Source organism: Lactuca saligna, chromosome 5, assembly GCF_052625555.1.
Source record: "Lactuca saligna cultivar CGN05327 chromosome 5, ASM5262555v1, whole genome shotgun sequence".
Classification (NCBI taxonomy): Eukaryota; Viridiplantae; Streptophyta; class Magnoliopsida; order Asterales; family Asteraceae; genus Lactuca; species Lactuca saligna.
This window is the reverse complement of record NC_136421.1, coordinates 210,638,283-210,710,371: the sequence shown is the minus strand read 5'-3', so window position 1 is coordinate 210,710,371 and position 72,089 is coordinate 210,638,283. Positions and strand designations below refer to the sequence as shown.

Sequence of the window (72,089 nt, the reverse complement as noted above, 5' to 3'; positions counted from 1 at the left end):
CAGAAGTCAAAATATTGTTTTGGAAGTCATGCAATGCATGTAGTGTTCATGATTTTTACTTGTGTGTTGGAAATGTTGTAAAGTGCATGTAGGAAACCACCTTTCTACACCTTGCTTAGGAGTCTAATTTTCTGGCTTGACAATATAGCAATTTCAAAATGGGCACAAGCGTTTTGCCCGAAACTACATTACAATGTTAAATCGATTGATATTTCTGAAATGGTGAAAAATATATCCATGTACATACATGAGTTACCTATAACAACGATAATTGAGTTAATCAATTAGTCGATATAATCAATGTAGGATGAATAGGATGAAGTTGCAGGTAACTTTATACTTATAGTTTGTTTTTTCTTGTGTTATTATTTATAAATTAAGTACGCCCCATTTGATGGTGAAACAAATGACAGACACGAGACCAAAATGATCATGCGCGAACTTCTGGCGGGCCCGGTGGAAAATCCTCCTCTACAGTTATGATCCAAGCTTGAACCAAAGCGACATCCTCTTCGTTGCTCCATCTAAGTGGTATAGGTGAGTCCATAGTTGCAAGGTAAAAATGTAATGTGATACAATTAAAATGGGCGAACAAGTATTTATAGTGGCTCCTTATTGTAACTGAAGCTATGTTGTCAAGTCTTACAGTCTTCTTTTCCCAGTGCAATGGCTTGTCAACTCAAGGAGCAGTGTATTGTGGTGTCATTCTATGCAATGGCCTGTCAACTCAAGCAGTCATCTCTTGTGTTCTTAGTTAGTACACTGCAATCTTCAGTTAAGTTGGACTATGAATTACAGACAAATTAAAAATTTTGGCAATGATTTTGTGTATAAACTACTATAATTTTACTTTCAATTAATTGTTTTTTACTAAATGATATTTTAGTTATTCATATAATATTTTTGAAAATTTACTCTCTTTGTTTCACTAAAAATGAATTCAATACCATGGAGCAATGAAGAGTACTTGGTTCTTACTAGTGCATACATTCATGTGTACGAGACCAGCAAGTTGAACGATCGAATGTTTTGGACTCGTTTAACCAATATCTTCAACGCTGAAAATCGCATGAATACAGCAAACCATCGTGATGAACTAGATATCTTAGCGAAATGGTATGAAATGCAAAGTGAAGTTCTATTATTCAACGATCTTTATACCAAAATTGACAACGCCCGTTTAAATGCTACTGAGGAGGTCATCTTGGAAGCTGCTAAGGAGGAATACAAATCATTAAGTGACGGGTTGGAATTCCTCGGTTTAATTTTAATTAATAAATACGCCCGTTTTAATTAATCTATTTATTAGGTTTGTATTAGGTTATTTTCATGTATTACATCTGTATTAGATGCACCTCCTCGGTTTAATTTTAATTAATAAATACTTGTTGCATTATTTTTAACAATACATCACAATACATTACTAATAACAATTCCATGAATCATTAAACTTAAAACATTACAAATATTCAAAGTCTATGCCTTTAACTTAAAACATTACTAACAACAATGCATTAAACTTAAAGCATTAAACTACCAACAATTTCATTAAACATTAAACTTAAAACATTACTACCAACAAAGTATTAAACTTAAAACAAGTCCATGAGTTATATTTAACAGAAATAGAACCGTCTACATGAAATACTGATTATTTTAACAAGGTTCCAAACGTCCTCATATTCAAAGTCTCTACCTTCACACTCCAAGATGTAAATATCTTTAACAACTTTCAAGAACTCTTCGTCGTCTGCATAACGAATTTTTGTAATTTTCTCATAAAATTCATGCTCGATTGAACATGTCACTTCTTCATTTACATCCATAGCAGCATCAAAAGCATCAATTGTATACGCCCTACAAGCCTCCCAAAAAATTCCTTTAACCGTCTTACTCTTCCCATATCTAGCTACTACGTTGAAATACAAATGACACTACAATAAAAATGGTATTCTGTGACTAAACTATCAAAGACTAATTAATTAGTCTTGGATATCATGTATGTAGGACTGATGAATTAGTCTCAAATACTATCTAGGATTGATTTTAATATATGAATAATCTGAGACTAGCTAGACCTATTCGAGACTGAAATTTCGTCCCTAATATGATTGTGCTTGTTTAGGTTTGGTTGGAAACACATCAGGGACTGAATTTCAATCACGCATAAATTAACATCATTCTTGACTTTGGAGGGAAACTTATTAGGGGTTGAATTTCAATATCTAATACGTTCACAGCAGTTTAGGTTTGGAGGGAAACACATTAGAGATTGAATTTCAATCTCGAATAGAGTATGCCAATTTTGCTTTGAGAAGGAAACTTATAAAGGATTAAATTTCAGTCCCTAATTACACCAACTTCCGGTGCTTGATAGGGACTGAATTTCAGTTCTAGATGAACATAGACAGTGTTGATTTTTTTAGAGCACCTTTTAGGGTTTTACTATTTGCGAAAATTATTTAATCATAGAGAGCACATATCATAAACTAATGAATCAGTAATGTATGCTATTTTCATTGAAACATATTAAGGATTTAATTTCAATCTAATATATATTAACACCAATTTTGTTTGTATGTGAAGCTTTAGGGACTGAATTCAATCCACTGTTAGAAAAAAGTAATTATAATGACAAAAGAGTTACGACTTGCAACAATTTTATGATAGAGAAAAATGTATGTCCTAAAAAGTATAAATATTGTGGTATTTTAATTTCTATATTTGAGAAAGGATAGTACAACGATTCAATTTTTTTATTTATATTCGTCTTCTAAAATTGTTATGTTATATTTCACCCCTAACCATGTTTTATTAAAGAATGTTTAGAAGAAATTGAATATATATATATATATATATATATATATATATATATATATATATATATATATATATATATATATATATATATATATAAAGCTATGCATATCTTGCACTCCTCCATGAAGCAACTCCACAGTAGTGAATCATCTTGTTCTTCAATCAACCAAAAGGTCACCATATCGTCATATTTACTTAAAGCGTCTGCTTTTTGTACTGAATTGATTTAAAGTTGGTTCTGAGTTAGATCGATTTGGACCAAGTTATTTAAACTCGAACCTACTTTGTCTAAGTTTTACTAAATGTTAAGGTTTTTTTTTTTTGGCTGAGTAGGTCTAACTCGACTTTGTAGAGAGTCGGGTTAGAATAACTCGCTAAGTACTTAGTCGTGTTTTTTTGAGTTTAGGAAATTTCTATAATATTTTGAAAATTGGACCGGTCACCGGTCGTTTTATTGTTTTGATGGTTCAACTGGTTAAAAAAATTGAAAAACATTGTTATTACATCATAACTAAATATAAAATTATATTTAAAAAAAATACAAAATATACAAAAAAAACCTTATAAGAAAAATACCAATAAAAATATAAAACTTTAGTCAAAAACCTATGAAACACAAAAGACGGTTTGTAAAACAGTTGGGAGACATTTATTTATTTGTGTGTTTAATTAATTAAAAAAATTAACAAAATTTTGGAAAAAAATGAAAACAGATGTATAGGATCACTTATAGCATTTGGTGGCAAAATGTGATCAACATGAGACAAAAATAAACATGTTTTGGTGTCTTTTATTATAAATATGTTTTACATGGGTTTATTTAAAAAAATAAAATTTTAATAATTTGAGAAATTTAAATTTATAAGAAAAATAAGAATAAATTTAAATTATTAGAATTAATAAGACTTTAATGCATTGAATACATTACATATATAAATCATTTCTAATAAATATCTTACATATATATTACCTTATATATTAAATGTGGAATTTTAATTTAATAAAATGAAAATTACAATAAAATGACAAGTGGAAAATAGAAATTTAAAAATTCTAAAAAATATCATGTGTCCAAATGAAAGAGAAGAGGACATGTGGAAAAAAAAAACGTTCATTTATTAAGGAGGATGTTTTTCCACATATTAAGATTTCCAAGTAAAAACTAGGGGTGACAAATATGTACCATGGAAAACCAACCAACATGTGTACCAACCGACCAATTATATTGGTAGCCAATATATTTGATAGCTAACATGTTTAGCTGGTAGTACGATACCAATTAATTAATAACGGTACGGTAATTGTACAAAGTTTTAAATGTCACGGTATTACCGTACCAACCAATTTATTTTTCATATAAATAAAATATTGCATATTTTAACTTTAAATGTATTTGACGATTAAGAGTTCAAGAGCTTTGATATTAGCATTTACGGTCTAGTAACTTTTAAAGTTTAAACTCATATTAACATATCCCATTTACTCTATTGTTTAGTTTAAACTCATGGTACAAAATTATAAAATCTTGTTTGTATCGAATTTCCAATCCAACCATTCAGGAAACTCTTATTTACAAAACTCACACGTATCTTTTAAATGCACAATATCATATATAAATCTTAATTTGTAAAACACTCATACATGTTAGTATATACCATTACCAACATGTACCAACCGAACTTACTGGTAACCAATTAAGTTGGTACCAACTGTACTTGGTACGGTAGTGGTAACTAAAATTACATACCAATTATAATTGATACGGTACACGGTTCGGGAAAAAAATACTTGGTACCGTACCAATTCCACCCCTAGTAAAAACAATGGTTCAAGCCTTTTCAAATGGTTCCATTTAGTTTTTAATTACTAGTTTGGAACACACCCTTCTACTCTAAGTTTATTATTTGTTGAATTGGGTTTTATTAAGTTCAATCGGTTTATCTTATGCAATGTCTGGTTTTTGGGGATATAATAATGTGTAACTCGATTATTCCATTTTCAATTTTAGACTGATGGTATTCAGTACTGATATGATATTAAATAGAGTTTTAGAAACACATTATAGTTGAATGACACATTATTAATGACTGATATTCAGTCCTTAGAAAATCGTATTAGGGACTGATATTGACATAAAATGTGACTCTTAAGGTATATTGCGGATTGAATGAGATAGTATCAAGGACTGATATTCAGTCTTCTAAAGATAGCATCAGAGACTGATTCAACATAAAATCGGTAGCTTAAGAAATATATCTTAGAGATTGAATGTTATAACATCTAAGACTGAGTTGCTATCTTTAATACTTAGATGTATTAGGGACTGCTTTTCAGTCCTAGATATGTAAAAAAAGCTACTCTCTAGGACTAGCTTTCGGGGACTAGCTAGATAGCTAAACTAGTCTCGGATGCTTATCCGAGACTAATTATTGACCATCCGAGACTGGTTTTGTCAGTCTTTGATACCTCTTTTTCTTGTGGTGTGGGTACCACATATTCCATGATGAGTGTGAGGAAAAATGTTGGCAATAGATGTCACTATAGATGGAGGCCTATCAGATATAATTGTAAGCTCCTCCATATTGCATATGCAATCGCGTAGTTTTTGAAAAAATCATGTCCAATAATCTGTACACTCAAATTTGCATATACTATATGCAACTGGTAATATTTGGGTTTGTCCTTCCTTAATAACTGCAAGTAACATGGTACCTTTGAACTCGCCCTTTAGGTGGGCTCTATCTACTACAAGGGTCGGTTTACAAAAATTGACAAAAATGCGTACCTACGATACATTGTATATCTATTCAAATACACCAAAATAAAAATAAATAAATAAATAAAATATAATAATATTAACCGAGCAACCAAGTGCGACGTACAAAAACTCAAACCGATCATCACCATCAGTTTGAATATGTGTCACTGTACCCGGATTATGTTTGACCAAATTATGGAAATAAGCCGGAAGTTTGATAAAAGAATCATCTTTCGTACCCTTTCACAACAACAATGTATACCGCTTCGCACGCCAAACCTGATGGTATGAGATATTGATATTCAATTGAGCATTCATATCATTAATAATATATTTTCCCCGATATACTTTATTATAATCTTCAGCCAAAATATCAGCAAGATATTCACTCAAAACATATTTGTTTGCTTGTCGATGATTAGGTTACAAAATTGTTGAAGAACATGTGTGTACATCAACAAATTTATTCACTTGGAAAAGTCCACCATAATTTTTAATTCCTTTTGCTCTTAGTAACTAAGAACAATTTTCCGAAACACACACAACCTCATACCTTGATTTGGTGGATCTACTTGTCCTCGTCGGAAAACCTTCTCAAACACATTTTTCCCAATAGTTCGTTTTAGAAGATCTTTGTTCTTAAATATACTGATACATTCAATATTTCGAAGATTGATGTCTACCATCTGTGTTGGGATATCTTCATTAATATCAACTGGACATGCCGGTACAGGGGGCATACCGTAAAAAAGGTTATCGGGAAACTTAGCTTTAACTTCATCACCCAACTCATCTCCATAAAAATTGCTTTCTAAGTCGGTTAAATCTAAAGCTACATCAACAACATCAACATAATCCCTGTAAACATGCACATTTTCATCTTTTTGAATCATAACTTTTTTTTTACTTTTATCTACTACACGCCTATTCATAACGTTAACTTCTTGTTCGGGAACATCAACACAACGACCACCCATGTCATTAAGATATGTACCAACATCATCATCACTAACATACTTGTAATTCTAAGGATCCACATAGTGAATAAGTGAATACCTAACATTAACATTTTCAGCAACATTGTGAAATTGAGGTACACTAGAAGTATTGAAAGTCCCTATCGGATTGTTGCTCCCTTTATCGTTGCATAAATTAGTAACCGACTCATTTCCACTCTAGCCACCCTCCTTATCCGCATCACATTCATCAGCCACCACAAATACTTTCACAGCCCTTCATCCACTACAATTGATTACATTTATCAACATTTTAACATCTATGTCTTCAACCATGACTATATAATGATTCAATTCAGGATGATTGAAACGTAGACTAATTTTATATTTGTCTAACAAACCGGTTTTGCTTCTCACCAAATATACAAATTCACTATAACTAATATACTCAGAAAATATCAAAGCGAATTCAGAAATACATCCTTATGGACATACATATTCCAGATTTGTTTTAATAACTTGCCATCTCTCACCAGTTACAAGGCAAACCAAATATTCAATCATTTTTTTTAGAGAGGTTTTAAGCAAATTTTCCAAAGAAATAACAAATAAACTGATAATTTTTTGCAAAAGTTTATATATAATAATGTTATTTCATAGTCAAATTCATCAATTTCGTAGTAAAAAAAACATCAAATTTACAGATGAAAATGAGAGGAAACTGCAGATGGACTATGTTCATCTACGATTTTGGCCTGAAAACCGATATATATACAAAAAAAAAAAAAAACCCTGCAAATGTACAAGTGGCTAAAGCACGTATGTGCTTTAGCCACTTGTACATTCGTAGATGGCTTGATGAAATCGCAGATGAGTTTAATCCATCTATGATTTTAATGGCTAAAATTGCAATATTGGGTTTTTTTTTGACTATTTTCCACAAAGCAATTAATGTATTAGGCTAAATTTGTAATTTTTCTCTTTATATTATATTTAAGCATGTATCTTAAATCATTGATGTCTACATGCATGTTTGTTTGTTGTTCATTAGTAATGATTTTTCTGAACGTGCTTTAGCCACTTGTACATTCGTAGATGGCTTGATGAAATCGCAGATGAGTTTAATCCATCTATGATTTTAATGGCTAAAATTGCAATATTGGGTTTTTTTTACTATTTTCCACAAAACAATTAATGTATTAGGCTAAATTTGTAATTTTTCTCTTTATATTATATTTAAGCATGTATCTTAAATCATTGATGTCTACATGCATGTTTGTTTGTTGTTCATTAGTAATGATTTTTCTGAAGGTAACTTTATTTGATACACAATGCTTCTAAGCTTTTCCTTTATCAAATCGCAAAGGCAGACAAAACAATTTTCAATTAGGATACGAAAGTAACAAATCTATTTATGTGAATAAGATGCATATACCAAAGGGCTTCTAGCTAGTGGTATCAGGTGGTGCCCTTCCTCCTTGAGGTTGAGGGTTCAAGTCTCGTTGTGGACATAGGTGGAATTAAGTGTTAGTTTAGGAGTAAATTATAATATTTGTATTTGATGGTTCAAAAAAAAAAAAAAATAAGAATAAGATGCATATTTTCCAGCTTTACCTCATTTTCAAAAAGCCCCAATTTTTATAAAAAGTATCAAATAACCCCCTAAGTTAAAAAAAAAAAAAAAAAAAAAAAAAAAAAACAATCTATCAAATTTTTTCGGTTCTTTTCGGGTCTTTGGTTCAAAAGCATAATGTACATTTTTTTTTCCGGTTAATAACCGAACCAGAATCTATATTATTCGAGCGAAACCGGTCTCGTATAGGTATAACTGGTCCCGTTTTCGATTCCAAATTTTCTTCTAATTCGGTTTTCGGTTTATTCAGTTTCGGTTTGGTTCGGGGCGGGTTCAGACCAAATAACATCCCTAATACAAGTAATTGCATTGGAGATGGGAGTGGGGAAGGCTAGAACAGAAGTAGGCTGAGATGGAGACATATTAGAAGGGTATTAGGCTTTTGGAGTAGGTAGAACTGAGTTAGTTTGGCGAGGGGAAGGCCCAACATTGGTTAAGCCCGTTGTTTTGCCGGTAGGATGTTGGGGTAGGCATGGGCATGTATTGGGCTGGATTGAGGATTTCTGGGAGGAGTAGCCTCGATTGGAGGCTTTTTGGTTGGAGTAGACTCGATGAAGGGAGGGTTTATACGGTAAGGATGTATTGGATTAGTTAGGAACATGTATAGGGTTTGATTTGGAGTTTGGAGTTTGCGTAAGGGAAAACCTGCTCATTAAATAACACGTATCGTAATAATTCTATTTTTGGTAGTAAGGCTGAAAAATAAGATAACTTAAGCTTCTAAAGACACGGAGATTTTGTGTGATGGTATGTGGTTGTATGATAGGAAGCGGGAATGTGATAGTTTATTGTCATTGTGGGTAATATATTTATAATGTTTTTGTAAGATGGTATATGATTGTGTTTCCCCATCAAAAGGTTTCAAAAATAAATGATTTTTACAAGTAAAATTCAAAGCATTACACACACCAAATCCAATTTGGAGACATGATGTACCAAGAGCCAAACACTCGTCAACAACATAGAGGGAGAACATGAGGAGAAAATGGACGGACCTAACTACTCTACCCACTCTAGCTCAGGGCTCAAGCTAGTGTTGGTGTGGTGTGCCCGAGCCACCCACAAAGGCACAAACTGTACAGCCACTAAACCCCTTCGGGTCATGCATGTTGTTTTTAGCCTTAGGATGGAGGGACTTCCCACCCAAATGTGACATTTTTTTTTTTTTTTTTCTGATCCTTAAACACAAGAAATGAATTATTTCCGGTTTTTATCATTCCATCAAATACTTTCTTTCTTTCTTTTTTTTTTTTAAATTTTTTTTTACATATCTAAATCATATAAATATTTAAAACTAATTAAAAAAAATACTTTTTTAATTAACATTTCATTAGAAAAATTAAACTACTACAAACAATAATTAATCAGAAAACAATAATTAAAACCTAAAATGATAACTAAAGAAACATCAAAAATTATAGAACTCCAAAAAAAATATTTTTTTAATTAACATTTCATTAGAAAAATTAAACTATTACAAACAATAATGAAAACAATAATTAAAACCTAAAACGATAACCAAAGTAACATAAAAAATTATAAAACTCCAAACCACAACGTGCTTCAATTTCTTGCTTCCAAGCAATCATCGTTTTCATCATCAATCAAGCCAAATGGTTATGTACTTGAAGAAGAACCTAAATCTTTATCGATTCATTTTTTCTTCATCATTTGCAACCTCTCTTCCAAAATTTGTACTTTCTTTTGCGTTCTAGTTCCATGATACGAAACTTATCCATTAAATATATTTTTTCCATCCTACACATCTGTTTTGTTTGTATTCCTAAGTTCAACTATTTCATAATCGAGTGTCGCATTTGATCACGTGATTCCAAGGATCACAATATCGCTTTCTACCCTTTTCGTTGGGCCTTTTCAATTATTGAATATGAAAGTTCTCGCCCTCCATGTTAAATTCACATGGAAATTGGGCTTCAAGAGAGGTTGTGTACATGTTGGACTTAAATGTTTTCGTCATTTTGGATGGTTTGAACGCATCATCTATGCAGCTTCATGAGGGAAAACTTGAATTTTGTAGAATTTTCTATACTCACTTTGTGTCTACCACAAAACACCTACTTCCGAATTTCAATTGTATTCCAACTTGTTGTAGACACAGTTGGAATTGTCGATTGTGTGGTTGGTATAAATTAAAGCTTATAATTGTGTTGAGTAGGAAATCGAGTATATTGGTATTCATATTGTGGGTATTACGAATATGATGGGAATTAGGTTTTGAGGATGGAATTTGGTAATTCTTGCAAACCTCGACTTTTTCTAAAGGTTGAACCCACTTATTTATTTATTTATTATGTTTGATTTACCATGCTTAAAAATTAAAATCCATTTGTATAGGTGTTTTAAAAGTGATTATATGTCAATATCATACCGGATAAAACCAACGATCAAAGTATACCATAAAACTCATCAATAAAAAAACTACAAATTCAAGATCATGGAGATACACAACACATGATTATAGGAAATATGAGAGCTTTACCGATTCAAGGATGAGATTTGAGGCTGGAATTGTTAAGCCTTTCAAGAGACAAAATAAGAGCTTGGGTGCCCAAATCACCTTCACCATGAGCCTGAAGAGACACATAAAGCTGTTGAGCAAGTGCTAAACCAGGCAAAGCAATACCCATGTTTTGACACTCTCTCAAACAAATCCCTAAATCTTTAACGAAATGATTCACATAAAACCCAGCTTCAAAATCCCGTTTCAAGATCCGTTGACCATACAAATCTAGGGATTTTGACCCAGCTGCACCTGTAGAAATTGCATCCAGATAAAGGGGTAAATCAAGTCCAGCTTTGTGTGCGTATATCATACCCTCGATTAACCCAACCATTGTTGAAGCGATCGTGATTTGATTCGCTAGTTTTGCGAATTGCCCTTTTCCTGGACCACCCATGTAATTAACCTTCCCCAAAAGGGTGAAAATCGGATTTAGATGTTTCACGGTAGCTTCATCGCCTCCGGCGAAAATTGATAACGCGGCGTTACGAGCACCACGATCGCCGCCGGAGACAGGAGCGTCAACGGAGAAACATGATTTCTCGGCGGCGGAATTGGAGATCTCGATGGCGAGGGAGGGTTCAGAAGTGGTCATGTCGACGAGGATTCCGTTAGGAGAGAGACCGGCAAGGGCGCCGGAAGTTGGGTGAAGGAGGACATGGCGGACGTCGGAGGGGTAGCCTACGATGGAGAAAACAACATCGGATTGGGAAGCGACAGCGTGAGGTGATGAAGCCCAATTAGCACCGATGTCGAGGAGGGGTTGAGCTTTGGACTGAGTACGGGTGAAGATGGTGAGAGTATAGCCGGCTTTGATTAGGTGAGAGCACATAGATTGGCCCATGACGCCGGTGCCGATCCATCCGAGACGGGTTGTTGAAGGACTGATAGGTTGGACGGCGGTGGCCATGGTGCGGTGTAGACCGGCGGCGATGGAGTTGCGGATGATAGAGGAGTGGGAGTGGTAGATTGAATGGAGGAGTGACTTTATTATTCGCATTGTCTTATCCAGTAATACCGCAAATTTTATCATATTACCTCCCTTACCTTAACAATTTCTCTTTTTTATTTATTTTTTCAGCAATGTTTCTACATTGCATAGGGTTTATTCTTCTGATTGTCTAATTTTCCCCCTCTAGGAAAGGGTTGGACATGTTGCTTAGCTATAGAAGTTTAATTTAGAAGACTATAAGAGAATCTAGTTTCTTTGTATGATAATGAAGGTAGCAATGCTTTCATATATAGAAGATGCAAAGGTAACATATATAACCTAATATTTGCAAAACCAACACGCAATGCCAATGCTCATGTAACCTAAAAACACAAGGCAAGAATGACTAGCATGAAAACCAAGTATCAATTTATTTGGTTTATGTAAAAATTAGTAGTTTTAGTCTTGATCAAGGATCATCATTTTCAGATTGCATAAATACCTTATGTGTGCAAACCATAAAGTTTTTATGTTTGCATCAAGTATTCAGGTGTTTTACAAATGTCAAACGTTTAATGCATGAACTTTAGAAAAAGATTCTAGTTTTCAGTCTAAAATGACTTTTCAATTGCATACAAACCTTTAAATGAGCACATAAAAAGCTTGTATTAATATTTTACCTAGGGGTGCAAACAAGCCGAGCCGATCCCGAGCTTGGCCAGGCTCGGCTCGGGCTCGTTTAAGTTATATGAGGCTCGAGCTCGAGCTCGGCTCGATTCGAGCTTTCTTGTACTGAGCTCGGCTCGAGCTCGTAAAGAATTATCCAAGCTCGGCTCGGGCTCGGGATCGACTCGTTTTTTATCTGACGTGCCTAAATAAGCTTAAGCTCGGCTCGAGCTCGTTAAGAAGCTCGTTTACTAATACCTTAAATCCGTAATTCCTCTAATATATTTTTATTTTAATATATATAAATAATAATAAATTATATTATGTAAAGGCTCGTTTAGGCTCGCGAGCCTAATCGAGCTTAATGACATAGGCTCGAGCTCGAGCTCGTTTAATAAACGAGCTTAATATTAAGCTCGAGCTCGGCTCGGGCTCGTTTGAAATCGATTTCGAGTCGAGCTTTTAACGATCCGATCCCGAGTAGCTTGGCTCGTTTGCACCCCTAATTTTACCTATTAATTACAAGATATCTCGTAATCACTGTTTGTCATGTCGTGCATAAAAGCCTTGTAATCATTGTTTGACATGTCATGCATAGAAACCTTTAGGCCAAAGAAAGTGGTCACGAGAAGGACCGTGACTTGCCAAGGCGGACATAACACACATTATCCCTGGTGTGTGACTTGTGCTGAGCTTGACATCTCTCTCTCTCTCTCTCTCTCTCTCTCTCTCTCTCGTATGAAGTAGAGGTCCGCACCACCATCATATGTAGACTTGAGGTGGAACTCGACAAAGGCTCCCCCACTACCTCGATCTTAAAGTATGAGGCTAACATACATCTATCATGGGGTATTGATGCCATTGATATTGGGAAAAGCACGTATCTTTCATGCAAGCAAAGAAAGGCCAAAAGTTATATATATGCACAAAATTTGTCTAATTTAGGCTTATGTAGTTATAAACTTGTACAAAATTGATAAATTTAACCAACTTTCATTTAATTTGGAAAATGAGATTGATGTTTAACATCAGGTATATTTAACTTCAAATGTCAAGATTCTGAATAGTATTTGGATATTACATATTAAGATTTGATAAAACACAGTTTAAATAGGTGTTTCTAATCCATAAGAGAAACAATTAACGCAAAAGGTAAATGTTTTGTGACATATTATTGATAATGTTTTGTATAACTGTGGTGCAAGTAAATTTTGAGGCTCAAAATTCCTAAGTGTCAAATTTGTAGCACCTGGTTTCCGGTATGTGAATTTTATTTGAGCATTGCCCTAATTTAGCCTTGGACTCGGCGAGTCATAGGGTCCGACTCGCCGAGTAGGGACGAGACTCAGGACACGTTTTAAGTAGGCGACTCGGCGAGTCCACATCCTGGACTCGGCGAGTCACCGCTGCTGGATGAAACCCTAAGTTTCAAGGGTTTGCACCCTATTTAAACTCTCATTCCGCCCCAACTCGTCCCCATTCACCCCCAGAACTCCCCCAACACCGTTTTCCCTTGTTTCCTTGAGAGTTTGAGGTGTTCTTGGTGTGTTCTTGAAGGTTTTGAGGAGAAAGAGGAGTAGATCAAGAAGAGGAGAAGGAGATCAGCCATCTTTGTGTCATTTCAACATTTCCCTTGAGGTATATCTCGTTTTCCCCTGTTTCTATGCTTAGGATGTCATTTGGGACACTCTTGAGCAATTCTTCAAGCTTGTTTGTGCTTAATGACTCGTAATAAGTGGATTAACCTTTAGATCTAGGCAAGATTGAGCTCCAGGAGCTCAGACCTGTGAGCTTTATGGCCCCATGTGGCTTGTTCATCCTAGATCTACCCTTTTGAGGCATTTTACACCCTAAAATCCACATTAGTGAATATCCACACGTAAAGTTGGAAACTTTATGTGTGATTTGTGTCCTAGAAGTCCAGATCTATGAATGGCATGGACTGAAATCGAGTAAATCTGTGTATTTGGTGAATGCATGGCAACGACTCGGCGAGTCGTATAGGTGACTCGGCGAGTCTGGTCGCGAGTCACCGATTTGGTCCCTTCTTCATGTGTCGAGTTGAGCCATGAGTCACAGGGGGTGACTCGGTGAGTTGGGAGCTGAACTCACCCATGTTAGGACTCGGCGAGTCAATGCCCTGACTCGGCGAGTCCAAGGCAATCTTCATAGAGCAAGAACAGACTCGGCGAGTTGTTCATACAACTCGGCGAGTCTTAGCATAAAGTGTTCATCGGATGAAGATGAACTCGACGAGTTGTTCATACAACTCGGCGAGTAGGATGAAGGAGTTGGATGACAGTTAGAAGGTGAACTCGTCGAGTCATAGCCCGACTCGACGAGTAGAACCAGGGACCCAGGACAATAGTTTGCTAGGGACTCGGCGAGTGGAGATCCACTCGGCGAGTCGGGTCAACTGAAAAATTGACTCTAGCTTTGGCTTAGAGCTAGACCGGGGGTAAAATGGTCATTTTACCTAAAGGACAGTTAGCAGTGTTTGATTGAGTATGTTGTGGGAATTGCAGCCGGAGGACTCCCGGAGCAGCAGCAGTCAGTTAGCTCCCGATCAGTTCAGCATCTACTTTGAGGTGAGTTACCTTCCAGTAGCAGTGGGTCTAAGGCCACAATGCCGACCCACCAGTAGGAGATGTATGATAGATGATTGTCTTTGTGATATCATCTAAGTTTGCTATTACCTGATATGTTATATGCTAGCATGATATGTTGTATGTGATAGTAGTAGAGTTTGGTTGTTAGGACCGAAGGGTAGTCAGACACCCCAGATACGTCTGACAGTATGTGATGGTATGTTTGCATGCTGACTTGTTATGTTATATGTGATCGTAGTGGTAGGGGGTGAAATAGTCCCCGAGGATCGGTTGTTAGGACCGATGGGTAGTCAGCACCCCAGAATGGCTTGACATGGGTAGTCAGCACCCCAGAACGGCTTGACACGGGTCAGACGGCACCCCAAAATGGCCGTATGGGTAGGTCGGCACCCCAGAATGGCCGTACCGGGTAGTCAGGCACCCCAGAATAGCCTGGCAGTACGTATGTTATGTGTTTGTATGGTATGCGGTACGTTGGGGGAACTCACTAAGCTTTGTGCTTACGTTTACAGTTTTGTTTTCAGGTACCTCTGCATCGAAGGGGAAGGAGCCGGCGCGGTAGCGGCACGTCATACACACACTCTTCGGTTTCCGCATTTATGAGATTTACTGGGATTGTACTCTGATATTTTGATGGGATGTATGGTTTGACTTTTTAGAACAGGGTTGCGATGTGTTATGGTGTGAACAAACAATGTTTTTATTTATTAACGTTTTCTAAAGTAATACCTTAAAAATGAAATTTTCAGACGTAAAAATTGGGTCGTTACAAGTTGGTATCAGAGCCCTGGTTTGAGGGATTCGGACACGCCTTCGGGAGTGTTTGGACTCAAATCGAGGGATTGAAAGATTTTTCCAAAAGAAATTGTTCTTTAAAACCCGGAAAAGAGTCACCAGAAAGAGTAAAGTGTGTGACGTGCGCGACCGGCCGAGCTCAAGTAAGTATTCCCCATAGTACCCATACAAGTTTATGTTATGTTTATCAGCTTTATGAATATTGCATGCTAGAATAGGCTAAGGATCTAGGAGTGATGCCTTATGTGCCTGTTTATTTGTTACAGCTTTATGAATATTGCATGCTAGAATTGAGTAGACAGCAGTAGGATAGCCTGTTTAGGTTATGCCTGATAGTATGAGCTTAGCATCCTATGTTAAGTGTCGTTTCTTGAACAGTTTTGGCTTGAGTTTGTTTTTCCTTATCCGAATGCTGCTTGCTTCGTGCTTGGTGGGATTCTGAGTAATGGGAGTGAGCCACTAGGTAAACACGTCACACCACATGTAATCAGGGTTGAATAATCCCAAAGTGTTGGAACTGGCCCTATTGCGCAGCTCTTGTTTGAGTCCAACCGTTGTAGGGACGGATCTTTTACTTGAAGGATTATATAATCCTCATTACATGTGATGGTGTTTAGGTGGTGGCTAACTGGCATTATGAGGAGACCTACAGCAGCTGAGGACCAGTCGTGTTGAACTTGAGTTTTCCCTAGGGCAAGCCTAGGATGAGAAAATCAGAGAGTAGCAGTAGTAAAGGGGAGCTGGTGGAGTCGAGGAATTCCTCGGAGAAGGTACGGATAGATGTGGAAGGTAGTATAGGCCCGTACTACTGAAAGCAGAGGATCCGTACCTGAGCCGAGGAAGGCCAAGATGAGGCCAAGGAACCTGTAAGTAGTTGAGATCCCTCAGAAAGTAGCAGTACCACTAATGATTATTATGATGTTTTGCAGAATGGTGGTACTTCGACTGAGACCGACAGATGGCGGGTCAGGAGAGGGGTCAGGTTCGGGATCTGGCACCGAGCCGATTGAGGAGAGGCTACGTGAGTTCATCACGTCGGAGATCACTAGGGGCATCCTTGAGTCGACCCCCATCATCTTTGGGTCGATCAAGGAAGGGATCGTGGAGTTGATGGAGGATCGCCTACGGGCATTCAGGAGCGACTTGGCCTCTAGCCAGTCAGGATCTCGCACACTGTCCTTCAAGGACTTCAGGGGCAGTGGTGCGCCGGATTTCCATGGGGTGAAGGACCCCATTGTCGCCAAGCGGTGGATTGCGGATATTGAGTCCGCCCAGTTGACCAGCTTCTGCCCCGAGGGGTCGAAGGTGAGGTACGCAGCAGGGTGTTTACGGGACCGGGCCCGAGATTGGTGGGAGTCAGTGGGTGACTCGTTGGGAGCCTCGGCTATCGAGGCAATGACCTGGTCGGACTTTGTGGCTAGGTTCAGGGCAGAGTTCGCGCCAGCGGTCGAGCTTCAGCAGCTGGCCAGGGAGTTTCTAGACATGAGGCAGACGACAGAGACCGTGGCGGAGATCACCGCCAAGTTTCGGGAGAGGGCTTTATTGGTGCCCCAATATGCAGGTGACGAGGATATGAGGAGGACTCGTTACCATGATATGCTACGAGCTGACATTCGGGAGCATGTTAGCTTTTCGGCTTGCCCTACCCTGGACTCCATGATTGCCAGGGCTAGGGAGAGAGAGATAGATTTGGAGCACATCCGGAAACGGAAACTTGAGGATGGTCAGGCATCAGGGGCTTCGGGGAAGAAGCCCAAGGGATCAGATGGGAGGCCAAAAGGCCAGTCGGGACCGAGCCGTTGCAGGAGGTGCGGCAGGCCGCATGAGGGGGCGTGCAGGATGGGATCGTCAGGCTGCTACAAGTGCGGCAAGTTTGGGCATATCAGCAGGGATTGCACTGCTCCTGCGATAGTTATTCAGACATCGGAGTTGCTGTGTTTCCACTGCAACCAGAGGGGCCACAAGAAGGCCAATTGCCCCATGTTGACAGTTTCAGCGCCAGTGAAGGCGCCAGCCCCAGCGACCCTGCGGATCACGGATGGCCGTCAGGGCAAGGCAGAGGCTCCAGTGGTGAGGAGTCGGGCATTTCAGTTGACTGCTGAGGAGGCACGCGCCGCGCCCGATGTGGTGACGGGTATGATTCCTTCCTTTTATCTTTTATTTTGACGTTGTTATGATATTGATATGTGCTCCGTGTGTATACATGTGTATTAGGATCGTTCCATGTGAACGGCATCCCGGTTCAGGTATTGTTCGACTCGGGTGCATCCCGATCGTTCGTTTCTCTTGCTCTTAGCAAGAGATTTCATGAGACTTCAGGCGAGTTAGATTGCCCGTTAGAGGTAGAGATTGCTGACGATCGATCGGTTCGAGCGTCGATGGTGTTTCGAGATTGTGTCCTGCGACTGTTTGAGGAGCGTTACCTGGTAGACTTGGTTCCCATTCCATTGCGTGGGAACAAGGTGATTATTGGTATGGATTGGTTGAGCCCTAATGGGGCAGTGATAGATTGCGCACAGCAGCTAGTGCGAGTCAGGACCCCAAGCGGGGGAGAGTTAGTGATTCATGGAGAGCGGCCGCAGTGTGGACCCACTGTATGTTCAGCAGCGAGGGCTAGGCGCTACCTCCAGCAGGGATGCGCGGGTTATGTCGTGTATGTGATGGATACCCGGAAGGCGGGTAAGGCGACCGTGAGCGAGGTCCCGGTGGTTCGAGATTTTGCTGATGTTTTCCCGGAGGAACTACCTGGGATACCTCCGGAGCGACAGGTGGAGTTCAGGATTGACCTCATTCCCAGTGCGGCTCCGATAGCCAAAGCACCATATCGGTTGGCTCCTCCCGAGATGCAGGAGTTGTCTACGCAGCTGCAGGAGCTGCTGGACAAGGGATTTATTCGGCCGAGCAGTTCACCCTGGGGAGCCCCGATTTTGTTCGTAAGAAAGAAGGACGGGTCGCATCGGATGTGTATAGATTATCGGGAGCTGAACAAGGTAACGGTGAAGAACCGATACCCGCTTCCAAGGATTGACGACCTATTTGACCAGCTTCAGGGAGCATCTTGGTTCTCCAAGATTGACTTGCGTTCGGGGTATCATCAGATGAGGGTCAGGGAGGAGGATATGCAGAAGACTGCGTTTCGGACGCGCTATGGTCATTACGAGTTTGTGGTGATGCCGTTTGGGCTCACCAATGCTCCTGCCGCGTTCATGGACCTCATGAACCGCGTGTGTAGACCGATGCTGGATCGGTCTGTGATAGTCTTTATCGATGATATCTTGGTCTATTCCAAGACTCAGGAGGAACATGAGGAGCATCTGAGGGAGGTATTGGAGACCCTGAGGAGGGAGAGCTTGTATGCCAAGTTCTCCAAGTGTGAGTTTTAGTTGCGCGAGGTGCAATTCCTTGGACACCTCGTCAACCAGAACGGGATTCTGGTTGATCCGGCCAAGGTCGAGGCCGTAATGAGATGGGGGTCCCGAAGTCTCCATCCGAGATTCGGAGCTTCCTGGGATTGGCAGGCTACTATCGGAGATTTATCCAGGATTTCTCCAAGATAGCCGTACCCCTGACACGACTGACGAAGAAAGCCGTGGTCTTTTGGTGGGGACCCGAGCAGCAGGCTGCGTTTGAGATGCTGAGACAGAAATTGTGTGAGGCACCAATCCTAGCCCTGCCTGAGGGCGTAGAGGATTTTGTGGTTTACTGCGATGCGTCCATTTCGGGGTTGGGCGCAGTTCTGATGCAGAGGGGGCATGTCATTGCCTACGCTTCGCGGCAGCTCAAGCCTCACGAGGCAAATTACCCGACGCACGATTTGGAGTTGGGGGCGGTGGTCTTTGCCCTCAAGATTTGGCGGCATTACCTCTATGGGGTTCGGTGTACCATCTACACGGACCACAAGAGTTTGAGGTACCTCATGGACCAGCCGAATCTGAATATGAGGCAGCGGCGGTGGTTGGACGTGGTGAAGGATTATGATTGCGAGATCCTTTACCACCCGGGGAAGGCCAATGTGGTGGCCGATGCGCTTAGCCGCAAGACGGCGCCGATCAGGGACGTCTGTTTGAGGATGACTGTGGTGACTCCCCTGTTGGAGCAGATTCGGGAGGCTCAATAGGAGGCTATCAAGGAGGAGCATCGGAAGAGCGAGCGTGTAGTGGGTCAGGTTTCCTCCTTTGATTATGATGGCAGAGGACTTTTGACATTACACCGTAGGGTGTGGGTGCCGTATCACGGTGGTGTGCGTCAGATTTTGATGGAGGAGGCGCACAAGTCCCGATTTTCTATTCATCCCGGGGCGACGAAGATGTATAGGGATCTTCGTCCGGATTATTGGTGGCCTTGCATGAAGCGGGATGTGGCATGGTACGTTGAGCGGTGCTTGACCTGCAGGAAGGTCAAGGCCGAACATCAGAGGCCGCATGGCAAGATGCAGCCGTTGGACATTCCACTGTGGAAATGGGAAGATATCACGATGGATTCTATCACAAAGCTTCCCAGGACCGCACGGGGAGTGGATTCGATTTGGGTCATCGTGGATAGATTGACCAAGAGTGCTCACTTTATTCCGATTCAGGAAAGCATATCGGCCGAAAAATTAGCCGACATCTATATCAGAGAGATTGTGGCACGGTATGGGGTGCCAGTATCGGTAATCTCGGACAGGGATGTGCGTTTTACTTCCAGATTCTGGAAGAAATTTCATGACGAGTTGGGCACTCGTCTGCATTTCAGCACCGCCTTTCACCCGCAGACAGATGGTCAGAGTGAGCGGACCATCCAGACTTTGGAGGACATGTTGCGGGCGTGTGTTCTGGATTTCAGTGGTAGCTGGGATACCTATCTTCCTTTGGCTGAGTTCTCCTATAACAACAGCTATCATGCGAGTATTGACCGACCCCCGTTCGAGATGTTGTATGGGCAGAAGTGCAGAACCCCGATATGTTGGGGGGAGGTTGGCCAGAGAGTCATGGGAAGCACCGAGGTGGTGCTAGAGACGACCGAGAAAATCCAGCAGGTTCGGAGCAGACTTCAGACTGCACAGAGTCGGCAGAAAAGCTACGCCGATAGACGCCGATCCGACTTGGAGTTCCAAGTCGGGGATATGGTCCTCCTGAAAGTGTCGCCTTGGAAAGGTGTCATTCGATTCAGGAAGCGGGGCAAGTTGGGCCCAAGGTTCATCGGGCCGTTCAGGGTTGCAGCCCGGGTGGGCAAGGTGGCGTATAGGCTGGATCTGCCAGCCGAGCTCAGTCAGATCCACAGCACCTTCCATGTTTCGCAGCTGCGGAAGTGTCTGGTGGACGATTCAGTAGTAGTACCGTTGGAGGATATTCAGGTTGATGACAGCTTGAATTACATTGAACGCCCAGTCGCAATACTTGATAGAAAGACCAAGACGTTGAGAAACAAGAGGGTAAAGCTAGTAAAGGTGCAATGGCAGCACCGCAAGGGTTCGGAGTGGACTTGGGAACCGATGGTCGAGATGATGGAGCATTACCCCGAGCTGTTTCAGGACCAGGCAGCAGACTTCAAGGGCGAAGTCTAAAATAAGTGGGGGAGATTTGTAGCACCTGGTTTCCGGTATGTGAATTTTATTTGAGCATTGCCCTAATTTAGCCTTGGACTCGGCGAGTCATAGGGTCCGACTCGCCGAGTAGGGACGAGACTCAGGACACGTTTTAAGTAGGCGACTCGGCGAGTCCACATCCTGGACTCGGCGAGTCACCGCTGCTGGATGAAACCCTAAGTTTCAAGGGTTTGCACCCTATTTAAACTCTCATTCCGCCCCAACTCGTCCCCATTCACCCCCAGAACTCCCCCAACACCGTTTTCCCTTGTTTCCTTGAGAGTTTGAGGTGTTCTTGGTGTGTTCTTGAAGGTTTTGAGGAGAAAGAGGAGTAGATCAAGAAGAGGAGAAGGAGATCAGCCATCTTTGTGTCATTTCAACATTTCCCTTGAGGTATATCTCATTTTCCCCTGTTTCTATGCTTAGGATGTCATTTGGGACACTCTTGAGCAATTCTTCAAGCTTGTTTGTGCTTAATGACTCGTAATAAGTGGATTAACCTTTAGATCTAGGCAAGATTGAGCTCCAGGAGCTCAGACCTGTGAGCTTTATGGCCCCATGTGGCTTGTTCATCCTAGATCTACCCTTTTGAGGCATTTTACACCCTAAAATCCACATTAGTGAATATCCACACGTAAAGTTGGAAACTTTACGTGTGATTTGTGTCCTAGAAGTCCAGATCTATGAATGGCATGGACTGAAATCGAGTAAATCTGTGTATTTGGTGAATGCATGGCAACGACTCGGCGAGTCGTATAGGTGACTCGGCGAGTCTGGTCGCGAGTCACCGATTTGGTCCCTTCTTCATGTGTCGAGTTGAGCCATGAGTCACAGGGGGTGACTCGGTGAGTTGGGAGCTGAACTCACCCATGTTAGGACTCGGCGAGTCAATTCCCTGACTCGGCGAGTCCAAGGCAATCTTCATAGAGCAAGAACAGACTCGGCGAGTTGTTCATACAACTCGACGAGTCTTAGCATAAAGTGTTCATCGGATGAAGATGAACTCGACGAGTTGTTCATACAACTCGGCGAGTAGGATGAAGGAGTTGGATGACAGTTAGAAGGTGAACTCGTCGAGTCATAGCCCGACTCGACGAGTAGAACCAGGGACCCAGGACAATAGTTTGCTAGGGACTCGGCGAGTGGAGATCCACTCGGCGAGTCGGGTCAACTGAAAAATTGACTCTAGCTTTGGCTTAGAGCTAGACCGGGGGTAAAATGGTCATTTTACCTAAAGGACAGTTAGCAGTGTTTGATTGAGTATGTTGTGGGAATTGCAGCCGGAGGACTCCCGGAGCAGCAGCAGTCAGTTAGCTCCCGATCAGTTCAGCATCTACTTTGAGGTGAGTTACCTTCCAGTAGCAGTGGGTCTAAGGCCACAATGCCGACCCACCAGTAGGAGATGTATGATAGATGATTGTCTTTGTGATATCATCTAAGTTTGCTATTACCTGATATGTTATATGCTAGCATGATATGTTGTATGTGATAGTAGTAGAGTTTGGTTGTTAGGACCGAAGGGTAGTCAGACACCCCAGATACGTCTGACAGTATGTGATGGTATGTTTGCATGCTGACTTGTTATGTTATATGTGATCGTAGTGGTAGGGGGTGAAATAGTCCCCGAGGATCGGTTGTTAGGACCGATGGGTAGTCAGCACCCCAGAATGGCTTGACATGGGTAGTCAGCACCCCAGAACGGCTTGACACGGGTCAGACGGCACCCAAGAATGGCCGTATGGGTAGGTCGGCACCCCAGAATGGCCGTACCGGGTAGTCAGGCACCCCAGAATAGCCTGGCAGTACGTATGTTATGTGTTTGTATGGTATGCGGTACGTTGGGGGAACTCACTAAGCTTTGTGCTTACGTTTACAGTTTTGTTTTCAGGTACCTCTGCATCGAAGGGGAAGGAGCCGGCGCGGTAGTGGCACGTCATACACACACTCTTCGGTTTCCGCATTTATGAGATTTACTGGGATTGTACTCTGATATTTTGATGGGATGTATGGTTTGACTTTTTAGAACAGGGTTGCGATGTGTTATGGTGTGAACAAACAATGTTTTTATTTATTAACGTTTTCTAAAGTAATACCTTAAAAATGAAATTTTCAGACGTAAAAATTGGGTCGTTACAAAAATATTTATGGATTCGTGTTCAAAGAGAATGAAACATGGAAGAAACAAACATAAATAAATTCCAACAAGCTAGATCATATGTGGTTGCGATTTTTAGTTTCTTTCGTTTCTTCAGTGTTTTAGATGACATGTTTCCAAGAGGATATAAATAAACGGAACCTTTCAAGAACATATATGTGGAGATAATTAAGAAGACAAAGCTTAAACCTTGTGCAACAATGGCTATTTGGTCGAAGTCCCATGGACGGTGCTAAATAATGTGACATAGAATCATGCCATTAGGTCATGGTGTCAGATCTGGATCATAGATCTAGAGCAGGTGCCATTAGCAAGTTCCCAACTTGATTCTTAGCCATTAGAGAACAAACCATTAGAACTGTATTAGGGAATGTATCCCGGGAGAAGGCTTTGATGATCAATTTAGATCGATATGTAAGAGGAAACTACTTCTCCTGGTCGGAGAGAACCATCTTTTAAGGAGAGTGTATGTTTGTAATGGGGGAAGATGTCTGAGAACGATGGGCCTTCCTCATGGAGGAGGAAATGTTCTATTTATAGGGTTTGTCAAGGGAAAAATAAGGTCAGGCCTTGAGCCAACCACGATTCGGGACTAGCTAGTCAGGAAGCCAGGAGTTGGTCTATGTTTCCAGGAGATTATGTAATATGGTGATGTCATGTTGTGCTATGACGTGTTACCCAGTAGTGCGGTCTTGTTGTGTAGGTCATGCCAATGAACCTAAGATCATTAGTAAACAAATAAAATTTAGAAGAAGGCTTAAAAAGCTTAAGAAGTATATTAAATATTAGCACATGGAGACAAAACTTATAAAGGAATGGCTTAAAAAGGATGTTACAAAAAGTTAGACGACTTGGAGAAGCTTATTGGAGTCGGGAATTATACTCAAGATATGACACTCTATATATGTAACTGTGTAAAGAAACTCATAGATTTTGGAAAATTAGATAAAAGTGACGCAATGCAAAAAGGGAAGGTTAAATGGGTGAAAATACTAAGTCTTTTCATGTGTTACTCAATCGAAAAAAATACAATTAGCTATTCGAGGTATAAAGCATGTTGGGGAGTGGGTTACCGAGTCAGAGTGCGGTGAAGTAAGTCTTTTTGAATACTTTAAACAAAAATCCAACAATGGGTGATAGCATCTAAAATAGAAGCTCTAACTTTAAGGCTTTGATTTTGGCTCAGAATGCTTACTTGATTGTTGACATCACGATTCGGGAGGTAGTGCGGTCTTGTGGCAGTCACAAGGCTCCAAGACCAGGAGAGTATAATTTTCGACGACCATCTCTTTGGGTTGCAACTCTTCTTTCATCACATTGTTTCTAAAGGTGTCTAGCCCCAATGAAATATCTCCTAACAAGTATTATAAATGTATAATATAAGATTAATGCTAAGTTATTACTAACCGCTTGGCAAAAGTAATGGACACCATTGTTAGTATTGAGCCTTATAACTTTATTAAGGGTAGAAAATTTCCTAATGGCCTATTTATTGTGATGAGCTTATCGATTGGTACATAATAAATAACAATACTATAGTGATTTTAAAGTGTATTTTGAGAAGGATTACAATTCCTTGAACTAGAATTACCATGATCAAATGATGCAGTTTTTGGGCTTTCATCAAAGATATCATTCTTGGATTTAAGCCTGCTTGTCTTCGATAAAGTCTTCCATCCTCATGAATGAGATTTCACCTATGAAGTTTAGGTTGGAGAAGGGATAGATATATGGGGACCCAATGTCTCCATTTTGTTCATCTGGCTATCATTTCTTTTCTTTATTTTTTGGCTGGTCCAAGTGGCACTAGATGGAATTCATGTGTGCCTAGAAAGGTTAACATATTTGTTTGTAGGTTATTGCTAAATCGAATTCCTCTAAGGAAAAATCAAGTAGACAAAGGTATTGATGTTCATGATTAACTTTGCTCGATAAGTGCTTGATTATGAAGATATGGAACATCTTTACTTAAAGTGTAAATTTATGGATAGAACTTAAAAGAAAATTTTAAATTGATTTATGTTTCTCATCTGAACTGCAAATCAGTTTTGCAGTTTAAGCCATGGTCGGAGCTACTTTCGTAAACATGAGGAAAAATAAGATTGTAGTTGATACTATCAAAAACACAATCCGGTGAATTCTTTTGTGTTTTATAAATAATGTGGTTTTGGTGGGAAAATATCAAAAGGAGTTGATTTTTGACACAATTAAGTAGTATTCTTTCAATTGGTTGCTAATAAGACTTAGAAGATTGTCATTAATTGGGCTAATTTATTAAAAAAAATCCTATTAATGCATTTTTTTTTGTAATTCTCCATTTTTTTGCTCTAGTACTTGCATGAGTCTTTTATAATACGATGTTATTAAAAAAATATACTAGCTCATAAGTTTCACACCATGTCCTTGACGCTTCATAACTTTTTTGACAACACTATGCCCTTAAACATGTAATTGACCGGATAATATCCAAAACTAATTGTATGGAGTTTTTTTCTGACACCCTAATTTCACGGCCCTAAAAAGACTTTTTCTTTATGCTTATTCAATTCATAATATTTTTAAAAGAATGTATTAGTGAGGATTTTCCCCAAAATATTTTCAATGTAAGATAATATCAATACCAAAGCATTTCTGAAAAAACATTTTTCATTAATATTTAAAAACTTGGGATGTTATAACTGATACAGAAAGAATAAGTATAAACTTAGTCATTACATGCCTTGTAACAATGTATTAAACTAATGGCTTAAACTCCTTAAATCTCTTAGTAGATTCAAACATCACTACCCATGTACCATCGTATCGCTACTTGTGATACAAAGAAACCGAGTGGGTCAGACTGGGAATCCTGGTGAATACATAGGGTTTTCAACCCAAAATATTATAATTATATTGTTTTAAATATATAATTCACACCAAACAATTAGCCCGATTACCCATTCCCATTATTCCTACTCTCTGATCCGAAAATGATAATCTTAAGGGACCTATCTTAAAGGATCAATGCAAATAACGAGTAGACATTACCACTTCGGGGATTCTTTAGAAATATATGTCAATAAGGCAAACATGGGGGATAGAGTACCTGAATGAACTATTTTTCATTTTCCCTGAAAAGCATGATCATTGATACCTACAAGTAGCGAGCTTGCTAGTGTTCCATAAGGCTGTCTAGAATAGTCAGTGGTTGCCATCTATACTTTGCTAAATGACTAATCCCTAGTACAATAGTACCATGTTGGTCATGACCTCTCACCATTATTTTATTCTCCACAACCCTTCACTACCAAATATGATTTAGGTATAATAAATAGTTTGATACTTTATAAAAGTATAATTTAATCAAGTAAAGCTATGTTGAACACAAGTATTGTAAATACAGATAATAAGTACCTATAGCATTTAAGCAGTTGAATGCTTCACATTCAAGTATAATGATGAAAGTTACTATGATTCACTTGGTAAAAGTGGATGAAATGTGATTAGGGCACCGCCTTGCCTAACACCTTATTTTTTCCTTTCAAATGACCTGGATATAAATATCACTAAGTCTTAGTCTTTGTCTTTTATTTCTCACGACTGTAATAGTGATAATCCAGATTCCTCAATAATCCTAATGACTACATCAAGATCTATCAAACAATTCATAACCAGGTAAGATCATATCGGACGTAGGATCCGTTTGGACTATAGAGTATACTGTTTGGAAAAACCACTTTACAGACCACACTAGATCTAGCCTATACATCACCCCCGTAAGTAGATCAATCGGTATTATGACTTGGAATCACTGATAAATCTTATTTATAAAAACTCATAATAACGACTATGAATATAAATATAAGTTACACTTAAAGCTTAATAACTGCAGCTTAACTTACAGAGTTTCTAGTGAAAAGTCGGGAAGTCGCGATCAAAACTTGAACTTTGAACACTTTTTTCTGATTGGCCTTCTATTGCCGTAGAACCTTGCTAAAATACTCGAGAATCAAAAGTTAGATTCTAGAATTTGAGAGAGATATTTGAGTGAGTATATGAAAAAACGATTCAGAATTCGGCTTCTATTTATAGAAGTTTTATGAGGCCATGTCGTGTATATCTTGAGGAGCGTGTCCTACCAGAGCACGTTGGCCCCATCCATATCTTGCCACATGTCGATGTTTCTGTGGTCCTACGTCGCTTAAACATCACTCGGTCTCTTGGAGGAGATGTCCACCCGACAAGGCCACGTGGTGCCTCCAGGTGGTGCCAGGTCATCTTCTCCTTGTAGGTAAAATTTTAATCTTTTAAAATGCATAACTTTCGCATACATGCATAGGTATTTCCGAGCACTACAACTTCCTTTTTGACCTTAATAGCTATTTCTCACTTTATTTTAATTTCATATTTTTATAGAGATTACAATGTTAAAATCTGTGCGAAAATCATAACTCCATACGAACTTCATTCCCGATTGTCTTTATATTGATGGATTCGTATTTAAGAGATCTTCAACTCTTGTTTACATTATTTTGGCTAACATTCAACCGATTTAATTTCGATTTATGTGTCACATACTATTGTACTGTGTTGCCTCGAAATTTCAAAAAATCATAACTTCTTCATATGAAATCAGATTCAAGCGTTCTTTATATGCACAATTTTGCTTTTATGATTACTATGACCTTCATTTAGATTACATAAACTAATATGTAACCGATCTGTAATTCAATTTTTTTGACACACATAGTTGTGTCAGGCTGATTGTGAACCTTTGAAGAATCATAAATTTTTCACATGAAGTCAGATATAAAGCGTTCCTTATATCCATGAGATCATCATTACGACTAATACATCTTTTAGTTACAATTATTTATCCTAAGTATTCTTTTAATTAAAATGTGATTTATTGCTCGTAATGCGTACAATGAATAATTATCCTATTCAAGGATTTTTAATTATAAATAATTATCAATTATTATATTTGAAGTGTCTAGCCCAAATGTGAGGGTGTTACAATTATCTCCACTTAGGATGATTACGTTCCTAATCATACAACAACAAAATATCTCCGAGTAGTGATTCTTATGTCTTATTCCAATCTCTAAGTAAGGGTTGTTTTTGTATCGTGCCCCCACAATACCAAATTGACTTACTCAAAACACAATATTCTAGGTTCCTTTTTGACAACTTACCAACTTGTCGACCTAGTTTTATAATCGCTAACTCTATTGATTAAGCTATCATAGAAGTGGCCTTTTACGTCGATTTCCTCACACAACATTCTCCTTATCCAAAAATAACAAACTTCATGAATTTAACTGTTCCATGCCCTTTTCGACTTTTTTGGCTTTGTTGGACTACAACAATTTTCACAATATCAATTAACATAAAGCAAATACACAAACACTTATACAGTCCTTCAAGTTCCTTAGTTCCCTAAGATTTCTCCTTAAGCCACGTACGGATCTGGTGCTCTCAGTAATATGGGCCCAATACTACCTACCACACCAACCCGTATTTGTCTCAAGTTGTCCTCTCAGGACCCTAAGTTACAAGAACTCTATTCCTCTAGAGCATTTACACACACCTTATCAGTTACTCAGAACCACTACTAAGCATGTAGGTAATTATTATAGACTACATCTCTGTACCGCTCTGCCTCACAAGATCTCTGCTATCCTCGCCATTTGCTTCGCACATGCCAATTGTTCACAATACGTGACTCAATAGACAGTTGTATAAATGATTCTAACTCAAGTCCACAACCAAAAAAGGAACATGAAGAAAGGCTAAATTAGACATTTTAAGGCTATCAAATACTAACTATGTACAATTAAGCAGCGTGCACCAAGCAAATAATAATGGCAGATTCAATCTTATAAAAGAAACTCCCTAGGCTAATGGCATCACAAATCAGGCAACCCTATCATACTTTTCCTATAGGATCCTTAGCATATCGTTAACATGCAGTATTATCAGTTCATAAGATATCAAATCTACACTACTCATACAATAAAAAAAGATATTTTGGGAAAATACTGCACGAGCTCTGGTTGATTTTACACACTGCTTCACTGGGTTTTCAATTTGAAATTCTTTGTTTTTTTTGAAAAATTTTATGAAAATCCTCAGATCCTTAGTTTGGGTTTGGAATTCCCCTAGAGTTCATCCAAACCCCTAAAATCAGGGCTCTGATACCAAATTTTAACATCCAAATTTCAAAACCAAAATTTTCATCCAAATCCCTCAAACTAGGGCTATGATACCAAGCAACTGATAACCCATAGTTGATTTATGTGATGTGCTGCATGAAAATAGGTTCATAATGTAAACACTTCGCAAGGAACTTTTGATGCACAAATATTACTCCCAATAACGTTTAAATGCCTACATGATCCAAATCAGCTGGTCATTGAGTCTCCCAACTTCCAACAATGCACTAACACCTAAAGTACCACATGCATAAAATAAGGAATCATGATCACTGGGATCACAACCTATGTTTGAAATACCCCTAAAAGGTCCTCAACATAAGTCTGAATTGCCTCCAATCCTACAACATCAGTTTGGAATGCCCTCCCCGGCCCTCAACCCATGGCTGGAATTCTCCCAGTATCTTTTCCTTCCAAATGACTATCGATCCCAAACATGCCAATAAGTCTAACGATCTTGAGACCTAAGAGTCTCAATCGATTGACTACTGGGTCCTACCCATATGAAACATATTGCCACTAGTTCATGATACATCGTGACACCTTCTAACCATTAAATGATAGACTCAGTGTACCACATCGATCTTGTCATTATTCCATCACTCGCCTGAAAACTCACGACCAACACCACGGGGGCCTAAAGATACTCAACCTCAATCTACTGTCTTGTAGGAACCCAATCAACGTCCCTCTCAATGCTAACCAAAAATATTGCCATACTCTTTTACCACACACAATTCCTTTCATAGTACAGGCTGCTACCAATGCAAAATCCAATGGAAATATGTTCGCACACAACCCGAGAATGGGATAGACAGTTGCAATCTTGTTCTAAATCAAAAGCTATAACCCAAATAAGAACCATGCATATAATTCGAACCAAGTGCTCCATCGCTATCTTGTCCAACCCACATACACCCCTCCCGACAATATCTAATGAACTCACCATATTACACACCCTTAAGGGAACCCACAAACTTACCTAAAGGGTGAAGTATCAGAGATCTAACGAAAAGACGAACCTCAATCACTAACAGAAAACATCGTCATGAACGATCGAAACAAGATTCCATACCTTGATTGAGACTAAATAGACCCCATCAATACATAACTATATCGATAAAACTTTTAAAGTTATCTATAAATGCTGCTAAAACTCTGGTCGGATCCATCCAAATACCAACCCTGCTAGTGCGACATGCCAAAGACTTGATTCGACGCAAATTTAATGTCACGTCTGGAAAAGCTAAACAAGGCTTCCCCAACATCTAAACTACCAATAACCAAGGACATCTTTCAAACTCAAACCGAACTTGACGATAGGTTGACGCATCCATTGAAATCCAACTGATACAACTCTAAACTTCTGAAGAACCTTTTTAATTGATGATGAACGAGGAGACCAATGATTGGGAGTCCATGGAAATCCAATCCATTGGTCCAGTACACTACTGGAAAAAGCCCATGAGGGACTAAACATACTAACTCTGAAACCAATTGACTGATCTACAACTGCCTGTCGTAGACTATAGATATCAATCTATATAACAAGCTGACAAATCTCTCAACAATCGATACTAAACCTGAGTGACCCAAATGCCTCTTGACCTATTCCTAAATGTTTCCGAAAGGAACCACTGGTTACAACGAGCTCCTTGTCCAACAACTTCTTCTTGCGATAATGACTCTTGCATTCCCGAACACATACATCTGATGAAACTTGCTCTGCACCCCCATCTTGGCCAGATCCTACACCAAAGTTTCGCATACCCAAACCACAAATCCTTATGACCCATTCTTTTACAAACACAACTTAAACAAATCGCTGTTCCTCTAAGCAAAAATATCTAGCTCTCCCCACCACTAACCAACATTAAAAATAGACCAAAAATCAAACCGGCTCACCCATATGCATAGAATCCCTGACCCTTGATCTCATCCCAAGGAAACCATACTACAAGAATCCTCTTGTGCATTCCCACATTGCCATACTGCCGTCAAAAACCATAGTCGCATTGCCTCATGTTGGGTGTACATCCCAACTTCAAAAATCACATGTTCGTTCCCTCTCTTCTCTGAACACAAAAAGTTAGAAGAACTTATCCCCTGCCGAAGATACTGATATTCCAATCCAACTTTCAATCACTCAGCCTCTAGCTGCAATCCTCGATCCGATCATAATAATCGCTTCTTTCTTGAGTCTCGAGACTCACTTGGAACTACCATTAAGCAAGGACCTCGAGACCTCAAACCAACTAACTCACCTAGTTCTGCCCCATTCAAACCCAATCCTATATGGACACTAAAGCCCAACCAATCACCATAATCATCTTCATCCTGAACAACCATAACTAGAAGATCGATAGATATGAAAACCCTGCCACGAGTCTTGGTTATCCAACCATGCTATCTACACCCAACCAACTCCTTAGAATCCTCATGACTTCCTTGATTCGAGTTTGGATCCTGTGTTTCCAGTAGTACAGGCCCAATACTACCTTCCACATCTATCCATACTTTCCTCAATAGTCAATCTCAAGTCCTCTAATTCACATACTCATAATAATACTCCCAATACCCGCTAAACAACGTAGCAACCACACTAAAGCGCTTCCTAGGATCTCCTAGGATGCCCAACAAACCCTGCCATCAACTGCTAAAGAATCCATATGAATATCAGCTAACCACATCATGAATATAATTACATGCAACAAAACTCAAATAACTTTCGACTAAAAGACTCAACTCTACAATGGTTAGACTCAGATGTGAGCTGCATAATAGGACCAAGTGCTTCACTCTAAGATTATTTAACCTTTGTAGCATGTAATTTAACATATTCATTTATTAGTTAACTCACATCAATATGAGACCTACAAAGTACAAAGCAAGCAATATTCGAGCAGTGAAACCGACTGGCACTAAGATACAATAAAATTAGGCAGATCCTTACATACAGTTCCTGACCACTAGGCCCAAGCATCTAGGATACACATTCATCATGTCCTCACTCTCTCGAGAGTGGCTAATCCTTCCTTAACTAGCCTACTACTCCCACATACTTACTCATGAAAATTCCACCAACCCTATAGCCACTCGTACGTGCTAATCACACATAACGCTGGATCATATAGATAGTCGAATACTTGACCCTACCCTAAGCCCTTGATCAGACAAGAACAAGAAATAAGGATAAATCAAACATTCTTAGGCTATAGAATCTTAACTATATACAACTATGATGCACACACTAAGAAACTACAGTAATGATGTCAATTTCACCTAACATACAAAAAAATCCTTCTAGGCTATCAGATATCATACATCATACAATTCTATCATGAAAATCCTGAAGATCCCTAACATACTACTAGCATGCAGTTCTATCATAATCATCATAAGAAAATAACAGTGTGGGTATTTTGGGGTACACTTTCTTGATCCGGTTAATTATACACATATCATCCTTCTTTGGTTACCTTTGAAAACAATTTGGAAAACAATTCTGAAAATAATTTTGAAACAACTTGAAACAATTTTTGAAAACAATGTTGAAAACTTTTACAGATCCTTAACTTGAGAATGGATTCACACAAATGCTCATCCAATTCACTCAAACCAGGGCTTTGATATCAACATGTAACATCCTAAAATCACGGTAAAATTTTTCATTTTTAAATGAAGAGAAATCAATATTTTTAAACAAAACCCATATAAAAAAGTATCAATTGTATCAACTACAAATAACCCAAGATCATTGTATCACAAAATCTTCTAGAAACATGTTATCAAAGGATGTGTACGATCATGCCTTTGTTTTCCCACGATCATCTGAAGTACCTGAAATCATAACAATCAAACTTAAGCACGAAGCTTAGTGAGTTCCCCCAAAATACCACCACATAAACATATAACAACATGTATAATGGGTCCACCGATAACAGATTGGATTACCCTTGAGCCCACATCATGAGTTTGGCTTGCCTTCTGGCCCACAACTCATGTCTAGCTTGCTCCTGAGCCCATATCATTAGTCTGGCTTGCCTCACTGGTGCACAACTTATGTCTGGCTTGATCCCGAGCTTACAACATAAGTCTAGCTTACCTTACTGGCCCAAAACTTTTGTCTGGCTTGCTCCTAGGTTTTTCGGCTTCCGCACATAGCATGATTGCCTCAACCCAACTATACCATGTCAACATATATATATATATATATATATATATATATATATATATATATATATATATGCAGCAAACAAATAATCATATAACCAATCAGACAAACAAGCAGATGTAAAGATCACTACTGCATAGCAACATCTTATATACCAGGACACAGATATAACAGACTACTACAACACAACAAGATCCTCTATACCAGGATACATAACCTAGTGAGATGGTATTGGTGCATTTGACCCACAAGTACAATGAGAAAAACTCACTTGAATTGAAGAACTCTAAGATACTACGATACGATCCCTTTTCTGCCCCTTGCACCCACATATCCATTAACACCATAACCAGATAAAATCTTAATTAATAGTCCAAATCCTCGAGTTTGACCAAAGATCATAGTCAAAAAGTCAATGGTCAACGGAAGTCAACAAAAATCAAATTCCATGGCAGGTGAGTACTCCCGGTGTACTCCACGTATACCCAGCGTACATGATTTAGGGCCAGTACACACAACGTACTCTCAGGTACGCCCGACATAGATACGTCTAAGAGAATTCCTTCCTTTAGTGCTTAACCCCTTAAGATCTTTTGTCCTGAGCTCATATCTAGACTCAAAACATCGACTTAAGTCATAAAGTTTCCACATTTATGACTTTCGATTGCTAGAAAAGGTACAAAAGATAAAAACCTAATTTATTTATCCATTAAGACATCTTAACTCCTGCATGGAAGGGATAGAAGGACCAATATCATATTTTTATGGTTCCTACTAACTCCATAATGGATAAAGTTTCCAACTTTATCCATTAGAATTGTGCAAACAACCAAGATCTAGTCTTTTAAGTTTCAAAGGGACCAAAAGTGCATCTTTTTCAACTTAATCCATTAAGTTTAAGTCTCTAACCTTCAGATATGAATCGATATGATGTTTAGATGGATTATGTTTCCAACTTTATCCATAACAAGGTCAACAACTTTCAAGATTTAAACCTTATGCACTTAAAGTAACCAAAAGCTCATAACACCTAAAACTAGCTAGATCTAACAAATGAATCATCAAGATTCAAACTTTATACCCCCATAAGAAAGAACAAGGTGAACAAGGCCTGGATCTATAAGGTCCAAAGCAACCAACACTTCTCAACTTACAACGGTCATAACTTCTTCGTTTCAACTCCGTTTTCGACAATCTTTATGTCCACAAAAGGTATTGAAGAGCCCCATAATTTTTTCTAGATATCTTGGACTAAAAACTTCTCGAACAAAAATCCATATTTCATGAACGATCACAACCTATGATTTTACCTTTTCTACCCTTCAGCCCGAAACATAATTCAAAAATTAAGATCCTGCAACCATCATTGCCTCCTTCCAAAAGGTCTAAACATTACATCCTTAAGGCCCAAAGCCTTTACACAATTGACTTCCAGTCCACGAACCTAAAATAAGAAATGACCGAAAATAGGGTGTTACAAGAATGGTATATTGGTTGACCCAACCAAGATTGAGGTCGTGATGCGATAGGAGGTTCCAAGGACCCCATTTGAGATTCGGAGATTCCTAGGTATCGTGGGGTATTATTGGAGATTTATCCATGATTTATCCAAGTTTGCAGTGCCATTGACCCGCCTGACGAAAAAGAATGTTACTTTTCGGTGGGGGTCTGATCAACAGTTGGCTTTTGAGACGTTAAGACAGAGATTGTGTGAGGCCCCGATTCTCATGCTTCTCGAGGGTATGGATGCTTTTGTGGTTTATTGTGATGCCTCTATATCGGATTTGGGAGCTATTATTATGTAGAGGGGTCATGTGATTGCTTACACATTCGATGCAAATGAAGCCTCATAGGCGAGTTACCCTACGCATGATTTGGAGTTGGGGGCTGTGATTTTTGTTCTAAATATTTAGAGGCACTATCTGTATGGGGTTATGTGTACCATTTACATTGACCACAAGAGTTTGAGGTACCTGATGGACCATCTGAATTTAAATATGCGACAACGGAGATGGTTAGATGTGGTAAAAGATTGTGATTACGATATTTTGTACCACCCTGGGAAGACCAATGTTGTGGGTGACGCTTTGAGCCGTAAGGCAGTGAGTGCCCCTATCAGGGATATTCGTCTTAGGATGGTTATTATTTTGCCTCTGTTGGATATAATCAAGAAGGATCAAGTGGAGGGATTGAAAAAGGAGAATTGGAAAGCAGAGCGAATTAGGGGGCGAATCCTTTATTTGTCAGAGACAGATCGGGGGTTGTTGACTCAGTGTGGTAGAATTTGGGTTTCGACTACTGTTGGGGTGAGGCAAACAATTCTAGAAGAGGCTCGGAAGTCAAAGTTTTCGATCAATCCGGGGGCCACAAAAATGTATCGAGATCTGAAACTGAGTTATTGGTGGCCGTGTATGACAAGGAAGGTAGCATGGTTTGTAGAGCGGTCCATGTGAGCAGTGGCAGACGTTAGTGGAGCCCGCATGGGGGGGGGGGGGGGGGGGGGGTTGTCCCGGAACACTGCTCAGATTCTAACAAGTAGTGTAATTTTTTTGTATTAGCTGCAATGGCTAATTAATTTAGATTTTTTCGATTTTTTTTTTTGGGTGCCACCCTTACTAAAACATTTTGCGTTTGCCACCGCATGTGATTCCATTTGATTTAATATGTGTGTTCATTAGTATTGCATCATTATAAATCTTATAAAGTGTCATCTGTGATTAAAAACTTATCATGCATGTATACCTATACTTCATATTGAATATGATGTAGACAATCCGATAGTGAAAGTTAATTTGTTATGATTATACACATAAGGGCGTGTTCAGCAAAACTAGCTGGCAGCGGATAGCGGATAGCTGGTAGTAGGTAGCGTTTGATTTTGAAACGTTCTGTTAAAAGCTACTCCGTGTAGCTTTTGATTTTGAAGCGTATTGTTTATGCTAAAAGCTAAAAAGCTCTTGTTGTCGAACAAGACTTTTTCTTTTTCAATAGTGTTTTCTTAAAAGATAGAAGACAGAAACTCTCAAATGCTGCATGCCGATCATGCCCTAACAATAATTACCGCCCATTAGAATCAAATTATAATATAAAAGAAAAACAAAATAATATTTTTACAATGAATGTAGCAACAAAAATGAACATACTCTTAGGGAAAAGTCACTAAACAAACACAAAATTAAAGGCATATATTTGCATCGAAACATATACTATTTTTTTTTTTGTTTCAAAGTAATAAAAATTCTCAAATTTAAAATATCATTTTGTAGCATCAAGATATACTTTATGAAAAAAGCAATTCCTAACGTGGTAAAATACAGTGGGTTATCAACCCACAAATCTCAATTCAAATACATATGTTAATTATATTAAACACTGAGTCATGGTTTGCTTTGAGGCACATCAGTGCAAGACGTATGTTTTAGATTTTTAGGATAGGAAATCTTGGAACTACTTAACTAAAGATACATGTGTCGTTCTTTGGTTGGTGGTCTGGATAGATGCTGTTCATAGCCATGATCAAAGATATCATCTTCCAATCAACAGAAAGCTATAGATCCGGAAGATAAACACCTTTCAAATTAGATAATCCACAATCCTATTTATAGCACTTGTGAAGAGCTCAACAGACTCAAGCAGTCAGCTAGCCTCCAATATTCAGTATATAATTTGAGAAGATATTCAATGGCTGCTTCCAGCATGGCTCTCTCATCTGCTTTCGCCGGACAAGCGGTGAAAACAGTTCCATCAGGTTCTGAGGTGTTCGGAAATGGAAGAGTTTCAATGAGGAAAACGGCAGCTGCAAAGAAGGTTGCACCATCAGGAAGTCCATGGTACGGTCCTGACCGGGTGAAGTACCTAGGCCCATTCTCCGGCGAGGCCCCATCGTACCTGACCGGTGAGTTCCCCGGTGACTACGGGTGGGACACCGCTGGGCTTTCAGCAGATCCAGAGACATTTGCAAAGAACCGTGAGCTTGAGGTGATCCACAGCAGATGGGCGATGCTTGGAGCTCTTGGGTGCGTCTTCCCTGAGCTGTTGGCTCGTAATGGTGTGAAGTTCGGTGAGGCTGTATGGTTCAAGGCTGGATCCCAGATCTTCAGCGAAGGTGGTCTTGATTACTTGGGAAACCCTAGTTTGATCCATGCCCAAAGCATCTTGGCCATCTGGGCCACCCAAGTCATCTTGATGGGTGCGGTTGAGGGTTACAGAATCGCCGGTGGACCCTTGGGAGAGGTTGTTGACCCACTTTACCCTGGTGGTAGCTTCGACCCATTAGGGCTTGCTGATGATCCAGAGGCTTTTGCTGAGTTGAAAGTAAAGGAGCTCAAGAATGGAAGACTTGCCATGTTCTCCATGTTTGGCTTCTTTGTTCAAGCCATTGTCACAGGGAAGGGACCACTCGAGAACCTCGCTGACCACCTTGCTGACCCCGTTGCCAACAATGCCTGGTCTTATGCCACAAACTTTGTTCCCGGAAAGTGAATGTAATCAATGTCTTATGTACAATATAATATGTGAATTAATAAGAAATATGCATGGTTTTTATCACTTCATTCACCTTATAACACATAGTAAATCTCACCAGATCATATGTTATATTATTGAAAATTTAGTTTATTTTTTGGGGACCGAGAACACATCAGGCTACAGGATATGGTGCGGTCCCGATTGCTGCCACCTCAGCATGGAACACCGCCCCCAGGATGCGGTTTCCTACGGTCAAAACCGCGGTGCAGCTCTTGAACACCGTGAATTCTGATTGGTTGGTCACCTTTTGACTGTTGAACGAAATATCCGTGTAATTTTCTTTTGTTTTTTCTTTCCTATATATATATATATATATATATATATATATATATATATATATATATATATATATATATATATATCAATTTTTTTTTTTACAACACAATCTCCTCTCTCTCAGAAGAAAAAAAAATTTTAATCACCACTCTCCCAAAAATATCATATTCTTCATCTTCTAAAAAATTTCAGATTATTTTTGATACCGTTATTGCATGTGTTCAAATGGCGGAATAAACATACAACGTTGTATGCAACAATGCAGCTGCAAGTTCTCAATAGAGAACACAAAGATATTTTTACAGAAATCGTGAAGAAGCCAACCAATGTTTGGTGCAAGACTATTTTGCAGAGAATGCCACTTACCAAGGGTATTATTTTCGTAGACGATTCATAATGCTCAAAGGTTTATTCGAACGTATAGTTGAAGATGTAACAAGGGAGTGCAGTTTTTTCCAACAATGCTACGATGCTAAAGGTACACTCGGTGTCACTCCGTTACAAAAATGCACGGCCGCACTTCGTCAATTAGCATATGACATTCCGTCTGATGCGTTAGACAAAAGTTATAGGATGTATGCTATGATAGCATGAGACAATCTCCATTTTTTCTGCAAAATTGTGATTCAATTTATGGTCCAAAATATTTACGTAAGCCTACACGTAATGACGTCCTGCAATTGCAAGCTCATCATGCTAGTGTGCATGGGTTTCCTGGAATGCTAGGAAGCTTAGATTGTCTCCATTGGCATGGGAAAATTGCCCTACAACATATCATGGGCAATTTACCCGAGGTGATCATAGTCACCCAACGGTCATACTTGAAGTAGTTGCATCACAAGATATGTGGATTTGGCATGCTTTTTTTGGTTCTTCTGGCTCGATTAACGACATCAACGTTCTTAACCGTTCGCCAATATTTAACAACATATACGATGGATTCGCACCAGGTTCTTCTTTTCAAGTGCGTGGAATGCCATATAAGTATGGCGTTTATCTGGTCGATGGAATCTATCCTGAGTATGTTGTGTTTGTTAAATCGTTTTCAGCTCCACATGGTTCTAGACCAAAGAAATTCAAGAGAGCTCAAGAAAGAGCTAGGAAGGATGTTGAGCGTGCTTTTGGAGCTCTGAAGAAACAGTGGTTCATATTGAAAAAACCAGCAGCTTATTTGGGCGAGGAAAAACTTCAAGAAATCATGTATACATGTATTATATTGCATAACATGATTATTGAAGACGAAGGAAGAGCGATATGTGCGTTTGACGAGGAAGAAATCATACCAGAGACACAACCAATAGAAATTGGTGGCGAAGAGTATATAAACAGGAGAGCAGAGATACGTTGTACTGAAACATTTCACAATCTTCGCAATGACTTGGTGGAACACATTTACGGGGTTCAAAACATTAACCTTAATTTGGATCCACCGGATGACCCCGAAGACGAGTTTTCGGAGAACGACTTTATGTAGTTTCCTTTAGTTATTTTATTTATGTTTTTTAAGTTTTTAGGATTATTTAAATGTCATGTGTGTGTGTGTTTTTTGGTAACGCAATGTACTTTTTTTTAATTTTCAAGTAATGAAGAATTATGTTTTTTTTTAATTAAAATAGAAGTTATATTAAATTAAAATAGTTAAAAAAAAGAAGTTTTATTAAATTAAAATACTTAAAAAAACAAAAAATGAAAGAAATGAAAAGTGTGGCAAGAAACCACACTTGAGTGTTAAAAAGTGACATGGCGCTTATGTGGCGGGGGAGGGAGTGCGGTTTCGGTGGCACCACTTCTTGAAGCGGATCACACCTTTCCAGGGCAAGACCTTCAGGAGTACCATATCACCTACCTAGAACTCTAACTCAAATCAGCATCTGTCAGTGTAACTCTTCTGCCGACTCTAAGCAGTCTGCAGTTGCTGCCTAATTTGGTAAATCTTCTCAGTAGTCTGCAAAACTACCTCCATCTGTCCCATCACCATGTATCCGACCTCACCCCAATAAACCCGGGTGTGACATCTATGTCCATACAACAGCTCGAAAGACCGGGCGCCAATGCTGGAATGAAAGTTGTTGTTGTAGGAAAACTCTGCAAGGGGTAGGGGAATCCCAGCTCCCACCGAATTCAATGACACACGCCCTCAAGATATCCTTGAAGGTCTGAATGGTCTGCTCACTTTAACCGTCAGTCTGCGGATGAAATGTTATGCTAAAGTGAAAACGCGTTCCCAATTCATCGTGGAACTTCTGCCAGAAACGAGAAGTAAATCTAACATCCCAGTCGGAAACAATGGAGACTGGAACCCCATGGCAAGCGACAATCTCGCGAACATACATGTCGGCCAACTTCTCGGCCAAAGAACTCTCCCGTATAGCCAAGAAATAGGCACTCTTAGTCAATCAATCTACGATGACCCATATAGCATCAAACCCCTTCTCCGTCCTCGGCAGTTTGGTGATGAAATCCATCGTGATCTGCTCCCATTTCAACAAGGGAATCTCCAGGGGTTCCAGCATACCATGCGGCCTTTGATTCTCGGCCTTGATCATCCTACAGGTCAAGCACCTCTCAACATACCAAGCGATTTCTCGCTTCATACATGACCACTATTAACTCAAACTCAGGTCTCTGTATATCTTGGCGGCCCCCGGGTGGATTGAGAAATGAGACTTATGAGCCTCCTCCATGACTGTCTGTCTGACCTCACCAGGCATTGGAATGCATACCTGACCGCATCAGGTCAATAATCCTTGACTATCTTGCACCAACCGGGTGTTCTCACCCTTGATCCTCTCCAACTTCCAATTCTCAGGTCGCATGCCCTCAACCTGAGCATCTCTGATCAAACTCATAAATGGAGAATCCACCGCTATCCTCATACATATCGTTGGGGTGGATGACCCAGCTGACTTATGGCTCAAGGCATCCGCCAGTACATTCGCCTTACCGGGGTGGTAAAGGATCTCACAATTGTAGTCGTTGATTACATCCAGCCACCTGCCCTTCCTCATGTTCAGGTTCTGCTGATCCATGATGTGTCTCAAGCTCTTTTGATCCATGTATATGGTACAACGGACCCTATATAGGTAATGTCTCCATATCTTAAGAGCAAACACTACCGCTCCTAGCTCTAAATCATGCGTAGGGTATCTCGTTTCGTGTGGCTTCAACTGTCGCGATGCGTAGGGTATCACCCATCCTATTTGCATGAGGATTGCCCCTCAGCCTGTGATGGATGCATCATAGAACACCACAAAATCCTCAACTCCCTCCGGGAGAGTCAAAACTGGAGCCTCACACAAATGCTGATGGAGGGTCTCAAATGCCCTCTGCTGCTCAGGGCACCACCAGAAATCCACTCCCTTCCTCATCAGACGAGTAAGGGGTACTACAATCTTGGAGAAATCCCAAATAAATCTCCGATAGTACCATGATAATCCCAGATAATTCCTGACATCCGAGGGAGATCTCCGTACCTCCCTCTGCATGACTGCCTTGATCTTGGCCGGGTCGACCAAAATCCCCTTCTGATTAATGAGATGTCCTAGGAACTGGACCTCTCGCAACCAAAACTCACACTTTGAGAACTTAGCATACATCTGTTCTCATCTCAAAACTCCTAATAACACATTGAGGTGCTCCTCATGCTGCTCTCGGGTCTTGGAATATACCAAGATATCATCAATAAACACTATAACACTCGATGATTGAGGTATTGGTTTTATTTATTTATTTATTTATTTTATAATATATCTTGGGCCTAATGGGATAAAATGTTTTTGGTTTGGACCTAAGTTATTGGACCAAGATTTTGGGTCGTCCATAAGACGTACGCTGAGTGTAGCTTTGGCGTACATGGAGCGTAGAGTCGCGCATTGGATTCGGGGGCGCGCACACGTACACGCATCGTACTAGGTTTACGCACAACGTATGTGAGAAGGAACTAAACCCTAATTTTTAGGGTATAAGGCATAAAAATACCTCATTATAGCCACATCCCTGGTCTCCTTACCAGCCTCCACCCTCAGAAAACCCTAATACGCCTTTCCTACTCCATTGATAAGTTTGTTGACCTCTTGAGCTTGTTTTTGAGTAAAGGAAGTCTTGGAAGAAGTGAAGAGAAGTTTAAGGAGAAGAACCAAGGGGCAAGGAGCTCAAGGATCTGGAACTATATCCTCTTTGGGATCACAAAGAAGGTATAAAGCTTTAAACTTTCCTCCTAGAAGTGTAGATCTAAGAACATGGAGTTTTGGGCCTTTTAGGTCCAAAGGATGGACCTTTGTCATACCATTCCATTTTTAAGCTTGTGCTTGCCATCCTTGAGTCTTAAAACATTCTTTTAGCAGTAAAGTTCCAATCTTTGAGGCTCCTTTGAAGCCATGCATGAGATCTAGACACTCTTATGAAGTTAGTTGCCATTATTCTATGTTTGGGCTCACTTAGTAGGTTGTAAACCACCAAGTGATCAACTTTAAGAGTTAAGACATCAAAAAGGACTTGGATCTGTAGTTATAGCATGTTAAGTGGACTATTAAGTGCTTAATGGAGTTATAGCTTAACAGGGTGGTACGCTGGGCGTACCAGCATGTACACGCAACGTACAGACCATGCAGCGGGTACGCGCTGCGTACATAAGAGTATGCCCCGCGTACTTAATAGTATTGGGCTTTTATCTTTTTGGGCCTCAGAAATAGCCAGCTATTGGACTTATTATCTATTGGGCCTTAATGTGCCATCAAGGGGTCTGTTTATAGACTATGGACGTCCTTGGGATGCTTTAGGCCCATTTGAGAAGTTGGGCCGAATTTAGAAAATTGGGCCATTAGAGGGTCTTTAGTTGGACCATTAGTGGACTCGGAAATATTAAAGGGATTTGGGCCTTAGATATGACCCACATCATAGCAGGGGTAGAACGGTCATTTACCCAAAGAAAATCTCTAGTTTAAACAAATGTTTATTTGGTCATGATAGTTGCAAAGTAGCTAGAGTAGCAGCCAGTATTACCTGGCACGAGTTTCAGCAAATTGAGAGGTGAGTTTTCTTCCGATAGGTTCGGGTCTAAGGCACCAAGGCCGGCCCGTTTAAGTAGTAGAGTATGTCGGGGTTAGCCCGATACAGTTTATGTGTTTCCAGACTTCGGTCCGATGTCGGGGCGGTCCCGAGAAGTAGTTATGTATGCTTCATGTCTTTGAGATTCATGCATGTTTTGTTATGTGTTCCGGACTCCGGTCCGATGTCGGGCAAGCCTGATGCATATTATGTGAATATGTTATGTGTTTATGATATATGTTATGTTGAGTATGTGCCGGGGTATGCCCGATGCTGGGGCAAGCCCGATGCCGGGGTGAGCCCGATGCCCGATGCGATCGGATGCCTGGTAAGCCGATATTGGGATTCATCCTGTTGCAGTTGGGAAGAGTCCCAAAGTTATGTTAATTGTTATATGTGTTTTGTATGGTATGTGGTAATTTGGGGGAGCTCACTATGTTTCGTGCTTACAGTTTTCAATTTTGGTTTCAGGTACGCCAACTAGTAAAGGGAAGGGCTCGAGCTGATGGCATAACACCCATCACTATTGATCAGCCTGGGAGTTACTCTGATTTTACAATGAGACTGTTATATGTTTATTAGATTTTATGATTTGAGATATTTTTTTATGGTTTTACTTATTGACAATGAGATTTATGTTTATTAAATGATTTAGAAAATGAAATTTTTGGCATGTATTTTGGGATGTTTCAAACACTATGATCGAGCGATCAAGCATCGGTCTGCAAATCTGATTCATCGAGTCCATAAATACCGCTGGCGCGTTGGTGAGCAAAAATGGCATCACCACAAACTCGTAATGACCTTAACGAGTTTGAAAAGCGGTCTACTCTACGTCCTCCTCTCTGATCCGGAACTGATGATACACCGACCTCAAATCTATCTTGGAGAACCAAGATAAACCCTGTAACTGATCAAAAAGGTCATCTATCCTCGGGAGTGGATAACGGTTCTTTACTGTCAACTTGTTCAGCTCCCTATAATCAATGCACATCCGGTGCGAACAATCCTTCTTCCTGACGAAGAGGATCGGTGCTCCCCATGGAGAACTGCTAGGTCGAATGAACTGTTTGTCCAACAGTTCCTGCAGTTGTGAAGATAGCTCATGTATCTCGGGTGTCGCTAATAGGTACAACACCTTGGCGATAGGGCCGCGCCAGGCACTAAGTCCATTCGAAACTCGACCTGTCTCTCCGGAGGTATCCCTAGCAACTCCTCTGGAAACACATCTACAAAATCCCTGACTATTGGAACCTCTGAAACTGAAATTTGATCCCTGGCTCATGTATCCACCACATACGCTAGAAAACCCGCACACCCGTACCGAATATACTACCGAGCCCTAACAACTGAACAAAACCCTGATCCCACTTTGGTGCCCTTTCCATATACAATCAGTTCTCCCCCACTTGGGGTTCAAACTACCACCCGCTGGCCCTCACAATCTGTTATGGCGCCACATCGACTAAGCCAGTCCATCCCCATAATCACAAATTTAGGGTTTGGAATGACATGAGGTTGTAGAGGGGAGGCAAGGCTTGGCCAATGATCCTTTAAATAGGGTGCAAACCTCCAAAAATTAGGGTTTCATCCTCTAGCTCCTACTTGCCGAGTCCCTCCTTAGACTCGGCAAGTAGGTCACTTAAACACGTGGACCGACCCGCTGCTACTCGACGAGTCGAGCAACCAACTCGTCGAGTAGACCTTGAAATCAAAAAGATCTTATAACAAAAGAAATAAATACCTAGGAATCGGGACGTTACATGTTTGAGGCTTGCCAGATATAGGTCAGAGTTCAGTTCCCGATCAGGTCATGTCTAAGTCCGGTTCCTGATCCGTTCGATGGTCCAAATGCTTACCCCTAAAATATTACATTGAAATGATGTAAGAAACATAATATATATTATTTAGGAAATTCCTTTTTGCTGGGTTTATGAATGGATAACGAATATTTAAGTTTTTTTAAATAGCAAATTAAGGTATGTACAAGACTAGAAAATGGACTTTTAGCAACATAATCAACAACGAATGACATCCCTAGTTAAATCAACGACAAATTTCTAATGGATCAACAATGGAAAGCATATTAATTGATAACTGAGGGAATGAGAATTTCATAGACGGATCTCCAACAGATTAGCTAGGGATTAGCGATGGAAATAATCCCTAGTTAATGTCTACTCGATTATAAACCTAGAATTGGCCACTGTTTCTTTTTCCTGCTTGCATTTTTAATTCCTCCCCAAGCGACTGTCTCCCAAATTGAGACAACCAAACATCAAATCCACAGAGCAGCTACACTACTCCCATCGCCGACAGTCTTGTCGTTGTCCCCGTCACTCAGGTAGTGTACGTAACCCTAGCTTATTTCGATTAACCCTAGCTTATTTTGATTTCTTAGACCTTGTTCTTTTATGCATTATGTGTGTTTAATTTCTTAGACCTAGTTCTCTTTGATTTCTTTAATTATGAATGATTCAATTTTTTGGCTATTGAATACCTCGAAAATGGTTGTTGAATACTTCAAAAATGATTGTGAAGACCTTGAAAATGGTTGTTAAAGTATGGACATTTTGTATATTTACCTTATCCCTATATGTACCAATTCCATATAGTGGTATTTGATGGACTACTTTCATAATCAAATATCAGTATAAAGAACTAATGAATGTAATAGGAATGGTATATGATCATAAGAAAAAAATGAGAACAAGGGAGGGAAAAAAAGAAACGATACAAAGGAATTTGTATCGTCGCTGACAATTAGTGAGAAGACTTTTTCGACGAATAATTCCATCGCTGATAGCCATTAGCAACAGATTTGCAAAGGAAATGTCCGCTAATAGTTGTGTTTCTCATAGTGGGATAACATGAAATGCACAATAATTATGAAGCTACAAGTATATGTACTAGTTCCAAATTGGGTATATATAGTCATGAAATGATGAATCCTTCACAATCACATCAGATCTAGTAGTTATAACCAGGACTAGATTGAGTAGTTTGCCCTTATAATCAGGACTAGATTGACTAGTTTGCACTTGTATACGTGATATCTTTAATGTTTATTAATGATTGGTTTCTTTGAGAATAATAGCACCAAATAGTTTTTGGTCCGGAAATTATTAGTGGGTTAAGAATGATGGATACATAAGGTATAATAGCCAAATAACCATTAACTTAATAGAATAACAGAGTAATTTGAAAGTTATATTATAAAGACCAACCAAGTGTTCGAAGGGGCATTTTGTTGCTTACTTTACATTGTTGAGCTATCACATGCAATCCATCTCTCATATCTTTATAAATCGATAATTATTGATAACCATTAACATAAACATGGGTACTTTTTAGTTACCCTTTTTTTTAATAAGTATTATTATTAATAATAATTTTTCTTTAAATAATTATGTCATTAATGTTATGTCATATTTAAACACATGATGGATTTAAGAGAGCAAAATCACGAGAATGGTTATATTTTACTAACAGTGCAAAAAAGGAAGTCGATGAACTAAAGTTGAGATTCAGTAATAATCTAAGGATGTTTTTGTAATTTACTCTATCTTTACGTTTATTGTAAAATATCAAATCTGATATAAATTCTTGTCTTTTGGCTCTGAACTTCAACGGATAGGAAATCTGAACTAAACGTACACGTGTAGTCTTTTGGTTGGTGTTCTGGATAAATGTTGTTCTTAGCGATCAAAAGATATCACCCTCCAATCAAAATCAATCAAAAGATCCCGAAGATAGAATCCTCAATCATATTTATAGCACTTGTGAAGAGCTCAACAGACTCAAGCAGTCAGCTAGCCTCCAATATTCAATATATAATTTGAGAAGATATTCAATGGCTGCTTCCAGCATGGCTCTCTCATCTGCTTTCGCCGGACAAGCGGTGAAAACAGTTCCATCAGGTTCTGAGGTGTTCGGAAATGGAAGAGTTTCAATGAGGAAAACGGCAGCTGCAAAGAAGGTTGCACCATCAGGAAGTCCATGGTACGGTCCTGACCGGGTGAAGTACCTAGGCCCATTCTCCGGCGAGGCCCCATCGTACCTGACCGGTGAGTTCCCCGGTGACTACGGGTGGGACACCGCTGGGCTTTCAGCAGATCCAGAGACATTTGCAAAGAACCGTGAGCTTGAGGTGATCCACAGCAGATGGGCGATGCTTGGAGCTCTTGGGTGCGTCTTCCCTGAGCTGTTGGCTCGTAATGGTGTGAAGTTCGGTGAGGCTGTATGGTTCAAGGCTGGATCCCAGATCTTCAGCGAAGGTGGTCTTGATTACTTGGGAAACCCTAGTTTGATCCATGCCCAAAGCATCTTGGCCATCTGGGCCACCCAAGTCATCTTGATGGGTGCGGTTGAGGGTTACAGAATCGCCGGTGGACCCTTGGGAGAGGTTGTTGACCCACTTTACCCTGGTGGTAGCTTCGACCCATTAGGGCTTGCTGATGATCCAGAGGCTTTTGCTGAGTTGAAAGTAAAGGAGCTCAAGAATGGAAGACTTGCCATGTTCTCCATGTTTGGCTTCTTTGTTCAAGCCATTGTCACAGGGAAGGGACCACTCGAGAACCTCGCTGACCACCTTGCTGACCCCGTTGCCAACAATGCCTGGTCTTATGCTACAAACTTTGTTCCCGGAAAGTGAATGTAATCAAAGTTTTATGTATAATGATATTTGAATTCATAATAAATATGGTTTTAATTACGTCATTCACCTTATAACACATACTAAATCAGATCATATGATACATTGAAAATTGGATTTTAACGGATCTAGGACATATTATTCACTGTAGTTTAATGCTAGATGTATCACTACTACAAACGAGCCACGATTCCAATGGTATCAACTTTTCTCATCGCTTGATGAATAGCTCAGAAGTAGAGTAGATTTGTGGTTAAAAAAAAAAAAGTTAAGTTTCCAAATTATATAAAAAAGAATTAGGGTCCGTCTTAAAATTTTTGAAAAAGTTATAGTGTTTTGACAAAAATGTAATTTTAAATTAAAAACTTTTACTCCCACGTTTGATATCTCAATAGTCGAAATGGTTAATTCACTTAAGCTATAAAGCCAAAAACTTATAACTATAAACATTAGCTCACTCCAAATCTAAATTAAACAAAGAAAAAAAAAAGCAAAATCAAAAACATGTTACAGACCGCCATTTACAGTCTACCCTTCGTCCTCCAATGCTCTAGCTATAGCAATGGAAACGTTGCTCCTGCGCTCAGGATAACATGTTTGTAGAACTCTATTGACTTATTACTAAATACTTTAATTTTCTAAATTCTAATAATCTAATTCTTTCTTGATACTTTGGTTGTTTGATTCTTTCTAAATTGTAACATTAACATTGTTTAATACTTAATAGTTTGATCAGTGATTTGTAAGTTGTTTAGTAATTTTTTAATTCATTTTGATAATTAGATTGCTGGTTTTTCAAGTGTAATATTTTTAATGTCTTTAATTGAAAAGTTGCTTCACTATTGATCCAATAGAACATCAGTGTATGTAATTTTATCATATGAATCAAAGAAATGAAATTAAAGATGTACATGTAAAAAAGGTATTGCCAACCTCAAAACCATAATTTGAACAACTTGATTTTAGAGGTAAATTTTAGTATTTAATCTTTTTTGGTTTGATCATAATAAATACTTGTCAAATTTAATCTACATTGGGAGTCACAAATCCTTTGAGTAAAACATTACAAAGAAAAGACCATGATATCGTAAATATCATGAATCAAGTAAGTAACTTTCAAAAAGAAATTCAAAAAATAAGGATATTGGATGGAAACCACTTTAGGATATGTTAATTTGTTTTGTGATAAATACCATGCTCAAATCTTGGATATGAAAGATGCATATTACAATGGAATCAGTCGTCGAAGAGGTTTATATGTTAGTAATGTGTCATTTATGATACTACAAAGTTGATTTACTTATCGTGCTTTGTAATTAGTATATAAAGTATTCTTTTAATTTACAAGTTACCAACTTGCACCATTATCACATTGATGTATTTAAGCAATGACTAATATACAACTTCAAGAAGTGAATCATCTCTTTAACAAAATCAACACACATTTATTTTTTTCTATTGTTTATTTATGTCCAATTGAGTCTTTCAAATCCTTTGATTTGGATAAACTAATGGAAATAGATACATTTTATTAGGAATAGTTTATAATAGAACATGATATTCAAGTTCTTGAATTGGTACTTATAAATTAAATTAAAAATGTACGAGAAGATGAACGATTTAATAAATCGAAAAACACTAGAGACCTTGGAAAAAATATGTTCAAGGAAAAGAATCATATAATATTTCCCAAGGTTTATATTCTCTTAAAGTGTCCATGTATCTTATTAGTTAACATATATTTTAGCAATAATGTTGATAAAGACTTATATAAGCAACAAAATGGGTGATTAGTTTTTAAGTAATAGTTTAATATCATATATTTATAAAAATATTTTAGAAAATATTAATAATGATACTATTATGAATATATTTCAAGGTATAAGACATCCTCATATACAATTGTAAGAGCTTTAATATAACTATTAAATCATGGTTAAATATTTAAAGGCATACAATCACGAATGTTATTTTTTTAATCTTTCATTTTTTATCAGTTTCACTTAAACAGGGAATCATGTTGTTTAATATTCTAGATTTGACATTGAGAAGTTCCCTTACATTTCCCATACATGTCATTTTCCTTGGTTTCTGATGCCTTTTCGAAGGAACACAATTCTAAGGCAATTTCGAGGAAATCCCAAAATGGATTATTTGTATACAATATTTTTAACAAAATTCATTTACTATTTTCAATATTAAATCTCTTGAATAATTAATACCCTTTTAGTTTCCAAAAAAACATTAATTATCAAAGTCTTGGATCCAAGTTGCAAAAAAAATAAATGGTTAGGTGACATTTATCACATTTATTTGAATCCAATTCAGTAGATATCGATTATCAATTATATCTTACTATATAATTCATAGATTTATGGGATCACTAATAACAAATTTATTCAGACATGTTTGATTCCATCTATGCCTCAGAACTCTTTTCCTTAGGTGACCTTTATCATAAATGATCTCCGATCAAATCATTGAATTTGGAAAACATGTGTAGTCGGCCTATAACTTGGTTATAGAAATCGTGAAGACCGCTCGGCCAACAAAAGATAACACTAAGCAGTTATGTAACCTTTATCCCGCTAGTGCATACGGGTGTTCTTCAAAATGGATTGTATATATTTAAGGTTTAAAATGGTCTTTTATATGTTTATAATTCTAGATTTAAAAACATATGATAACATGTGTAACAACCCAAAAATCAAAGGTAAAAATTTCATTTTTAATACAACATAAACATATATATCATTTATTCCAAACATTCAAAAATATTTTTAATTAAAACATTTATCAGAGTTCATCCCAAAATCATTTATTGCGGAAAACATGGGTGTGTGCGTTGTGATCAAGCTGAGCGCTTCCTTTTCAAAACAATGATACCTGAAACCATAAACAAAACTGTAAGCATGAAGCTTAGTGAGTTCCCTAGAGCATACCCCACACAATCCACATAACCACATAATTCATATAAGCTATAACAGCTACATAAACCATATCAACTATAACAACACATAATCCATATCAAATCACATAATCCATGCATATAAACATATAAGGATGACGTAGGCTCCTCCCAAGATCTTACTCCAGGATGCCATGGGCTCCTCCACATGGTCTTACACCTAAGTGTCATAGGCTCCCCCTCCCCCCTCTCCCAATGGTCTTTAGTTGGGAAGTCATGGTCTCCTCCACATGGTCTGACATCCGAGTGCCATGGGCTCCCCTATGGTCTTTACCTAGAATATCATGGGCTCCCCCACATGGTCTTATAACCAAGTGTCATGGGCATCCCCATGGTCTTTACCTAGAATGCCATGGGCTCCCACATGGTCTTATAACCAATTGTCACGGGCACCCCCATGGTCTTTACCTGGAATGCCATGGGCTCCCCCACATGCTCTTATAACGAAGTGCCACGGGCTCCCCCGGGGTCTTCCATGCAAGTATCACAAAGACAACTAGTATATCATACGATTCCATCTTCATCCATGTTGTTCCTGAAAACCAAGCTAGTTTCAATGATAATCTTTCCTTGAGGTTTGGGAATAAGAGTCCTCACACGATGATGTTCGAATTCATTTAGCTCATCCTACTTGGCCTTAATCCAGTCAACTTCTTTCAAGGCATCAACAATATTCTTTGGTTCGGTCATTGAGACGAAATTTACAAATATGCAGAAGTTGTTGTTGACTCTGCTGCAAGTGAGAATCCTAGAATTTATATCTCGAATGATTTGAGATTCACGATGATCTTGAAGGATTCTTGGACTAGAACTTTCATTTGTAATGCTATGGGCAGAGACTTCCTAGTTTGATGATTTAGCTTCTTCATGGACAACAGGATGATCTTCAGATATAGGTTGAGAACTGATTAATTGATCAACAGTAAGAACAATAGGATCAACGTCATTTGACAAGAGCTTAGGAATAGGGTCCGAAGGACTGTAAGTAAGTTCAATCAGAATTGACGAGGGGTGATCAACTTGATCATGAATGAATGAGTCCTTATCAAATGTGACATGAATTATTTCTTCAACAATATTCCTTGAAAGATTAAATACTCTGAAAGCATTGGATATGCTCAAGTATCCGAGGAACACTCCCTCATCAGCTTTAGCATCAAACTTTGAATGTTGATCTATTTGATTCAAGATGTAACAAACACATCCAAACACATGAAAATAAGAGATGTCTGGTTTCCTTCCTTTTAGTAGCTCAGAAGTTGTATTCACATGATGTTTAACAATAACAGACCGATTTTGGTATAATACATTGTATTGATAACTTCAACCCAAAATGACAATGAAAAACCAGCTTCAACAACCATAGTTCTTCCAGCTTCAATGAGAGTGTTGTTTCTTTTTCTGTAATACCATTTTGTTGGGGAATTCTAACTGTTAAAAGTTCTAAGAGATTCTTGAGACTGAGAAAAAAATCTTCCATAGAGGAGTTTCTAAATTCAGTTCCATGATCACTATGTAATTCCCTTACTTGGTGATCATAGATGACTTTCCACTACTTAATGAGAGCAATGATTTCATCAGGAACATGACTCTTTTTTCTTAAAAAGATTACGTACATAATTCTTGAAAATTCATTAGCAATGACAAGAGTATATTTCTTCCCAGCTCTTGACTTAATCAGAACTGGTTGAAAAAGGTCCATCTGAAGGAGATGAAGAGGTTTGATAATTGAAGAACAAGACTTTGGCTTGAATGAAGACTTGGTTTTCTTCCCTTTTTCACATATTGATCACAGTTTGTACTTGACAAATTGCATCTTAGGAATTCCTCTCACAAGCTGATTCCCTACAATCCTTGAGATGTTCTTGAAGTTTAGATGCCATAGACTTTTGTGCCACAACCAATTTAAATGTAACTGAGCACGAGAGAAGAAGCAATGTTGAAGAGAGTTGTCAGCAAAAAACATATATGTCATTTTTTTTATTTGTAGTAAGAAAAATGATGCCATTTTGATTAATAACTTTTCCTTCTCTCTTGTTAAAGAGAACTTTATACCTAGCGTCACACAGTTGATTGGTAGAAATGACATTTTGCTGAAGACCTTTCACATAAGAGGCATTTTTGAAAACAAGAAAATTGCACTTGCTGGATCCAAATCCCTTTGTATCTCCCTTGCCATTATCTCCATATATAACTGACAAACCATCCTTCTTTATGAAGTCTTCTAGGAGAGACTTGAATCTTTTCATATGTCTTGAGCAACTGCTATTTAAATACCAAATATGCTCTTTACCCTGAAACTAAGATGTACAGTAAGTCCAAAAAAATATATATACACTAAATATACAATGTCCCATTTGCAAAGGATCACTAAGAAAAGATGTTATAAGAATAATTAGGGAGACAATTCAATGAGTTTTCCTTTTCGATCCACTTATCATTTCGAGTCATGATATTATCAGTGTGAATGGTGTTCTTTTCAAAAGTGCACTTGCAGACTTTGTGAGAGGCGTCACCACATCGATTACAAACTTAAATTCTAGGATTCTTTCCTTTAACAATAGATTTTGATTTCTTTTCAACTGTTGAATCTAAAGAAATTTGATTATTTGACTTAACAGTTCTTGATTTAGTTTTGGAACAAGGAATGTTATCAACAGTATGCCCATATACTACCTTGACATGAGACTCGTGATCCTTTTAAGAGTTATCAGGATTAGAAGGGTTGGAATGATCTTCAGGTTCAGAATTGCTAACTGAGCATTAAGGAAACATGCTAAGAATTTTGTTTATAAATTCAAATTCACCATTACATATAGGAAACTTTAGCAAAATCTTAGTGGAGGTAAGAACATACTCACGATGAGAAGGATCAAGAGAAGATAATTTAGAAACACATTTAGTAATGCCATTAGAATCAGTAGAGTAGTGAGTATTGATTAAAGTTTGATATATAAAATAAGAACTCACAAATCTACTCTTATAGTTTTATTTTAAGTAGTCAACTTTATAAAAGGTTTGTTTAGTTTCAACTTTGGTTAAAGAAACAATACCTTATATATCACCTCTAAGATTTTTTCTTACACTGGTCTGGAATCTGAGAATTAATGATTCTTGTGACATTAAATTGAGAGGAAGCTCAGTAATTCAAAATAAGTTGAGTGTGATTAGCATGATCAACTTTCTTTTTCTTTTTCAGAGTGAAGAAAATTATTGGTTAGCAAGATACAGGTTAGCGAGATACAGGTGTTTTCCTTTTATACAACAGAAAGATATTTTTCTAGAGAGGAGAGTTTTTCTTTGAGAATATTTTGGTCAAGGATGAGAGAAGATTTTTCTTTATTTGAGATCAATAAACTGAAACGTAAGAGATCGATCGTGTCATCTTTTTCAATATTATCAATAGAGGAAAGATTATCATGATCTTTTACCTGATACACTGACGTATCGTCCCATTCTGACTTGAGGTCTTTAGCAGTATGAGGAGAATCAACATTAAGGATCCAAATGTTGTTATGTGAAGTGTCAACGTGAGATTCAACAATCTAAGCCATTAGACACTTAACTTCATCGTCAGAAGAGTTTTCCTTTTCAAAAGCAAATGACAGAGTGGTCATCATCTCTTGAACAATTGAGTTTTTTGGCACCAAACGATAGACAAAAAAAGGGAGTGAGTTTTCAATAGCAATTGTAGCCTTTACATCGAGATTTAGCATCCTTTTCTCTTCTTTGTTATAATCAGGAACAAATTTCCCTTTCAGGTTACTGCCAGATGCACCATCATTGGAGGATCGATGCATAGTAGCTATAGGACCTTTGCTAACGACGCCGAGCATATCAAAATCCATGAACTTTAGGACTTCCATGGCCTTTGATTTCCAATCAAAGAAGTTGTGTTTGTCAAACGGAGGGATCTTGTTACAAACAGTTGACATTGGAATGAAAGAAGTCGACATGATTACTTGAGTGTATCACAAACCTTCTCTGATACCAATTGAATGTTTGTATCGATCGGATACACTTCAAGTATGAATAACAAACATAAAACTAATTTAAGAAAAATGATAAATAGAAGGTAAATAACACAGAAGTTCTCTAAATTATTCTTTCATGAAGAAATAGTTTTGTCTTCACAAAGAAGACAGGCTTGTCACAAATACGATTGACACAAAGCCACGATCAAAACAATAGGGTTTGCCCTGATGTTATATATATATATATATATATATATATATATATATATATATATACATACTAATATATACATATGTATCCCTTGATTGAAGGGATTGCGTCTAATCTATACTAAGAACGAATCGTATCACAAAGATACCAAATTTATGATCTATTCTATACTTATATATCTGTCATTACCAAATATACAAAATGTAACACATGTTCCAGGTATTAGTTCATTTAATTAAGATTTAGGGTTTTAGGTCTGTGGACTCGGTGAGTTAGGAGTCCAAATCGTCTAGTAGAGGATATTTCAGGAACACATGATATACACCCTACTTGACGAGTTGGAAGGTCGACTCGACGAGTAGGCGTTGTAATGACAAAAACCTAATTTTAGGGTTTGCACCCTATATAATCTCCTTATGATCCTTGAGTCTGACCTCCCATTAGCCTCCAAACCCTTAGAACGTCTGTGCTAACCCAAATTCCCATTCTCTTCCATCTTGTGAGCTAGAGTGACCATTGAAGCTTAAGAAGAAGGAGATGGTGAGAAGATCCTGCAAACCAAGCACCCATCCTTGAGCTTAGTCATCTTGTGGACTGTTGTAAGTCTTCAAGACTCGATTTTTATCAAAGAATATAGCTAGAAGTTTACTCTTCATTTCCTACCCTTCTTGTTGAATGCATGCATGGGATTCATATATTTTGCAACTTTATGAATCTCTAGACAAAATGGTCCTATGGTGGGCTAGATATGGCCTTTGGTTGAGCAAGGACACCATGCAAGGGTTTTAGGGCATATTTCCCTCTTTTTGGCTCTTTTGGCCTAGCGACATGTATTGGACATGCATGTCATAAAGCCTCCACCTTTGGAATGTTTTGAGGACTAGAAACCTTTTTGGAAAAAGAGGCGTTTTAGATCCTTAGAGTTTTGGTCCATATGGCAAATCTTTGGAGATTTCCAACCTTTATTTATGTCACACCCCCAAACCAAGGATGGCGGAAATGTCCGGGGGTGGAGGACTTCATGTATAGTATCACAACAACGAGTATAATAGTGCTCAAAGTAATTACAACCATCATAAATATAATTGAAAAAGTTACACCAAAGTATATGTTTACATGATTCAAATCAATTACATTATGATGACAAAATGAACTGTTTGACGATTTATCGTCCCATCCTCAAAACGCTGTTGATTTCCTGTTTCACTGAATTCCTGAGAATACAAGTTGTTTGAAAAAGTGTCAACACAAAGGTTGGTGAGTTCATAAGCTTTTGATAGTAAGAGTTTGACAATCGATCTTTGTAAAGAGATGTATGTTACCAAGAAAAATCCAATATTTTCCTTATAAAAGTTATGTCGTCCTAAATACCAGGACCAAAAATGAACAAGTATTTGTCATATTTAAAGATATAAAAGTGGTTTCAAATTGGCGTAAAACCCTTTCTGATTTGAGAAAACTCCCGTAATGAATGGTGTGAGAAAACTCCCGTAATGAATGGTGTGCAGTCTTAAATACCAAGACTGAAAATATACAGCAATATCTGTAATTATTGATATAAAAAGTGATTTTAAATCGACATAAAACCCTTTTTGATATGAAGGCGTACAAGTATTTTTCCATACTTCAAGTAATTTCAGTGAGCTAAATCGACATAACTCGCTAATTTAAAGTTAAAACCCGTAAATCTTATGATTTGTTAATACCACATGTGAGCTATCATAACCATACTTGACTTAGATGGCCTTATAATATGACGTTCTTCAGGCGTCGTCGTTAAATGACACTTGTCACCCCAGACCTGTCGGTCTAGCTGTTGCAAGCAGCTCAGGTGTGGGTTTGTCAAACCCAATATAGATCTCTACACAACTATCATGTTCTCCTTACAAGAGACTCTGGTTACAATTTACAGGAGTTTTTGACTTTGTTACTTTGGAAGTAACCCGAAGTGAATGACTCACAAATTTATTCATTAACAGATTTACGTGAACTAAATTGAAAACCTTTGATAAATAAGTTTGAGAAGTAAATGATACATAAACTATACCTATTATAGTTTATCCGAAATGATTGTAATGTATAAGTACTCTTTTATGAAAACACATTAGTGTTATAAATCCATAAATTATGCTTATTATAACTTAATATATGTGTTCTAAATGAATGAATAATCTTATCATAAATGACTAAGTTTCAGTTTATGATGATAAACTAACAAGGAAACACCTTCAATATTTAGAACTCATGGTTATACACTTTGCTCAACATAATACAAAGTGTCATGAAGGTTATAAGTTGTTAACAAGTTTTTAACCTTTCTGCATCATTTTAGAAAAGTCATAGAAAAATCATACAAAGTCGAAAACTAAATCCGTAAATTCTGAGAGTTTCTAAAATGTGTCTAGTTTACTCATAATTTTTATCATGATTTCTTAGGACCTCCAACTTGTATGAAAAAGTCCATAATCACAGACTGGTCTGGATTGGTGTTTGAAATGATAGGCAGTTTTGTAAAAATCACCATAAATCGTAGAAAACAAAAATGTTTAAGTTTTGAAAACAAAAATGTTTAAGTTGCCCAAAACAGTCTGTGAATGGAGTCCAACTTTTCTGATGAAAGCTGTTAGAAAAGTTTAGTTATATTCTTAGTGTTTTAACTTGTATTCCCCCCTTAAAAACTTAAGAAAACATGAAAATGTATGGGTATGAACTCACCTTGAGTGATTTCAATAGATGGATGATGGAGAAAAGAAGTGTTCAACTCAAGAACACTTGGGAGATGCTTGAAGATTTGAGGATCTAACAACAAATATGACGATATTTGTGTAAGCAATCTATGATTTGGATGAAGGATAGTAGAATATCTAAGTGTAGGAGGAAGATACTTACCAAATGTGGAGGAAAAATCTAAGATCAACTCCTGAATCTCGAATTTTTAGAGAGAGGAAGTGAGAGAGAAAATATGTTTGATATTTGGTGGAAGAATAAGCAAATGAGAGAAGTGTGAGGAGAGAGGAGAGTTTTCTAGCCTTTGACCAATTGTGTGGTTGGAAAAAAGTGGGAAAAGTACAATGAAGTGACTAGGTATGGGCTGATGGGGAATAGTGATATGGAGTGGGTATGGGAGGTTGCTTGTATCATAGATTAAAGCAAAGTCAACACTCCACCTCTTGTACTTCACCCACTCTTCTTGGATAAGGTTTATCCCCAAAAACATAGATAATTAGTAAATATGGGGCCTTATATGTTAAAATAAAGTTTTGGGTGAAAATCCTGCCTTAAAACAATTACGGCGAGACTTCTCGGATTGGGCCGGAGGTTCGGTCCCTACTGATCAAGGGACGAAGGCGAAATGAAGCGAAACAGCAAGAAGCGAAGGGCGGTTCGGTCCGAAAGCAGCAGGAGCGAAATGGACCGAAAGGCAATGTGGAGTGAAATGGACCGAGACTCGGGTTTGGGCCTTGTGCGAGGTTCGGGTCTACGAGCTTCGGTCCGAAGGGAGGTTCGCTTCTGACAAGTTCGGCTCCTTAAGAGGGGTTTCGGGTCCTTAAGCCTATTTTACTCGTTTTTACCCCGTTAAGGGTCGGGATGGCCCGAAAGACTATAAAAAGTTTAAGGAACTTTTGAGAGAGATTTGGGAGAGATTTCACATTATTGGAGAGATTTCTCATACAAAGAGAGATTTAGGAGAGATTTCACATACTTGGAGAGATTTCTCATACAAAGAGAGATTTGGGAGGGATTTCACATACTTAGAGAGATTTGGGAGATATTTCACATACAAAGATGGATTTGGGAGAGATTTGACATTCTTGGAGAGATTCCACATACAAAGAGATAGAGTGAAAACGATTGAGAGAGGTTTCGTGTGTGATATTTGTGAGTGTTTGGCTCCGCAACGCAAGGTCCGTAGACCTCGTCAAGCCATGTTTTAAGGTCCTATACACTCCCGATGAGTGTGCAACATTGTTTTATCGGTTTGGTTCGTTACTTACCACAGTTTTAGGTTAAGAGAATCTAGATGTCCAAACTTTTCAATTTATGATTTCTCATTAGAATTACGAGTTGTATAGTAATTACCTAACGTAAGCCCTAGAACACAAGGGTTAGTTGAGTCGATCGGTTTGACTTGTTGGCTTTAGTTGACTTTGACTTGACTGGAATTTGATAGTTGTCACAATTTAGGACCTAGGAGCAATTGGAACGGTTCTAGAAGGTAAATTTGGAAACTTTATCCTTCTAGACACCTTAGGGTATTAGATCTAAGACCTGGAGGATCTGGATTTGGTGTTTCATCACAACAAGCAAAAGAAGGGGGACTTGATGAGTTGCTCTAGGAACTCGACGAGTCGGATCGGGTTTCACCGCTTTTTAAATATCAAGTGAACTCGTCGAGTTGATGAAACAACTCGGCGAATTGGCTAGGGTTTGATCAGGTTATCTGGACCCCATAGGAACTCGACGAGTTGCTAGCTGCACTCGATGAGTTGAGGTCAACATGGACTATTGACTATGAGTGTTGGCTTTGACTGTTGACTTCGACTTTGATCAAGGTTGACCAGGGTTGACCTTGAGGGTAATTATGGGATTTTGACATGTCCATCTTATGATGCTTACAGGCAGTTGAGTTGGAGCAACACGTGGGATATATTTGGTTCTTGCATTATCAGTTTTAGCATTTAAGAAAAGTGAGGCTTCTCACTATACCAATGGGTCTTAGGCACCAAGGCCGACCCATAGGCTTTTCAAAAACCCTCGTTTTCAAAACAAGCAAAACCTTTGGAGAAGACAAAACCCAAATTTGCTCCAAAATCTAATATTTCAAAACTTGTCAACACATCGAAAGATGTTAAGGGCAAGGGAAAGGTTGTTTCAGAATCTAACACTATTTTACAGAAGTCTGAAACACAATTGAAAAATGAGCAAAAGAAGGTTAAGAAAGATGTTGTCAAACAACAAATCAAAGCTAAACATAGAAAAACTTCTTTTAAAATGAATCCTAATGATAATAGGATTATTGTTTTTAAAATAACAAAAGAAGAGAATTCAACTTTGGTGAAAAGATCCTACTTGGTTAATGAAGCAATTACAGTTTCTGTTTCTACAAAAGTCTCACGAGGACCCAAACAACTTTGGGTTCCTAAGTCTCTTTAAATTTTACAGTGATTCGTGACGACCAGATTGACTCTAAATGGTATATTGATAGTGGTTGCTCGCGTCACATGACAACAAGGAAGGAAGAATTTAGATAATATAAATCATTGAAGGATGTGGGAAGATTCAAATGCGAAAATAACTCACTCGGAGAAATTAAGGGATACAAATGATTACGAATAGGGAATTCTTCATTCGAAAAGTAGCCTACGTGGAAGGCCTTCAACACAACCTGGTTAGTGTATCTCAATTAGTTGTAGGTACTGGATTGAAAGTGTTGTTTGATGATGAGGGATCCAAGATCATACAAAAGAAGACCAAAACAGTGCTTCTAAAGTCCAAAAGAAAAGACGAGATGTATCCATTAAATATGAATCTTATTGTTGCAGCCCCGAATAAATAAGCAAATCTAAAACTGAGTGTTACATTTAACAAACCTAATGTATTACTAATAAGATGTGCTAACAAGATATGAATGATACTGACATATCATGCAAGTATAATTTAATTAATATATTTTTATTTTATCTTTTAATTTTATAGTAATATAATATTAAAAGACAGTTGAAACTGAAGACCCTTTAAGCTTGGAAGCCCAATACGACCGTATCACCCGCACTCTCCTAGAGCCGCCACTGCATACAATCATACCAAATCAATTTACAATAAAGGTTTCTTTAAGAAATAAGACTGGAAAAAAATAATAAGGTAAATAAGTAAATATGGATGTAGAATGTTTAAAGGGCTTCCTTAAACCAATAAAACATTGTTTACCTATTAACATTAGGAAAAAAACTTTATTTGTATTTCTGTATTTATAATAAGTCTGTGAATCATTACATCCATTATTTAAGTTATCTTTTTTTTTTTTCAAAAAAAAATTGAGTGTTTATTCTCTAAAGATAAAATCGTAGTATTTTAGGAAACCTAAATCTTATTTTGAAAATGATCTTGAGCCAATTATTGGGATTTAAAGCATCCATAATGGTGAGTTCAATTTGAAAGTTGAATGAGGTGACAAATCCTCAACGAATGAAACTCTATGAGATGTCACAATGACATTTAATGAATTTGAAATTTAATGGTCATTAAACTATTCAATGGGAAAAATAAAAGTTTTTAATTTTTAAATATTTACTATGAATTACATTTTGTAACATTCTATTAAACTATGCATTGTAGGAAAAAAAAATGATAAAATTATATGAACTGTAGAAAGATGATGTGACAATCAATTGAATTATATGGAGTTGAATGCATTGTGGCCTTACTCGTTCAACATCACTCCTTAAAGATAGAATGGTAGTATTTTAGGATTTTATCATTGGCTATATTTGTATTTTGTACATTGCTAACATAGAGAACCGGCCAGACTCTTGGGCTAAAAAAATGGTAAAAGAACGGAACCACCATTTAACTGCCAAAAGAATCATGTACTTATTTTCATATTGCCAACAAAATTAACAATGTTTACTCTTTATGTTCTTTAATTCAATCACCAAATTAAGTATAACTCGATGAAAGCAACAGATTCAATTATGATTGAGAAACGAGTCAATATGAATATCCAGCATTAAACTACAGAGAATAATATGTCCTCAATCCCTTAAATATCCATTTTTCAATATAATATATGATCTGATTTACTATGTGTTATAAGGTGAATGAAGTGATAAAAACCATGCATATTTCTTATTAATTCACATATTATATTGTACATAAGACATTGATTACATTCACTTTCCGGGAACAAAGTTTGTGGCATAAGACCAGGCATTGTTGGCAACGGGGTCAGCAAGGTGGTCAGCGAGGTTCTCGAGTGGTCCCTTCCCTGTGACAATGGCTTGAACAAAGAAGCCAAACATGGAGAACATGGCAAGTCTTCCATTCTTGAGCTCCTTTACTTTCAACTCAGCAAAAGCCTCTGGATCATCAGCAAGCCCTAATGGGTCGAAGCTACCACCAGGGTAAAGTGGGTCAACAACCTCTCCCAAGGGTCCACCGGCGATTCTGTAACCCTCAACCGCACCCATCAAGATGACTTGGGTGGCCCAGATGGCCAAGATGCTTTGGGCATGGATCAAACTAGGGTTTCCCAAGTAATCAAGACCACCTTCGCTGAAGATCTGGGATCCAGCCTTGAACCATACAGCCTCACCGAACTTCACACCATTACGAGCCAACAGCTCAGGGAAGACGCACCCAAGAGCTCCAAGCATCGCCCATCTGCTGTGGATCACCTCAAGCTCACGGTTCTTTGCAAATGTCTCTGGATCTGCTGAAAGCCCAGCGGTGTCCCACCCGTAGTCACCGGGGAACTCACCGGTCAGGTACGATGGGGCCTCGCCGGAGAATGGGCCTAGGTACTTCACCCGGTCAGGACCGTACCATGGACTTCCTGATGGTGCAACCTTCTTTGCAGCTGCCGTTTTCCTCATTGAAACTCTTCCATTTCCGAACACCTCAGAACCTGATGGAACTGTTTTCACCGCTTGTCCGGCGAAAGCAGATGAGAGAGCCATGCTGGAAGCAGCCATTGAATATCTTCTCAAATTATATACTGAATATTGGAGGCTAGCTGACTGCTTGAGTCTGTTGAGCTCTTCACAAGTGCTATAAATAGGATTGTGGATTATCTAATTTCTTTGGTGTTTATCTTCCGGATCTTTAGCTTTCTTTTGATTGGAGGATGATATCTTTGATGGCTAAGAACAGCAACTATCCAGCCACCAACCAAAGAACGACACATGTATCTTTAGTTACGTAGTTCCAAGATTTCCTATCCCAAAAATCTAAAACATACGTCTTGAACTGATGTGCCTCAAAGCAAACTATGACTCAGTATTTGTGTGAAAGTAATTAAGATAGATTAGAAGGAGGTGGTGTGGGATTTCTAGGTTAATAACCCATGCACTGATATTTTACCTTGTAATCTTTAGCATTTATGGGTTGATAGCAATTGCTTTTTAATAAAGTCTTGATGTTAAAAGAAATGATATTTTAAAATTTTAAAACTTAGTATAAAAAAATACATTAAAACGATATCAAACTAAATAATATAAATTTACATAAAAATAAAATTATTTAACAAGCAACAAAACTAAATCTTAGTAAAATAATATCAGTTAATTAGCCATATATAAATTAATATTAGTTCTCTCACAATTATCTATAAACTAAAAAGTAAATTACATGAATGATCATGTATAAAAAATATATATATTTTTGTCTAATTTCAATGCATGTGTACCCTGGTGTTTGTTTTGTCGTTTGGCTCTAAGATAATGTTCTTTTGTTTTCTATTAAATTTGGTATGCAAAAATATCATTTTACTTTTATCTTTTTATATATATATATAACCCTCTTTAGAAACAGTACTTTGTTCCTATTAGTGGGTTGTTTTATTTATTTTTCTTTTTGTTTCACGGGTTTTAGTCATCTCTTTGTATAATCCTTTCATAGAATGTTTTCCACATGTTTTAATGACCACAGCCAAACATATACGTGTTTTTTCCCTCTTCTATCTTTACCTTTTTTACTTGCTTTAATTTTCAGTTTGCACCGCCTTTGATTCTCCAATAGAATGGTTACAGAACTGCCTCACCGACATCTGTTGTGCTTCATGTTTCTTCCACATATGAACTCCTTTCTCTTATCTCTATGACTCTATCTCCTCCTAATTTCTTTCCTCTTTAACCATCGATTTACTGTTTTACTTCCACTTCTCTCCATCTTCTATGTCTTCTCCCAAAGTTAGGTAAATAAATTTGGCTGATTGCATGCATAATGATAGGTTAGAAAAGTGAGTTTTCATTATTACTTTGAGTAAATCCTTTGATATATTTTAAAGATATCATGATAAATTCATGTTCTAGTCATGTTTCGAGAGATCAAAAGATTAAAACTTATCAACATGCATACATGCATTTATGAACAAAATTTTGTTTGTCAAAAACTCTTAACTTGAGTTTGATGTTTTAATCCTTAAAATCGATTTTTGCACTAAGATCATGAACATGAAACCTTATTTATCATACATGTATGGTGTCAAAACACATTCATAATGTTATAAAAAGAATTTTAACCATAGTAAAACAATTTTGAAGAAGGTGAAGGAGTAGAAGTCGATTTTTCATGTTATTTGCACATGCATGGCTCAAATCAAGATCTTAACATAGGTTTGCTCATGGATTTTCACCATCTAAGCAACATGCAATATGTTCTTGATAAAAATATACAAACATCATCAAAAATCCGAAAATGATGATGATATTATAAAAAGAAGAGATGAAGATAAAGATTTAGCACATAAAATCATAAGAAAGAAAATAGAAACTTGCATGCATGATTTAAGTGTTTTTACCTTGATGCGTCCATATGGAAGATGGATATTTTTGTTTTTGCTGGAAATTTTCATGGGTGAAATGAAGAGAGGGAATGAGGGTTTTAGAGAGAAGAAAAAAGAGAAAAGAAAGATTTCATATCTCTGGATACCCAATCTCTCTCGTAATCTCTTTTGGGGTTTCTCTCCACCAAAATTGTCCACAAAAATATAAAGATGTATTTAAACTTATGAAGAATCAAATGTAAAAATCTCTCCCAGTTATTCTGCCTCTAACATTGGATTTCCTTTAGAGAGAAGGAAGAGAGAAAATTTGAAGTGAAGAATAACGATGAATGAGTGGTGTGTGACTTTTGAGGGAGTGATGAAGTAAGAGAGAGAGAGAGGTCCAAATTTTTTGAATGCAGAAAGGGGCTCCCTCTTTTAAATTTTATAAAATCTAAATCTTTTATAAAAATATCAAATTTTTATAAAATATGCATCATATCCTAGTTTTTTTATTCATAAAACCTTGATTTTTGACTTATAAATTAAGGGTAAATGTTATTGACTAATTTTTATTTTTCTTGGTTATATTTTCCTGAATTTAATTATTTTAATTTGATATTATAAAGTTCATACCAAATTTTATGGATTTTTAGGTGTTAAAGTTTATAAATTTGAGTTTTTAGGGTTTTTAGTGTCTTGAGATTTAATAAATCTTTGGATATCGAAATAAATTGAATTTTTGGGACTTCAAATTATTTTTGGGTTTCCTAACTCGTATTCAAATTATAAATAATGTTTGTAACTTATTTTTATCGGTTTATTAGCATTTCTATGTATTGATTCCGAGATTCAAGCGAAATTGAAGAATCAAGTATACTAGTCCTAGTTTCAACTTTGACTTAAGTTCCTATGAGATTCGGACTTTCTATTACTAGATAAAGTACATGATGTGTGTATATGATTCATGAAAATGTGTCAGAGTTAAAGAGTGACACGAATATGGATAGTCACTACAGTTAAGTAGTTGTAGAATTCACATATCAATGTGAAATCTAAGTACATTATCCTTTGTTTCTAGTTGTTTCCAAGTTTCTAGTAGGTTATAACTTAGCTTCTAGTTACTATATCTAGTATGTGTCGTGCCTATTCGTGCAACTAAGTTTTCCAAATCTAGAATTGTCTCAAATTTTGATGGTCCCCTCAGTATCTTCCCATAAGTCATAAAAGAATTGGATTTTTTATATATTTTATCTAATGTGCACCTGGTGTAACTCCACTTAAAAGGCCCATTATTGGCTAAACAAATAGCCCATTATGTGGATCAATTAGCCAATTAGGTCACTACGTGAATTAGTTCCTCAATGATGGTGAATTACTCAAAACGCATACGGCATACTTAGCTACAAGTCAACAACACAAATCATAAAAGCTTGGCTTTCTTCTCTTACTTTCTCACTCCTCTCAAAAACTAGGCTTTTCTTCCCACAAGCAAAAATAAACAAGTATTACTTAAATCTTCAGTGTTTTATTTGTGTTAGTTTAATTTAGTTGTTCAAATTGAATCTCTAAAATTAGTCAGTTAGTCCTTCACTTGTTATTTACTAATGTTGTTGGTGAATTAGGTTTAAATATTCAATTATGAATTTTAATTTTTAATTGTGTTTGTAGGGTTTCATTGAAAAAAAATATAAGAAAATTGGATTTTGGTAGTAGTTATAAAAGTGGGCAATGATTTTATGAAAAATGCATAGTTTGAAGTGTAGGAAAAAAAAAACAATACTTATAGATGTTATGATTGAAAAAATAATGAACCATTTCATACAATGAGTAAACAAATAGGTGAACTTTAAAAATGTAATATATATATACACTAGTTTGTTATATCTAATAAAACCGTAATTTTCAATTTTTTTATCTAATTATATATTATCAGTATTTTGTGCTACCCCTAACACCAATTTATGGGTCCGCCCATGGATGGGTAATAACTTTGTTTTTTTTTTTATATATATTTTCTTATTACATGTGATTGTGATAACCAATTTGAATAGTATGTGTATGAAAATGGTACCATACAACATACGTGCATATTTGAACTTTTGATTTCAGATAAAATTAAGTGTCATGAATTGGATCAAGAAAAAAAAATAGGAAGATGTCTTATCTTTTGACGTATATGTGTACAATTTGCACAAATTGGTTTTCTCTAGCCGAATTTTGAATTTTGTTTGGTTTTTTGTGGTTTTTGCTTAGATTTGTTCGTGTGTATGGATACATCGTGTTTTTGTTGTTTTAATATATTACATGGCTTGCATGTCATTTCGTTGTTTTATGTAATATATACTATAATAGCTTCAGTTTCGTTATATTTAAAACAGTCAAAGCAATGATGACATTAGAACAAGATGCTAGAACAAAGACGACAATAAAAACAAGCATTACGATAGAGAAGTTTTTAAAGGCCCCAATGTTTAAAAGGATATTATGAACTCATAAATAATTTTTCGCCTCCTCCTTTTAGTCCCTCTATGTGTATTGTTAATATAAGGACAAGTGAAATAAAAGCCCTTAAGTTTTACAACAAATTTCTTCGGATGAGTTTTTGGGTTAATAAAGTTGGATACTTTCATTAAATGGTGTTCTTGCATACATATCTGCCAAGAGCCACCTCCTGGTCTTTCATACAAATGTCAAGGTCCACCCCTTGTCTTCCTATAACACACAAACCAAATGGACCATCATTGGTGCCTTCGACCCCTAGTACAGCAAGGAGACTCACCTCGACAGCTGAACCCACAAATAAATCTTTGACTACTGATCCGATGGAATCCTCATGCTAACAAACAAATAACACCCAATTAACAATTAGGTTTCAAACCAAATCCAATAATCCATATATGGGGTAAAAAGACCATATTACCCCTCCCTTATTTTGGACCAAGACTAAGGCCCAAACTCCCAATCATAAAGGCCCACAACCAATAACCATCCAAAGCCCACTTATGGCCTAATTTTCCAAATTGGGCCCAAACTTACCCTAAAGCCAATTAATTTTTCCTAATCCAAAACACATATTCTTAGCTGGTCCAATAAATCCCCAAGCAACCAAGCCCAAAAGATAGCCCAAACTTAAATCTAAGGACACCAAGCCCATTCAGATCGAGTATGTGGGGCGTACAGGCACGTACGTGCAGCGTACTCGCTTGAAGGCTTGTACGCCCAGCGTACTCACCCTTATTCATCCTAAACTCGATTTTTACTTAATCCATTAAGTCAAAGCTTCCAAAACATAGATCTGACCTCCTTGAGCTGGAATACAACGTAAAGTTGCCAACTTTATGTTCGTACACGACTAAAAGAGGCCCTTAATCTTAAAATGGACTTAATGGTTGACTTAACGCATACATGACTCCATAATACACATAAAGCTTGCAGCTTTATGCTCAAAGATACTAAAACAAACTCATATGTGAAAAGATAAACCCATAAGCAACCTAACTCATCATTAAACCCAAAAAGGAGACCCAAATCATAATAAACTAGCCATGAAGAGATCTAATCATAAACAAGGCAAGATGCAAACTGGATACCTCAAAAAGCTTCCCCACAAGATGATGATTCTGGATCCAGATCTTTCCCACCAAGCAAAACAAATTCAAGTTTCTCCTTCTTTCCTTCCTAAGGGTAAAAATGAGCACCAATGCCTTACAAGAGCTCAAGAACACCACCAAGAGGCTACAAAGTCGATTTAGGGTTTTTAGGGTGTGGAGGCTAGCTTAGAAATGAACCAAAGGGACTAACATTAGGATTATATAGGGTACATCCCTAAAAATTAGGGTTTCAAACTAATCCTCGTACGCCCAGCATACGAGGTCTCGCACCCCGATCCCAACCTCGCAGTACGCTACGGGTAGTCCTCATTACACTTGGCGTAATCCCCTTCGCTTGATTACGCCTTGCGTACTAGGGTCTTCCCTCAAACCCTAATTCATTCCGAAGGCCATAAATTCCTTAATACAACTCCGATTCCCACCATCCTTATATCAATGAAAAGGTATCAAGAAGCTCAACACTATTATCAACTCATACTTGACTTAAAGTTCCATGAACACAAAATCCAATTTCCATAAAGGCTCACTACCAATTTACCAAAATTCCCCTTGGCACCACCACCAATTCCGAATGCCCAAACCATCTACATTTCATCGCCCTCGCCCAAAAGGGTAACAATTTGAAACAAGGCATTACAGGTGAAAGTATAGATGAGCATCCGGACCTGGACCCAGACCTAGACCAGTACTGGTATTATGTTGTCGGTCCGATTATTGGTCTATTGGTTCTTGGTTTTACACTACATTGTTCCGGGTTTTTTACAAGCTCTGATTTTTTTTACCAACTCGGTTATTAGATCGGAAATTTAAGAGGTGTAATTTGTGAAATTATTTAAAATGTCATAAGCCATTCATTATAAGTTGGATTGACATGATATCTTTCCCAACATGTAGTTTAGAGTTTATACTTTATTTTAGACTATAATTTCACTTTTTGTTACACATTCATTGAGTTACACTCCCTCGAAGATGGGATATTAAAGCCAAAAGGTTTTCATCTTTTCAACATATTGTATAATTTATGAAATTCTTTAAAAAACTCATACTTATTCATTTAAAGTCGAATTGACATGATATCTTTCCCACCATGTAATTTAGTAGTTGTACTTCATTTTAGGTTGTAATTTCACCTTTTCTATTACATATTTATTGAGTTACATTCCCCCGAAGATTGGACATCAAAGCTAAAAGGTTTTCATCTTTTTTGCATATTTTGTAATCTGTGAAATTCTTTAAAAATGTCATAACTCGTTATTTTGAATTAATATTGACATAATTTTTTTCCCAAAATGTAGTCTAGTGTTTGTACTTCATTTTATATTGATTTCACCTTTTTTGATTCCATTGAGTTGCAGTCCCCTAAAGAAAGGGTATCGAAGCTGAAAAGTGTTCAACTTTTTTGGTTACATATTCATTGACTTATATTCAAGATGACACCACAAATAACTCATAGAAAAACTTTTGAATTTTCAAGTAACTCAAATAACCCATCTAAACCACCGGCTAAAAATTGCTTCATCGACTTGTACCATACACATTGCATGCTGTACTGAACCGACACCGGCACTCATAATCACCAAATTGGCTAGGTCCACGGTCCATTGAATTCTCCACACTGCTTTTGGTTCCTAACCTATAAAATCTACAGTTATCAGGTTTGCTTTTGAACCCCTAAGTTTTGATTTTGTTTCTAATTGGGTCCCCGAAGTCAAAATCTTGAATTTTGGTCTTGTTCGTGTACGCGATGCGTACGTCCTTGTATGTAAAGCGTAAGGAGTCAAGTTTGAGTATGTTACACGTATTCTAGTATGCAAGGCGAACGTGGCTCATACCAAAAACCTTAAGAATTAGGGTTTGTGCACTATTTAAATGTCATTATAGCCTAAGACCCTCCCCTACCTCAACCTCGATTCCCTTTCTCGGCCCTCTTAGAAAACTCTAGTGAATTTTGAACCCTTTTGGAGCTTTTTGAGTGATAGTGTGTCCTTTTAGTTGTGAAGAAGGTTGTTCAAGAAGGAAGCTTTGATCTCAAGACTTTGGATCCAGTATCTCCTCTTCATTTTGCACCACTAGAATGTATAAAGATCCAAACTTGGTTTGTATTTCATTAAGTTCTAGTTTAAGGCTAGTTCATCCCTTTTGTCCCAAAAGTTTAGATCTTGGTGATTATAATCTACTCTTAAGCTTCCAAGTTGTATTTTCAATCGTTTCTAGTCATCCTATATCATAAAGATGCAATCTTGAACCTTGTTTAGTCCCCATTGATGTGTTAGAGTGTAGGTTGGGGTGAAATTAGCTAAGTTTTAAAGTTTGGGATCTTTACATCCACCCAAAGGCATAAAGTTTTCAACTTTATGGCCTTAATGGTCTTAAGGGGTTCATATCTGAGTATTAGTCGTTTGGTCTTAAGGGTTTAAGATGTTTTTTTCATGGTTTGCATGGGGGCCGTGTACGCCGTGCGTACTTCCAGTATGTCGTGCTTACTGCCTCCATAGTTGCGACTTCCCGCTTCGATCTTCTACGTTACACGTACCATTGTGTATGCCTAGCGTACGACCTAGATCAGATTGATTTGTGTTTTGGGCTCAAATCGATGGCCTTGCTTGTGGGTTTGGGCATTTGACGTTCTTCTAATGAACCACTTCATCTGATGGACTCCTTTCGGGCCTTAGTTGATCCTTGGGTTCGATCCTAGGATTTATTGGGCTTGAGGTCTAGTTGGCCCATCTCACTTTGGACATTAGACATGTGTTGTAAGTCTTAGTCTGGATTTTGACCTAATTGTTTTGGGACTTTATTGTTTAGTTACACAAGAATTTATCCAGTCTAGCAGCCTGAGCATTTTTCTGGGATTTCAATAGTTGAGGTGAGTCTTCTCACCATGATCATGGGTCGAAGGCACCAATGTGGACCCATTTCTTGTTATGTGGAATGTTTTTAACTTTGTGATAATTGTATGGAAAACCATTAAGGTAGCCCATGGAAGTTGTGTGTAAGATAGGGATTTGTCCCTCGGCATCGCAAGGAAAGACCATGGGGGTAGCCCATGACACTCATATGTAAGACCAGGATTTAGCCCTCGGTATTGCGTGAAAAGACCATAGGGATAGCCTATGGTACTTAAATGTTTTATGTATTTGGTATGATTGGGAAATTCACTAAGATTTTGCTTATAGTTTATATTTGTGGTTTGTGGTTTTAGGTGCTTCCGGTACTAAAGGGAAGGGCTCGACTTGATGGCACAGCATCCACTCCTCACTATTTTTTTGCATTTCGATATTATACTCTGATGATTTGACATTATTGTTATTGGTTGGTTTTGGAACAATGTAACGATTGTAACTTTGTGTTTATTTAAAATGAAAAGTTTTATTCTGGTTTTTGGATTGTTACAAGTTGGTATCAGAGCCTTGGTTTGAGGGATTCTGGCACACTTTCGGGTGTGTCAGAACTCAACTTGAGGAAATCAAAGTCTTTTCAAAAGAAAAGAACTTAAAATTTTGAAAAATATTCTTTTAAGAAAGAGTGGAGTGCAATGCGTGCAATCAGCCGAGCTCAAG

The 72,089-nt window shown here is 38.0% G+C and overlaps 5 protein-coding genes across 5 annotated transcripts; 3 read left to right on the top strand and 2 right to left on the bottom strand.

The window, feature by feature from the left end:
* Positions 1 to 10,560: 10,560 nt before the first annotated feature.
* On the bottom strand, positions 10,561 to 11,814 carry LOC144998796 (6-phosphogluconate dehydrogenase family protein). Its single transcript, XM_078958527.1, has one exon. The coding sequence runs from the start codon at positions 11,719 to 11,721 to the stop codon at positions 10,672 to 10,674; it is 1,050 nt and encodes a 349-aa protein (XP_078814653.1). The 5' UTR covers positions 11,722 to 11,814; the 3' UTR covers positions 10,561 to 10,671.
* Positions 11,815 to 37,383: 25,569 nt separating this feature from the next.
* Positions 37,384 to 38,326, top strand: LOC144998794 (chlorophyll a-b binding protein 16, chloroplastic-like). The gene has a single exon (XM_078958526.1). The coding sequence runs from the start codon at positions 37,460 to 37,462 to the stop codon at positions 38,258 to 38,260; it is 801 nt and encodes a 266-aa protein (XP_078814652.1). The 5' UTR covers positions 37,384 to 37,459; the 3' UTR covers positions 38,261 to 38,326.
* A 1,099-nt stretch (positions 38,327 to 39,425) lies between these two features.
* LOC145046209 (uncharacterized) lies at positions 39,426 to 40,055 on the top strand. The gene has a single exon (XM_078994507.1). It carries the CDS (start codon positions 39,426 to 39,428, stop codon positions 40,053 to 40,055), a length of 630 nt encoding a protein of 209 aa, XP_078850633.1.
* A 7,347-nt stretch (positions 40,056 to 47,402) lies between these two features.
* LOC144998792 (chlorophyll a-b binding protein 16, chloroplastic-like) lies at positions 47,403 to 48,341 on the top strand. The gene has a single exon (XM_078958525.1). It carries the CDS (start codon positions 47,481 to 47,483, stop codon positions 48,279 to 48,281), a length of 801 nt encoding a protein of 266 aa, XP_078814651.1. The 5' UTR covers positions 47,403 to 47,480; the 3' UTR covers positions 48,282 to 48,341.
* A 13,917-nt stretch (positions 48,342 to 62,258) lies between these two features.
* LOC144998790 (chlorophyll a-b binding protein 16, chloroplastic-like) lies at positions 62,259 to 63,195 on the bottom strand. The gene has a single exon (XM_078958524.1). The coding sequence runs from the start codon at positions 63,123 to 63,125 to the stop codon at positions 62,325 to 62,327; it is 801 nt and encodes a 266-aa protein (XP_078814650.1). The 5' UTR covers positions 63,126 to 63,195; the 3' UTR covers positions 62,259 to 62,324.
* Positions 63,196 to 72,089: the final 8,894 nt, after the last annotated feature.

Excerpts from the sequence above, each read along its gene's own strand:
- LOC144998796 (XM_078958527.1), bottom strand. The coding sequence starts at position 11,721 with ATGATAAAATTTGCGGTATTACTGGATAAGACAATGCGAATAATAAAG.
- LOC145046209 (XM_078994507.1), top strand. The coding sequence starts at position 39,426 with ATGTGGATTTGGCATGCTTTTTTTGGTTCTTCTGGCTCGATTAACGAC.
- LOC144998792 (XM_078958525.1), top strand. The coding sequence starts at position 47,481 with ATGGCTGCTTCCAGCATGGCTCTCTCATCTGCTTTCGCCGGACAAGCG.
- LOC144998790 (XM_078958524.1), bottom strand. The coding sequence starts at position 63,125 with ATGGCTGCTTCCAGCATGGCTCTCTCATCTGCTTTCGCCGGACAAGCG.
- LOC144998794 (XM_078958526.1), top strand. The coding sequence starts at position 37,460 with ATGGCTGCTTCCAGCATGGCTCTCTCATCTGCTTTCGCCGGACAAGCG.